Source organism: Hyperolius riggenbachi, chromosome 5 (genome assembly GCF_040937935.1).
Source record: "Hyperolius riggenbachi isolate aHypRig1 chromosome 5, aHypRig1.pri, whole genome shotgun sequence".
Taxonomy (NCBI): Eukaryota; Metazoa; Chordata; class Amphibia; order Anura; family Hyperoliidae; genus Hyperolius; species Hyperolius riggenbachi.
Window position 1 is genome coordinate 200,179,772 of NC_090650.1, and position 72,089 is coordinate 200,251,860.

Sequence of the window (72,089 nt, forward strand, 5' to 3'; positions counted from 1 at the left end):
CATCTGTATTACATTTATGACTGCATGGCGGCAAAAAGCATTGCTGCTATATCCGCACGCTTTTTGTCCTCATGCAAGGCCTGGGTTGTTGTGTCTCAAAAAGCATGGCCTTCTCCTCCTGCGCCTGCTCCTGTTCCATCACGTGTGCTGCTGCTGCTGGGTTAGCGTTTCCGGTCCCTGTTTATGGAACCTCTCATCTGTATTACATTTATGACTGCATGGCGGCAAAAAGCATTGCTATATCCGCACGCTTTTTGTCCTCATGCAAGGCCTGGGTTGCGTCTCAAAAAGCGTGGCCTTCTCCTCCTGCGCCTCCTCCTGTTCCATCACGTGTGCTCTGTGCTGCTGCTGCTGCTGGGTTAGCGTTACCGGTCCCTGTTTATTGAACCTCTCATCTGTATTACATTTATGACTGCATGGCGGCAAAAAGCATTGCTATATCCGCACGCTTTTTGTCCTCATGCAAGGCCTGGGTTGCGTCTCAAAAAGCGTGGCCTTCTCCTCCTGCGCCTCCTCCTGTTCCATCACGTGTGCTCTGTGCTGCTGCTGCTGCTGGGTTAGCGTTACCGGTCCCTGTTTATTGAACCTCTCATCTGTATTACATTTATGACTGCATGGCGGCAAAAAGCATTGCTATATCCGCACGCTTCTTGTCCTCATGCAAGGCCTGGGTTGTTGTGTCTCAAAGCGTAGCCTTCTCCTCCTGCGCCTCCTCCTGTTCCATCATGTGTGCTCTGTGCTGCTGCTGCTGCTGCTGGGTTAGCGTTACCGGTCCCTGTTTATTGAACCTCTTATCTTTATTACATTTATGACTGCATGGCGGTAAAAAGCATGCTATCTGCACGCTTCTTGTCCTCATGCAAGGCCTGGGTTGTTGTGTCTCAAAGCGTGGCCTTCTCCTCCTGCGCCTCCTCCTGTTCCGTCACGTGTGCTCTGTGCTGCTGCTGCTGCTGGGTTAGCGTTACCGGTCCCTGTTTATTGAGCCTCTTCTCTTTATTACATTTATGACTGCATGGCGGCAAAAAGCATTGCTGCTATATCCGCACGCTTCTTGTCCTCATGCAAGGCCTGGGTTGTTGTGTCTCAAAAAGCGTGGCCTTCTCCTCCTGCGCCTCCTCCTGTTCCATCACGTGTGCTGCTGCTGCTGCTGGGTTAGCGTTACCGGTCCCTGTTTATTGAACCTCTTATCTTTATTACATTTATGACTGCATGGCGGTAAAAAGCATGCTATCCGCACGCTTCTTGTCCTCATGCAAGGCCTGGGTTGTTGTGTCTCAAAAAGCGTGGCCTTCTCCTCCTGCGCCTCCTCCTGTTCCATCACGTGTGCTGCTGCTGCTGCTGGGTTAGCGTTACCGGTCCCTGTTTATGGAACCTCTTCTCTTTATTACATTTATGACTGCCTGGCGGTAAAAACCATGTTACCTGTGCAAAGAAACATGACATTTTCAGCATTTAAAAGACAATTTTTCCTTTGAAACTTTACAATCAATTTTCTCAAAAACTATAAGCTCTTTTTGCTAAATTTTTTTCCCTCTTGTACCCACTCCCAAGGTGCACATACCCTGTAAATTTGGGGTATGTAGCATGTAAGGAGGCTTTACAAAGCACAAAAGTTCGGGTCCCCATTGACTTCCATTATGTTCGGAGTTCGGGTCGAACACCCGAACATCGCGGCCATGTTCGGCCTGTTCGGCCCGAACCCGAACATCTAGATGTTCGCCCAACACTATCCAGGGCACAGGTAGTGAGATGAGCTTTGGAGATTAGTGAGGAAAGACACTGTTCAGTGAGTGTGGTAAAAGATATTAGAGTGGGAGAGTGGTCTTGTGGATCGGGGGGAAGGCAGTTAGTAGTGGGCGAGGATGCAGGCGGACAAAAGGAATCTACAGGTGATGGTTGAGCTGGTAAAAGTGGTTGCATGTTGAAGCTATTACGTATTGCATCAATCTTGCTTGTAAAGTATGATGCAAAGTCGTCAGCTGACAGACATGTGGTAGGGGGAGGAGGTGGGGGACGAAGTAGGGAGTTAAAGGTGTTGAACAATTGTTTTGGGTTGTGGGACTGTGAGGAAATGAGCGAGGAGAAATAAGACTGCTTAGCAGAGGTGAGGGCATCCCTGAGCTCCTGCATAGTTTGTTTGTAGTGGTGGAAGTCCTCTATAGCAGTGCTCTTTCTCCAGCACCTTTCTGCCACCCTGGAGCGCCTTTTCAGCTGTTTGATTTGTTCAGTGAGCCATATATATTAACATCTCATTGTTGAAGTTGCTTCTCCAATATTTTGCAGTAATTCTCTCTCTTGAATTGATCAGGATCTTTATCACTGATTTAAAAGCCTCTTTAAACTTATGTTGTAGACTGTCATTCTTGTATGTAAATCTTGCATGTTTACTTTCGCAAAAAAAGTCAAATGTGATAGATTATCTTGTAGATTAAGTTTGATATAAGGTTGTTTTCTTGTTAAGTACAGTCTCTTCTCATGGAAATACTTAATGTAGTTACACGCTTGATCCTGGATATGTCATGTGTAGATTTTCTCTCTGATTAGAGTTGCACTCCGCACCAATCAATCATTAGTATTGGAATCAGTGGTCATTCAGAATTTTCTTTTCTGGAAACTTCTTTCACAGGTATCATATATTTCATATAGCTTTCAGTCAAGTAGCTGTAAATCTTGTATGCAGTAAGGATCCCCCCTTGTGCCGCTTACAGCAATCAAGTACCAGTCCAGTGTTTTACTAGCAGTTAAGTCTGCCACTTTAGCACATTATTGACAGTTCAGGCTGTTTAGAACATTGCATCTGTAATAACAAATAGTCTCGCAAATAACTCTGTATTTTCTGAGTTGACTATGGTTAGACATCTTGCATCTAAAAGTCTAGTGTGTAGGACAGTCTTTGCATACCATGGCATTTGAAGGCATTTTCACTCTCTTAGTTTCTTCAGTACTTCTCTTGTAAAAATACGGATTAGGCATTTAATTGATATTTGCTCCTTAAGTCATATAGCAGGTGTTCCTTTTGTTATGGTAAATCTTCCTTTTCCACCATCATGCAATAACTTGTATGCTAGAACCAGTCATAGGGCAATTCCATTTGTCCTAGGATGCTTTCTTGAAACTTGAAAAGGATAGGTAACAACGGTTATCTCCAAGTTGTATTATTAAACGGAACCTTCGATTGTTCTCATTATCAGTCGGGTTGCGATTTAGTACAGTTGCCATTCACTATGCAGAGCTATGTGCAGATTTACGATAGTCCCTTGCTGAACATATCTTTTCATCATTTGGGATATTTTCATCTCTCTTTGAATGCAAACAAATGTTAAACTGTCCTTTATTCTTGTGAATTGGATTTTCTCTTTTAATTGTTCATGTATTGCATATTTGAATGTTTCTGAAGAATATTTTCCTTAACTTCATGTGAGCAGCACAGTGGCGTAGGGGTTAATGCTCTCGCCTTGCAGCGCTTAGTCTGAAAGGAGTTTGTATGTGCTCCCTGTGTCCGTGTTGGTTTACTCCGGGCACTCTGGTTTCCAATTCGTCTAGTACTGGAATGGCTAGGTTGGGCATCCTCTTCAAGGATAAAGGCTGTATGAGCAAATCCAGCAGTCACTCTTGTTCAGGCACTGGGCATACTGTTGATGCATCAAGTTCAATTTATTTTGAAGTCTTCCTTGTAAGTTGCAAAGTTCAGCGTTTGTAGTCATTAAATGTATCAGGTACAGCAGACCCCATTGTGGCGGTATTTTTGCGGATAATTGGTATTATTCTCAGCACCTATGAGTAAAAATAAAAAGGAAGAGGAGAGAAGGGGAAAACACAAAAAAGTAATATGCAACATTCTGGTGAATTTTCAGCAAAAAAAACAAAAAAACAAACCAAACTCACTAACTACTACCTTCCCACTTGTGGTTCAAAAATAAAAATAAAAATATTATTGATGCTATAACAACAAGTTCCTTCTCTTCTTGCTTATGTCTTTCCTTAAGTTCATCTTAGTTTGTCTTGTAAAAATCAAAGTAGTATTATCCATTTTCTGTAAATGTTGAGATATGTCTTCTCTTTGAAAAGTGTTCATTTTCTTCTTCTGAAATAAAAAAAACCCTTTCTTTTAAGCTATGTATTAAAATCCATCAATAGCATATCATACATGTCTTAATTTGTTGCTTCATGTGTGTCATGGCTTTTATCATAGCTTGACATCAGTAAGTCCTTGTCCATTTACAAAAACATTTTCTCTTGTTATCTGTTCATCACTTTAGTAAACTGTTGTCTTCAGCGTCACACTTCTTGAATAGAGTATCATCTTGAAACTGTTCTTCTTGAACTTCGTCAGTCGATTACCTAAGGCATGGATTTCTCTTCCAGTCTCTTGGTGTACATAACTTCTTTTCTCCTTCATATATTCATATATTTAAAATAGTCTTTAAATTTAAAAGTCTTCATCAATCCAGGCTTCATTCTTCAGATTAGGCCTTTAATCATCTTGTACATATAATGTAGTTTTAGTGCAGTCTTCTATAGTACCAGCTTGATTGCTGTATGTCATTTTTGTGAACAGTTATCTCCTTGTTTCTCCTGTAGTATGGCTTTCCTCCTATAACTTCTCATAAGTCTTTATTGCATCTGCATCTGTATTTGTAGCATGGCAGTATATCGCTGCATAGGTAGAAAAATCTATGTCTTCCATATCTTCTTCATTTATGGAATCAAAAATAGAATATCTATGTATATTTATCAGTCATTTTCAAAAACTTTACATTGGCTGTCTTCTTCTAAAACTGGATGATCTTGACATCTTAGTCTTAATCTTGAAATCTTGATAAGATGTAACAGTCTCTATTGTAGTTTCAAATATCTATCAAAACCTTCTTTCACTCATCTTCTGGTATTTTCTATGTCAAAAATCTGTCCTCTTGTGGTTCATCAGATTTATCTGTAAAAACGGAATATCTCCATTTTCTAATGCTCTCTCTTCACTCACTTGATAATCTCATGTATCTTTTAACCTGGTGGCTTCTTCTGTCTGATCTTCTTTTCTTGTATTCCTTCAGGCCCACTTTTCTCTTAGTGCTGTCTCGATCTTCTCTCAGCTGGTGCGTCAACCAGTGGTTGGAGTTGTTAAAGAAGTAAAAGTACTTTTAGTCCTCACACTTCTCTGGTTACTCCAGTTCCAATTGTTTCTTCTTCAGCTGTTTTCAGATCAGAGCTTCTTATAACATAGCCTCATTCAATGGCTTGTCTTCATGTTGATATCTTTGCATAGTCTTCTAGCATGTAGCTTTCATCGCTTATCTTAGCGGGTTTCTTCCGGGTGCCTGCAAGGAATGCTTGTTTGGAGTCTTCTTTAATCTTGTGAGACTTCCAAGCTTCAATAGCAACATTTTCAATTCTTCTGTAGTCAAACCTTCTCATTTACAAAAATAGAGTCTGTCTTTATGCTTCTTAATAGGATCTAGCCTCAAAAATAAGTAGAGATGTCCCCAATTGAGGCTAGGACTATAAAATTAAAAACCTTGTTTAACGGTCACTTCTGTATATTCATCTGTTACATCTAAACATGGCAGCTGCTATATCTGAGTCTTCATTACTCCTTTAGCTTCTCATGACAAAAAATTAAAAACAAACAAAAAAAACTTGAATCTTCACTAGTGCATTCTTCTCCTATTTCCTTCTAGGCATGTTGATTAACTTCTGTATAAAAAGCCTGTAGTAGGCTTTTCTTTCTTTCTTTCTTATCTTCAACAAAAAAACTGAGATCAGCAGTCATATAAAAAAAAGCTTTCATTTGTAGTCTGAGAGAAAAAAAATCAAGTGTCATATCTCTTTAAGTCTATTTCCGAATGCATGTTGTGTTGCTGCCTGTTTGAGGATTGTCTTGTCTTCTCCTGCGTTGGCATCTGGTAGTGATAACCACACACTAAAGATTCTTGTTCTCATAAAAAAAAATATTACAAAAAAAAAAAAATTATTCTTACATCTCATTTATGCCTGTTGTAACTTGTCTTGTATCTGTAGTCTTCTACATTTAAAAGTGCCATACACCTTTAAAACAGGATTTTTCTCTCTTTCTTTAAAAATAAAAAAATATTTATAGGAGCTTTTGCTTTCATCACAAAGTCTGTTCAATTCTCTAGTATAAAAAAACAATGTTACTTCTCTTGATAGTAGGATCTCTTCATATATAAAAATGCTCTTTGTTTGACAAAAACTGCTCTCTCACTCTTCTTTTTCACTGAGCTTGTCTCAAAAAGTTGTTCTGCACTTCTAAGGTAGCCATTTTCATAATGTGTAGCTATATACTCTGCTTCAGTATGCTGCTCCAATGTAATCTGCTTAATTTTTCAGATATAAAATACATGTCGCGCTATTCCTTTCCTTGGGGTTGATAGGCCAAAGTATTTATTTTTTCTTTTAAGTCTTTTCATAGACAATAAACTGAGTGTGCTCATTCTCTTCTATGAGACTTTAAAGCAAAAGAATATATTCCTTCTTTGCTACAGATTTTGGATGCTTCATATGCATATCCAACTCTATATTTGGGTATATAAGTACTTTTTTATTCTCTTATCGCGATAGAAAACTATGGTCTATATTTCCATCATAGAAAGTATTTTTCAAGATAACAATCAAGATAACCATCAATTGTTGGGCGCCAACTGTCAAAAACCTGAGCGGTTCTTGCCTTTTTCATGATTGCTAACTCAGTAAAGGACCAGCCTGTGAAAGCGTTGCTATCATATAAATCTGGCATAGTGAGGTCTGAACCCTCTATAACAGTAATTATAGATTGACGGTATACCTTGAAATGAATCAGAGCACTCAGTATATGATTTTATATACAAAAAATAGTATTTGCTTATCATACAGCATATATACAAAATATGAACCGTTCCAAGTAGTGTTTTCTCTAACAGTATTCCATCTTATCTTGGCCTATAAAGCCAAGCGATCATTCATCTTCTAAGTACATTCAAAAAGGAATATAACAGTTGTGTTATGTAGAGTAAGATCAATAGTAGTCTCATCTGTATCAATAGCTGTGTATCTATAAGCTGTCTAAAACTTGTAATCTTCTTAAAGAAATAGCATAAAATATAGCTCCTAAAAAAACCTTCTTGCTAACATCTTAACAGAACTTAATGCTGAAAAATTAATAAAGTAAATCACCAGAATATTAAGCATATTACCCCTTCTCTGTCATTTCTTCAGCATCTAGAACCACTTGTGGGAAGGTAGCTTCTGCCTCATGTGTCTTCTCAGGAGATTGTTGGGCTTCTGCAAACTATGAGCTTTCAGTTCCTACTTTTATAGAGACTGGATGCAATATGGCTGCCTAATCTGGACTTTCCCTGAATCCCAGGTTCTGATTGGCTAAAGCTTCCATGCGTAGCTCGCTATCTTTGACATTTAAAATACCCATAACACTTTTTTTGTTTTGAATACCTTAATCATAATATTATTGTTTATAAATTCCTTAATTACCTTATCTTGTGGGAATTAATGTCATTTGAAGTGCTTACAAAATCTGATCAGGTCATTTCTGACGCAGTTAATTAAAAATGGACGTCACCAGCCATCTTCTCTGCTGGCTGCCCCAGACATTGAGACTAAACAATGTCATTCATGACGCATTTTTGATAAAGTGTTCTCTGTTAATTAGTTTTTGGAATGTGTCTGTACTTTCCCAGACATAAGATTGGTCAGGTTGACACTGTAACCAGACCTGTGAGAGTCTTCAGCAATTTACGGCTTATTGAAGCATACAGGGCTTTTAATACACTTATTTAAATATAAAGCTTATTATATAATTCTTCTTAAAACAATTAATCATTATAAGAAATAATTGCATATTAAATCTTAATAATATAAACCAATGTTCTATATATTTGTCTTTCTGATAAATAAATATAATGACTTCAACTGGCAGAGGTCACCATTTCATTACAAATAATATTATGAATATTAATTATAAGACTATTAAACCACCAGGTGGCATCATTTGTCCTAAATACGGGACAATGCAGAAACCTTGGAACTTATTATTGACATTCCAAAGGACAATCATAGTCAAAACATGGCATTATATTCTTGCTGTCTGTAACGGCCTTGTAACAAGTACATCAACAATCTTCTAGCTTACAAGTTAAAACCATCTTATACAAGTTTTACTTTCTCTAACTATCACTGACAGAATCCAGCATTAAATGTATTCAATTATGTTATAGGTTTTAACAATAATTATTTCTTTCTTTAGAAGGACTGTACTGATTATTAATATTTATACATACATACACATATGACAACTTTTCCTGCATAAATAAAACCACTAGAATTCTGACAACACAGCACCTCTGTCCGCAGGCCGCTTGACTGCCTTTTCCGCCACCAGCAACAAAGTCCAGGACTCCAGGTGGATTCCTGAATTTTTAAGGCTGCTGCTAGCAGCGGCTGCTATAATAATTTTTCTGGTGCGTGTACAGTCCTGCCTAATTTTTCTGGCTGCACTGCGGCTGCAACAACAAAACAAAAGCATGTGCATGTGCCCATACCCCTTCGTGATCATTATCTTGCCATGGTGAAGGGGCTTGCATATCACAATGAAGCAATGACTGCCGGCTATATGAGTGTCTCGGGGGGTGGCACACCAAAGATAATAAGGTCGTTGCTTAATTTTTACAGACCAAATTTGATCAGCTGGACAGTCACTGTTGTTCTATCATTGAGCTACCACAGCCCGGCGACCATATGGGCTTGAAAACCGCCACGGCCTGCACTCTGGCCATGGTGCGCACCAGTCCAGCACGGCCGTCACTACGCAAACAGCTGTTTGCGGTGCATTACACAGTGAGTTTGGTGTGTCAGTGTGAAGCAGTACTCTAATTACACTCCCTGATTGATGTATACACATGCAAGATGCTTTAAAGCACTTCAGGCCTGCAATTTAGCATTCAATGTGATTTCTGCCCTTAAAACGCTGCTTTGCATCCAATACAGATTTTTCTTCGGTACTTTTGGCGTGTATCCCATTCCGCCATGCCCCCCTCCAGGTGTTAGACCCCTTGAAACATCTTTTCCATCACTTTTGTGGCCAGCATAAATTTTCTAGTTTTTAAAGTTCGCCTCCCTATTGAAGTCTATTGCGGTTCGCGAAAGTTCACGCGAACCGAACTTTCATGGGAGGTTCGCAAACCTAAAATCAGAGGTTCGGACCATCTCTACCCAGGAAGTCTTAGGGTTAGGCACCACCAGGGGATTAGGGTTAGGCTGGTGCCATGGGGGGTAGGGTTAGGCACCATCAGGGAGGGTTCTGTGGGAGAGTAGGGAGAAGTTAGGTCATAGTAATCACTTTTGTTAGCTATATCTAGAGTCCTTTTATAGCCCAACACATTTTGCCTATAACAGCATCCTTTTTATAAACTAAAACTAACTTTTTTGGCTACACCAGGCGCCCTTTCTAGCTGAATTTGGCATATATGGGCTATACCAGGCACCCTTTGTAGCCGAATTTGGCTTATATGGGCTACACTGGTGCCCTTTGTAGCCAAATTTGGGATATGTGCTACACCAGGCACCATTTTTGTAGCTGAATTTGGCATATATGGGCTATACCAGGCGTCCTTTTTTCCTATTTTCAAATGGACACGTGTTAAGGTGCCTGGCAATAAAACAATGAGTGCGGTGGATGTTGGAAGGGGACCTGGCATTGTAGGAGAAAGTGGAGGTGCGACGGATTGCATGGGAGTGGGTTAGCTGTGCCCATACTATTTGCTTGAGTGATGCTCTCCTCGCTCAGCCATCGCCCAGGTGAAACCAGCAGTTGAATCTGCTGGTAGCTCCCAAGTGATGGTCAGTTTAGAAGAAACTTGAACACGACAACATTTGTCAAACAACTAGGCAGTGGCGATATTTGTGAATTGTATCAAACAGCTGAGAAAGCACATGAAAAAGTGGACAATCTGCATTCTCAAATTTCTTTGGGCAGGCAGAAGACAATGCATTATAATTGCAATGATGATCACGGGGCATTTAACAGCAGATTTAGTATATCTATGTTTTAAGTTAATTCACCCTTCCAATTTATTTGCAGCTTTGGAATCATTATGCTGCTTGTTCTGTTCCTTTTTGTGAATAGTGCATTGTACAGTTTATGGCTACTATGAATTTTGCCTCAAGCCACTTACACAGAGTATTTAAATGACCCTCAAAGACTAGTATATTTTAAGTATAATTACACTTCTGGTTCTGAACTTTTCCCAAAAGTTTTAATTTAACTGCTAGTTATTTGTATCCACTGTATGATGGTAAAGGTAACTCACTTTAGTCACGTAAATTTTTTTACAAATGTAATTTATCTTACTTTAGAGCTATATTTCAGTAGAGTAAAATATTCTCTTAAAACATACAAAAATATTGCATAACAAAATAAAACAAACATACAATTATGTTATTTTACCGATTATAACAAATACACACAAGCTGCTTTAATTCATAATAGCTGAACATTCCAGATGTAATACAGGTTATGTGAAATAGCTCATCATTCAAAATATTTTAAATTCTGTCCAATCAGTTCTGTAAATTAACCATTTATGCCTCCTGGACGTAGTACCTACGTCCAGGAGGCCACGTGCGCGTCCGCGCGCTCCCGCGGCCGATCGCGCGCGTGCACGCGCACTCCCGGCCGCGGATTCGGTAGCCCAGGTATCAATGTATCGGGCTATGGTGCCCGATCACTGATTCCTTTCCCCCGCTGAAAAAGTGACAGCTTCTCTCGGAAGCTACGCTTTTTCTGAAGCTCTGTCCCTCTAAGCGTACATTGTACGCTAAGAGTGACGTCATGTAAACAAACTCAAGATTGCCATCTTGTGGCCAAAAAGTAAAACTACAAGTAACAGTAAAAATACATTGCAATACACAAATATTTCCCCAAATAAAGCACTATTTATATCCCACCCTCCCAAAAATGCCCACATAAAATGTTTAATAAAAAAAAAAAAAAAACATTACTATTAAAAAAACAACAACACATAAATATTTACCTAAGGGTCTAAACTTTTTAAATATCTATGTAAAGATGAAATATTTCTCTCTATTTTCTTTTTATAAGCTTGTAAATAGTGATGGATGCAAAACGGAAAAAATGCTCTTTTATTTCCAAATAAAATATTGTCGCGATACATTGTGATAGGGACATAATTTAAACGGTGAAATAACCGTGACATATGAGCAAATACAATACGTGGGTTTTAATTATGGAGGCATGTTTTATTTTAAAACTATAATGGCCGAAAACGGACAAATAATGAATTTTTTCATTTTTTTTCTTATTCTTCCCTGTTAAAATGCATTTACAGTAAGGTAGCGCTTAGCAAAATATACCCCCCAAAGAAAGCCTAATTGGTGGTGGAAAAAACAAGATATAGATCAGTTCATTGTGATAAGTAGTAATAAAGTTATAGGCTAATGAATGGGAGGTGAACATTGCTCGGATGCATAAAGTGAAAACGACTGAAGGCTGAACTGGTTAAGAGAACTGCGTAAAAAAAAACAAAAAACAAACAAAACAAAAAAAAACAATTTAACAAGCAGGTTATTCTATTTTGTGGCATTACAGTTGAACAAAAGCCTGCTAATAACATAGGAAAGCCAGCACATGATTAGTCTCTTTCTTTTAAAAAATGTAGTTTAAAGCTATGTCTGTGTGTCAACACAAACATTTGCAATGCTCTTGTGCAATATCAAGCATCAGTATAGGTAGGCGTCTCTCAATGCCACTTCATTATGCAGGATCACTAAACAATGAAAATGTACAGGGGTTGCTCAAAATAATGGAAACACCTAACATTTTGGCATCATAATCTTTGAACATGTTTTAAGCAATCAAAACTTGACATATGTTAAGTTTGTTTGTGTATTATTTTTGTTATTTGATATGTTTAATTAAAATAATTGTTTTTTAGAGATATTTAAGCCAAAGTTGTACTGACTCAAAAGTAATGACTGCCTTTAAAAGAGAAGGAAAAACGTCCTCAGCAAAGCACAGTTCTGGCCGAAAGTCGAAGATGTCTGTTGTTAAAAAAGCTCGCAAGACCACGGCTCCTAAAATCACTGCAGAGCTGAATGAACACCTACAGAACCCAGTTTTCACAAAAACTGTTCGTCGGAGCTGCAAAAATCTGGATTCCATGGAAGAACTGCAATTAGAAAACCTCTGCTCTCAAAGACAAATGTTTCAAAGTGTTTAGAGTGGTGTAGAAACCACCAGAATTGTGGTGGAAAAATGTGATTTTCACTGACGAATCATCGTTTACCTTATTTCCGACCTCCAGCCGAGTGTATGTTTGGAGAAAGCCGAAAAAAGCATTTCATCCTGACTGCCTTCTCCCAACTGTAAAACATGGAGGGGGTTCTGTGATGATCTGGGGTGCTATTTCTTGGAAATCCGCCAGGCCAATGATTTCCCTTCATGGAAGGATTAACAGCGGAGACTATTTAGGAATTTTGCTCGACCAAGTTCATCCTATGGTTCAAGAACTGTTTCCGGAGGGGAATGTCATCTTGTCATCTTTCAAGATGATAATGCTCTAATCCATACAGCTAGAATTGTTAAAGAATGGCACGAGGAACATTCTAATGAAGTTGAGCATCTCATCTGGCCACCACAATCCCCAGGCCTCAACATTATTGAGCATTTATGGTCGTTATTAGAGATTCAAGTAAGAATTTGATTTCTGCCTCCATCGTCTCTAAAAGAACTGGAGGGTGTTTTAACTGAAGAATGAACTAAAATCCCTTTGGAAACAATTCACAATTTGTATGAATCAATACCTCGGAAAATTGAGGCTGTGATTGCCGCAAAAGGTGGACCTACACCGTATTAAAATATATTTTGTTGATTTTCAAAGTGTTTCCATTATTTTGCCCAACCCCTGTAATCTTCTCCTTTCTACACAACAGAACAGCCTGGCTGCTTGGCTGTAGCTGCGTAGTGTACCTGTACAGCAATCATAAACCGGTCACCAGGAAGAAATCTGAGAATCTGTACAACCACTATAACAACTAAAAGAGACAAAAAGGAACACTGAGAGCCGTCCATTGTATAGTAGTTAAAATAATGGCAAATAATGTTGCATGTAAAATGATATTCACAAATGAGGGTTACCAATAAGGCGATCACTTAAAGAATGGGTGGGGAGATTAGACCTGACCCCACTCAGGCTAAGAATTTGGTTTCTGTAGATAGGAAAAAGGGAATAACACCCCTCCACCAATGGTGTACTCAAACGTAGTAAGGAAAAACTTGAACAGAGGCATCAATCCAAGAATAAAATACACAAAAACAGTTTAACCACTACAGTCCTCAGACTGTAGGCTTACACACCCCTAGTGACCAGGCAATTTTTTGCAATTTAGGCCACTGCAGCTTTAAGGCCTCGCTGCAGGGCCGTACAACTCAGCACACAAGTGATCCCCTCCCCCTTTTCGGCCCACCAACAGAGCTTTCTGTTGGTGGGCTCTGATCGCTACTGGGGTGTTTGTTTATTTTTTATTTATATATATATATATATATATATATATATATATATATATATATATATATATATATATATATATATACAGTATATATATATATATATATATATACATATATATATACATATATATATATATATATATATATATATATATATATATATATAATTTTTTTTATGTTTGTGCATTTTTTAATTATTTTATTTCCCACCCACCCTCTCTTCCCCGGGCAGCCAATCCCAACTCTCATAGACAACAGCCTATGAGAGTCGATCGCTCTCCGTGCCTCCTAGGGGGACAGCTGTGTGACACGGCTGTCCCCAGCACAGCGCTGCCTTAGATCGCAGAGCTGTACATTGTAAATAGATGGCGGTTTCGCTGTCTAATGGTACGTACACAAGGGGAACTTTTGTGGCTGGTCGCCAGCGCACAGGGGACGCGCAAGCGACAGCTCCGCCCGTGCGACAGCCGTCTACACGTCTCAGAGACGCGGCGGGAGCTGTCGCCGAAGGATCCTCCCCCCCGCCGAAAGCTCCACACATTGTGTATGGAGTTGCTGTCGCTAGTCCGCATACACACAATTGACCAGGTCAATCGCCGGGCGACAGCTCTTACTAGTGATGGTTCGTGGCGCATGTTGTACACACGGGGGACCTGTCGCGCGTGCCATTTGGTTGCGGAGACAGTTGTAACCCGTGTGTATGCAGCTTTACAGTCTCCTAGAGGCGACCGCCGCTGGGAGACTGATGATGGAGCAGAGCTCCGTCATTCAAGCGGAGATGCGCGCATCAGTGCGTACGATCTCCTGCAAAACCCCGCCCCAGGACTTCACGCCAATTAGCGTTGAGCAGTCCTGGGGCTGCCAGCGCGTCCACGCCAATTGACGTTGAAAAACGCTTTAAATGGTGGAGTAGTTAAATAAAGGCAATTTTTGTCTGAAATCAGACAAAATTGAGTCTTCTTTGGGGAGGTAAGTTCACCACCACACACAAAATTGTATGCAGAGGGGTGGTTGTTATAGTGGTTAGTAAGAAAAAACTTGAACAGAGGCACTGATCAAAGAGTAAAATACTCTATAAAACAATTTAAAAACAGTTTAAGAAGGGAGGTCCCTTCTTAAACTGCTTTAGAGTATTTTACTCTTTGATCAGCACCTCTGTTCAAGTTTTTTTCTTACTAACCACTATAACAACCACCCCTCTGCATACAATTTTGTTAAAATGTTAGATAACTGTGCAAATCAATACATAATCAGTGTGTCATTGTTATTATGTATTGAATATACTGCAATATCCAGAAAGCCAATAGATGGCACTTGTGTGTTATCAACAGCTATGTTACATTTTGCTCATCATTTCACTTTGTTTCTTTTCTCTTTATGATTTAGCAGTGTGCACAAGTGATAAAGCAGTGCATTAACTAACTTCACTTACAGAAAGCAATGCAAATATTAGAAGACAAAAAAGCGGGCACTAGCAATAACAATAGAAGCCATGTAGATGAATGTCATGATTCTGCCTAATAACGGTATTATGCATTTAGAATCACTTATAATGCATTGTGGACCTGAATAATAAGTCAATGGACCTCCAGTTGTAATCCCTTGGTTTATAATGATGTGTGACGGTGATCATTAAATAAAAAGTGACTGCAACCTGCCTGCAGTGCCTGTGCTGTGAAACAACGCAGATGAACAGAGAACTTTGGACTCCCGATGCTATATGCACATCAGGGACTGGAATCAGCTTCATTGGAATGAATGAGGGAAAGTTTTTTAAACTGCCTGCACACATGTGCATGTATATACTGTAGATGAAAAGTGGAAAAACAGTTATCAAAAAGTTGACAAAAACAACACATTCCTTTCCTCCCCACTAAGCTTCTTTAATCTCAGAGTCTAACATGGAGGGGAAGGAGACAGAAAGCAAAAGACTCCACCCCCTGACAGGACTAAATCTGTACTTTCTAGAACCCAATGGCCGCTGTCACCAACTGCCCCAAACTAATTTCACTCTGTCCAACACCTTGACTAGCGATCACTGGTTTGAATGGGCTCCGCTATGTTGTGCTTCTCTTCCCCATTTAACAAAGTAGCCGTGCGTGTTCTGTCCACTTTCGCTCCCTGTAATTTCACATTCCTACGTGGATGCGCACAACAGCTGAGGGCAATGCATACTTGGGAAATGACACTAGAGTATGAGCGGCACTTGTCAAGTATGCATATCCCTAACACTCCCAGCCTTAGCTGCTGTGCATGTCCAAGCAGGTGTGCGGAATTTCAGGGAGCGAGATTGAACAGAGCATGCACTGCTTCTTTTTCCTCTGTGTGACTGGTTGCAGTTGGTTACACAAACAGGGGACAGTGTAGTAGAGTGGAGAGAAATTCATCTACAACAGAGACCAGGGTAAGTACAATGTTCCCATATTACACCCGCTAGCAGAGATATAGGCTTCTATTCATCAAAGTCTGTCCGATAAAAAAAAACACACAAAAAACAGTACTTAAAATACTGCATTCAGTATTTTAGACTTTTTTGCTAATTCATCAAGATTTCCACAGGTGCCATATTAGTTCAGTAATTAACTGAAGTCCAGTGACAAAAAACCTGTTCATAACAGCTGAAGAGTCTCTGTTGTTACATGCTGTTCTCCATACAGAGACAGCATTACAATACTAAGAGGCATCCCGCCATCCCTTTTGTTGTACATGTTTGTTACACTGTTTGTTATACTGCCTCTGCTCGCTTTGAATCTGTACATTAGTTTTTCTTAATATTTTATTTAGTTGCCATAGCTTAGGAGCCTATTACAGTAGGCATTACACATGACATGCTTAAGTGATATCCCCACTAGCTCCTCTGCATCTTCGAACAGAAACCTAAGAGGTTAAAGCAGGGGATGCCTCTTTTATTCCGTGATCTCTCTGCTCGCTGCCTGGGAGTAGAAAAGCTAGACCCACCGAAGAAGCCTGTGGGTCCTATCAGATCCGATCATCGGGACTTGCATAAGACAGGGACTGTTACTATTAACTCCCTGCTCCTGTCAATTATTGGAATATCCACACGGAAGGCATTTGAAGCTGGTTTTCGCTACCTTGAAGCTGACAGTAATTGACATTTTTGTAAGTGCTTAGTAAAGTCAGCTGTTTTCTGCATTACTGAATGCGGTAATGCTTGATGAATTGAGGCCATTGTGTCAGCTCAGGTCCCCTGTAAACAATGACAATTTTGCACATAAGGGGTTGATTTAAGACAAAATGAGGCAGTAAAGAGTTAAGCCTTAGCGATTATGATTGTAGGAAATCACAAATGCACCGGAATTGCCACAATGCGAGTCATCTCCTAGGATTACTTGTGCAGCAGCACTTTGATAATCACCAGTGATCAGCTAAGTGAGAATCATGGGCTAAAAGTGCCTGAGTGTGAATGAAGCCTTAAAATGGAGAAAAGAGACTGCTGCTGCCATAAATGTTTCTAGAGGAAATAAAACAGCCATAAATTTAGAGAGAAATACAGGATCTTCTAAAAAAATTAGCATATTGTGATAAAGTTCATTATTTTCTGTAATGTACTGATAAACATTAGACTTTCATATATTTTAGATATAAATACACACAACTGAAGTAGTTCAAGCCTTTTATTGTTTTAATATTGATGATTTTGGCATACAGCTCATGAAAACCCAAATTTCCTATCTCAAAAAATTAGCATATTTCATCCGACCAATAAAAGAAAAGTGTTTTTAAAACAAAAAAAGTCAACCTTCAAATAATTATGTTCAGTTATGCACTCAATACTTGGTCGGGAATCCTTTTGCAGAAATGACTGCTTCAATGCGGCATGGCATGGAGGCAATCAGCCTGTGGCACTGTTCAGGTGTTATGGAGGCCCAGGATGCTTCGATAGCGGCCTTAAGCTCATCCAGAGTGTTGGGTCTTGCGTCTCTCAACTTTCTCTTCACAATATCCCACAGATTCTCTATGGGGTTCAGGTCAGGAGAGGTGGCAGGCCAATTGAGCACAGTAATACCATGGTCAGTAAACCATTTACCAGTGGTTTTGGCACTGTGAGCAGGTGCCAGATCGTGCTGAAAAATGAAATCTTCATCTCCATAAAGCTTTTCAGCAGATGGAAGCACGAAGTGCTCCAAAATCTCCTGATAGCTAGCTGCATTGACCCTGCCCTTGATAAAACACAGTGGACCAACACCAGCAGCTGACATCAGGAAAAAAGGGAAATCACCTCACCTCGGGTATAACCGACAATAAGTCGGCCAGCCGGTGCTCAGTGTCATGCAGGTCCACCACACCTGCCAGGGAACAGGCAACAACAAAAAGGAAGACACGGCACTCAGGAGCTGTGTGCAGCAACAAGCTGTATTGAAGCAGACAGTACACTACATGTTTTGGGCGGAGCCCTTCATCAGGTGTACCGCCCCCCCATCAACATAGGCAATTTATACCCACCCCCAGGAAGTGACAATATTCAAAACAGAACAACATCAACACCAGGGAACTACACACCAGTGTCTACCCTGGAAAAAAAACCTGAGAATAAACACTAGAGTAAGGAATTTATGTGGGAGAAACAAGTCAACCACTGCGTGATCGCATGACACACCACAGATCCACTATTAACAGCAGGAAAAAGGATATTACAAAATATACTGATCTCCCAATACCAACACACTTTTGTTTACCTGGACACAGTTTAAGCGATTTTCGCGTCACTGTATTAATGGGTGGCTTCAAATCGGGAAACATGAGACTAACACAAGAAACTAAGTTTATACATTGGTTCAAAACTGTACAAGATGGTTTAAACAAGGACTCTAACTTCTTGTGCTGGTATGATGGGTTTTAAATGCCACAATTCTTTTAATTTAAATTTTTCTATCTTTTCATTCATTTTTTGTGCCATATGCTGTGTAAGATGGAATTCACTGTCACTATTCATTTTATTTGCTTTCAGGTGCTGGCTTTAAATGCCACAATTCTTTTAAGCTTAGAATTAATGGTGCATGTAACCAGGCCAGTTACCATTTGAATTAGGAATTTACGATGTCTCCCCATCACCAGAGTCTGCTTTATGTCATGTTGAGGATTCTATTGATCTTATCAATTTAGATAGGATGCCTGGGAAAGCCTCCTCAGTAACAGTTAAGGCATCTAATTACATTTATGTTTGCAAAGAATGTTTCTCCTCTGTATGTCAGTGTATATAAGCTGTGTTTTTCAGTTTTGGTCAGGAACCAGTCCGACGAAGGCTTTTTATAAGTCGAAAGCTCACTGTTTATCCATCTCTAAGTTAGCCAATAAATGGTATCATCCTGATTCAAAACTTCTTACAGTTATACATTAAATCGCTTATTACTTTTATATTTTACAGAAAGAGAATTAGCAGTGACTTATCAATATGATGAACTGAGTCCATTATTCCTCTGTGGACTCCCCCCTGAAAAAAAGAGAGTCAGAGAAAACAAGCCAAAATATTATTTTCATTCAAGCCATTTGGAGAGATACAATCAGATCTCCAAATCCATTTTGCTTCCCTTTGTAAAAGCAACTTATCTCTATTCCCACCTCTCTTAAGAGGTGGAATAGCATCCATAATGAACCATCGCAACTGCGTCACAGACTGACCCATCTGTAAAAAATGCCTTGCAACAGGCGTATCATACTGTGATTTCCCGGCAGCCAAATTCGTGATCGCTTGTCGGTGCTGCTGTATCCTGCATTTAGCCATTGCCTATGTTGATAGGGGGGGCGGTACACCTGATGAAGGGCTCCACCCGAAACATGTAGTGTACTGTCTGCTTCAATACAGCTTGTTGCTGCACACAGCTCCTGAGTGCCGTGTCTTCCTTTTTGTTGTTGCCAGCAGCTGACATGGCACCTCAGACCATCACTGACTGTGGGTACTTGACAACACTGGACTTCAGGCATTTTGGCATTTCCCTCTCCCCAGTCTTCCTCCAGACTCTGGCACCTTGATTTCCGAATGACATGTAAAATTTGCTTACATCCGAAAAAAGTACTTTGGACCACTGAGCAACAGTCCAGTGCTGCTTCTCTGTAGCCCAGGTCAGGCACTTCTGCCGCTGTTTCTGGTTCAAAAGTGGGTTCATGCTTCCATCTGCTGAAAAGCTTTATGGAGATGAAGATTTCATTTTTCAGCACGACCTGGCACCTGCTCACAGTGCCAAAACCACTGGTAAATGGTTTACTGACCATGGTATTACTGTGCTCAATTGGCCTGCCAACTCTCCTGACCTGAACCCCATAGAGAATCTGTGGGATATTGTGAAGAAAAAGTTGAGAGACGCAAGACCCAACACTCTGGATGAGCTTAAGGCTGCTATCGAAGCATCCTGGGCCTCCATAACACCTGAGCAGTGCCACAGGCTGATTGCCTCCATGCCACGCCACATTGAAGCAGTCATTTCTGCAAAAGGATTCCGACCAAGTATTGAGTGCATAACTGAACATAATTATTTGAAGGTTGACTTTTTTTGTTTTAAAAACACTTTTCTTTTATTGGTCAGATGACATATGCTAATTTTTTGAGATAGGAAATTTGGGTTTTCATGAGCTGTATGCCAAAATCATCAATATTAAAACAATAAAAGGTTTGAACTACTTCAGTTGTGTGTATTTGAATCTAAAATATATGAAAGTCTAATGTTTATCAGTACATTACAGAAAATAATGAACTTTATCACAATATGCTAAATTTTTGAGAAGATCCTGTATAAGAGTGCAGGGTTAGATAAGAACAAATAGAGGGCTCAGGTCATTAACAGCAAAAAAAAACTGACAGCTGTAGGTGAGAAGTAGAATGAACTAGCAGATATTCCTTGTCTGTAAATGTGTTCTGTAAAACTCACTAAACTCAGGAGTTCAGCTTGCTACTGTACAACTCCTGGCACTAATCACAGCACCTTGTATAACAGCAGATGCGGCAGAGGACACAGTGATTGTTTGTCATCATGCGGTGCTCTCAGGAAGTGAGGGAGATGCAGGGAACTCTGGAATTCAGGCTTCAGACAGTGTAAGCAGAACAAAACAGGGCAGCTGCAGATCAGGAGAGATGATTTACAGGAGATGATTACAGGAAGTCCCGGTTCACGAACAAGATAGGGACTGTGTTTTCATTCGTAACCTGAATCCATTTTTAAGTCGGAATGCTATTCCACCTCTGTCCCCTGTGCCTCCTCTGTGCCCCTTTTAGCCTCCAGCGTTGCTCTCTGTGACACCTCTTCTTCTCCTATGTCACCACTTTTTTTCCTCCGTCTCCTTTTGTCCCCTATTATGGCTCCTTGTGTTCCCCTTTGTGATTCCATGTGTCTCCTTTGTCTGCCCTTGTGCCTTATTGTGCCTCCTTCATGTCCCCATTTGGCTGCCTCTGTCCCCCTCTGTACATTATTGTGTCCCTGTTTTTGCTGCCTCTGTGTCCTCTAGTACATATTGTATCCCTGTTTGGCTGCCTCTGTCTACCCCTGTACATTATTCTGTGCCTGTTTGGCTGCCCTTGTCTTTGTCTGTACATTATTGTGTCCCTGTTTGTGCTGCCTCTGTGTCCCCCCTGTACATATTGTATTCCTGTTTGGCTGTCTCTGTCTCCCCCTGTACAGTATTGTGTCCTTGTTTGGCTGCCTCTGTCCCCCTCTGTACATTATTGTGTCCCTGTTTTTGCTGCCTTTGTGTCCTCCTGTACATATTGTATCCCTGTTTGGCTGCCTCTGTCTCCACCTGTACATTATTGTGTCCTTGTTTGGCTGCCTCTGCCCCCCTCTGTACATTATTGTGTCCCTGTTTTTGCTGCCTCTGTGTCCTCTTGCACATATTGTATCCCTGTTTGGCTGCCTCTGTCTACCCCTGTACATTATTCTGTGCCTGTTTGGCTGCCCTTGTCTTTGTCTGTACATTATTGTGTCCCTGTTTGTGCTGCCTCTGTGTCCCCCCTGTACATATTGTATCCCTGTTTGGCTGCCTCTGTCTCCCCCTGTACATTATTGTGTCCTTGTTTGGCTGCCTCTGTCCCCCTCTGTACATTATTGTGTCCCTGTTTTTGCTGTCTCTGTGTCCTCCTGTACATATTGTATCCCTGTTTGTGTGCCTCTGTCTCCACCTGTACATTATTGTGTTCCTGTTTGTGCTGCCTCTGTGTCTCTGCCTCCGTCTGCCCCTGTTCTGTGTTTTGCGAGTCCAGAGTATAGTGCAGTTGAAAGATAGTCACTGTCACCTCTCCGCCAGAGTCCATCACCGTCTGACAATTTTCTCTGCTTACAGCTCACTCTGCTGCCTGGCATTTCCTCTTGCATGATGCACAATTACAAGCATCATGCAGTACGCGATGTCAGACACTAGAGTAAGCTGTAAGCAAAGAGGAATGTCTCATGGTGATGGACTGCAGTGGGGAGGTGAGTAGCTTACAGCTGCACTATACTCTAGGCTTGCAGCACGCAGGAGGTCCCAACGTGATGTGATGGGATTGACAACTCGTATATATTGGTGGGTTATTTGTATGATGAATATTTGTAAGTCAGGGATTTCCTGTAATTGTACATGTGACCTCTTCTCTCTGAGTCCTGCCACCCTTCTGCATTTACTCCGCAAGGCCATGGTCTTTCCTGGCCTTTCCAGAAATCTGGCCATGCCTTCTTAACAAAAGAAAAATGCATTGCTTAACACATTAGTGAATCACCTTGAAAAGGGGTAATGGTTGGGTTAGCGTATCCCATGTATTAGTTGTGCAAGGCATAACGAAAGTCAGCATAACAGTTAAAAAAAGTTGTCACCACAAATGAAGGCTCTATTTGCTTGCTTGGCCCTTTGGCATGTCTACAGGATCATGACATATTTTTACATCCTTTGGCTCAACCCTATGCAGTTCATCATTGGGACAAATTTCAATTTCCCGCTTGAGTCTATTTGGGCCTGTTTGAGTTTGCAGCTAAGGATTCACCTTGGTATACTTACATGAACCAATCAGAAGTCTCAGCAGGAAATTCATATTTATGCTGGTGCTTTTAGTCAGTTTACATTAGGGAACCAACAGGAGAGGATGGCTAGGTGGCATTCTACAATTATATAGAAAGTAAATAACACAGAGAAAAAGGACAAAATAAGACAATATCTGGCTAATAGACAAAGATTATTTTGTTGAAAAATTTGTAACATTTTGGCATGGTGTGTATTTTTTTTTTTTTTAAATAATGATAACACTTTGATTTTCTTTATGATTTTTACCTGTTTACCTAGCCTGGGTGGGGGTATATTTGCCTTTGTTCTATTTTGGGCACACGAAAGTGCCATCAGTAAATCAGGTCCTGCATGTCTCATACACATTAACATGTAGACACTAGACAGTACATTCTCCGACCTCTTACATCAAGTCCAGGTTTCTTAAGTTCTTACAAGCATACTTATGCCTTTGATTACTTTAAATCCTAATAACAACAAATGAAAAATATGGAATAAAAAGTATCACACCAGGAACACTATCTGTTTATTATCAGATATGTTTTTTTTGTTTTTTTTTTGTTTTATTAAATACCAGACTGTGAGTAAAACAAGAAGAGCAAGTTTAGAGTTAAGCAAATTCACTGTTACTTCACAAAGAGGTTGCCACAAACAGCTGTAAGGCCTGAATTACTCATGTGATAGTCTGTGATAGACTGATTAGTTAAAGTGTTTCAAAAACAAGGCAGTTGATGAAACACATTTATAATGACGTAATTAGTATACATCTGCTTGACCACAACTTGCTATTCTGTTATTAGTTTATCTTTTAGTTCTTCTGTATACAAGAGCCAGCAAAACTAATGATAGTGTGTACACATGGCTATGCTTCAATAACACACTGCAAATTCACTAGTCATTCACTAGCCAATAGTGTTGCTCGGATACCCCCGACCACGGATAAAAATAAACCCGGCCACGACAGTCCCATAATCTTGATAAGCTGTGATTGTGATCTGGATTTGAAACTGACTGACGAATTTGACTCGGATTTTATCCGTGAATGCCTGTAAAATCTATTAAACCAATCAATTTTGGACAAGCACCATGTAAAGTTAATACATAAATCAATTCAGTTGAGAAAGGGATGTGCTAATTGGGCGTATGATATCACACAGAAAAAGCAAAAAAAAAAAGTACCCAATAGGAACAGCACCAGACTAATCCGATTGTATCTCAAAGTATAACAAATCTTATTGGGAACAATTGTCACATATAAAAACATGTAAAATCACCAACGGCCTGCTCCCTCACATATCCCTGTTGATCCAGGCAAAAAAAACTTTCAAGGCATGGTCCAATTAGCCCCAAAAGGGAAAAAAAATCCTTCCCGACTCCAGATGGCAATCAGATAACATCCCTGGATCAATATCACTGGGCATTACCTAGTAATTGTAGCCATGGATGTCTTTCAATGCAAGGAAAGCATCTAAGCCCCCTTTAAATGCAGGTATATAATTTGCCATAACTACTTCCTGTGGCAATGCATTCCACATCTTAATCACTCTTACTGTAAAGAATCCTTTCCTAAATAAATGGCTAAAGTGTTTTTCCTCCATGCGCAGATCATGTTCTCTAGTCCTTTGAGAGGGCCTAGGGACAAAAAGCTTGTCCGCCTGCACTCAATCACTTCAATTCCAGGCACACACCCCCCTCCCCCCCCAATGCTCTTAATTGTTATCCTGCCTCACTGAAATAAATACTCTCTATGTGGCAAATGCTATTTAGGGATCTATGAAATTGTGGTCACTCAGGAAATATCCGTGGGTGGAATGCCGAGAATGAAAACAGTGATATGCGCTCTGGAAGCATCTGATTGCCACTGTTATAAATGTGGCATTATGATGATTGGCAGAAAAGTGTTGTTATTTCCGCAGATAAAATGGACACTTCATCAGGTGTCACATGTATTAATAGGCTCCTATGCAATTATGTGATTTTTGCTACATAGAAAAAACAAAATGAAGTTCAAATATAATAATGGGGACTTCAGTAAGGATTGTCTACCCCGCCTCAAAATTCAGGCTGCTTCCACACAGTATTCAACTGAACTGCATATTCATATGCTGATCTGTGATGATGGCATCAAATTGTGCGTTGTGCGCCTGGCAACTACCTGGATCCTGTGCCAGTCTTTAGGGTCATAAAGGCAATTTTATTGCTGACAAAAACCTACTTCAACTATAGTTTCTCCAACAATTAGCCATTTGTGTTTAGTATCACCAGATTCCCTACCCACTGCTAAATGGTAAACATTGCAGATTTTCATATACAAGAAAAATAAAATAAAAAAAAACAACAATCTGCTAAACTAAGAAGAGTGTGGTGAATTAGACTCCTTTGCAAACACAATCGCGTCTTCATATAGAGCTCCCTATTTCCCAGATTTTTTTCCTTTTGTTATTGCTTTATATTGGATGTAAATCAATACCTATTGAGAACGCAGTGAAATCTTTGCAGGGAAAGCAGCGGGGAAGAGAAACATAGTATCGGCTTTGAAAGTGCATTTTTATTACACCATCTCTCAAGAAAAAAAAAAAATCTTACGGTTTCAATTTCTATTTTCCAGGGTGCCAGATGGTTGCAGACACGCCATGTCTTTACTGGGGAAACATTCTCATCTCAAGCCCTAGCCTGACATTTTCCAGTGCTGTGTGGAATTTTTTCAGAGCTTATAAATTGCTCTATTCAATTCTGCCCCTGGAGGATTCTGAACATTGCACCGAAAGTGCAAATATTCAAATGATCATACAGGTAAAGGAAAGCTGTTCTTATTAATAACCCCTCATTTGTAATTAATACAATTAATACAGCTGTTATTATTTTATAAAAAAAATGCCTGGATGTAATTTAAACTATGAAATGAAAAGCAAACGCTACAAAAGTTTCACTCATGAAGAAATGCTATGTGAAAAAGGAAAATGCTGCCTATGTCTATTGCTGGTATGGCTTATCTTTCTTTATGATAGGCCTCAGGCTGAAGGTGTTGAATGCACTGCATGTCACCTGCCTTTGTGCACTGGCTGGGTGCTTAACAGTGCTCAGTAATGGCGCTGGAAATGAGCCCCCCCCCCCGCCCCCCACACTCATTAGGTCACATCTGAGCATGGTCACAGTCTTGCTCAGCTCTGTCAAGTCAACGTTCTCTGCCCCGGGTACCACCACTGCATAAGAATTGCTGACACTCATGGTGGTGTTAAAATGCTGCCATTTGGCTGCATTTTAATTGTGAATAGTGTTGCTCGGATACCCCTGATCACAGATTCGAGTACATCCGGCCACGGCAGAATCGAAATCCAGATGTGTGATCCGGATCTAAATTGGAAATCCGAATTCGACTCAGATTTTAGCCATGATTACATGTAGAATCCATGATCACGGCCGTCATCACGGATTTGACTTTAACGTTAATAGCAAAGCCCCCATACATGCTACAATCATCAAAATTGCATGGATTATAAAGTTGTCCGTGGACCCTGGCGGTAGGAACACAGACTGCAGGAGGGAAATGCAACAGCGGCGGCAGCAGCAGGAGGAGGACTCAGCACTCAGCAGCAGCACAGAAGGCCATCGCAGTATTGCACCAGACAGGTGGTACCACAACATGAAAATGCCACCCAAAAATTACAGCAACTGTGGACCCTGATGGTGGGAATACAGACTGTAGTAGTGATAGTGAATAACAACATCAGTGGAAGCAGGAGGAGGAGGACTAAGAGCACTCAGCTGCAGCACAGAAGACTATGGCACCTCACTGGTGGTACCACAGCATGAATATGAACATTCTGCCCAAACATTACAGCATCCGTGGACCCTGGCAGTGGGAACACAGACTGCAGGAGGAAAATGCCACAGCAGGAGGAGTAGTGTGTGTCATCAGCAGCAGCATAGAGGCCATGGGACATGACGGGTGGTACCACAGCAAAAAATTAAATGAACCACGCCAACAGGAGTAGCCTGCAAGCTGTGTGGCTGCCTGCCTAAAGACTAAGTCAGTCCCCACACACAACATCTCTGCCTGCACGCCATGTGACTGCCAAATATACAGTAGGTAGCAGGCAGAAGTACAGGAAGGAACAGACAAGCTTGATGTCAGGACAAATACTAGGTTCAGTATCAGAATATCAGATACAAGAATAGTACAAGGGAGCAAGCATATGCAGAGTCAAGGCAAGATATAGATTTGGCAACAGGGATATCAGATCAGGTACAAGAGTGTCCAGAATACTCAGGCCTGGGAGCACAACAAAGTTCTGGCAACTGACTGGAGCAAAAGGCAGGGTTTTTATAGTTCAGGTAGTTGGTGTGATTAGATAACACAGTATGCAGCGGGTGGAGTGAGTGTGAATCTGCAAACAGTGCTCCTGAGGCACCCACAGGCCAGAATAGGAAACTACATGTCCTTGAACATAATAGCAACAGGCCACCTGTTGGTGGATGGTGGAAGTCCTATGTTGTCCAACTCAATACTACCAGCAACAGGCAGAAAACAATAAATGATTCCTAACAATATGAGGAGAAGACAGGGCCGGTTCTAGACTTTTTGCCGCCCGAGGCAAAGTTGTGAGAAACCACCACCCCCCAGTATAATAACCCCACCACCAGAATAGGTAGCCTATTACAGTATGGTGGGCGGCATTGCAGGAAGTGACGAGAGTGAAATGCACGCTGGAATGCGGAAGAGGTGAATCATCCCTGCCCGCTGTCTGATATTACTACACTGCTGCGCTTAATAGCTGGAGGGAAGAGCAGATTGGGGGGCCCAGGTGAGGGGGGGGGGGGTCTGACCCCTCCCCGCCACTGTGCCCAATACCCCCTCCCTGCTTGCTATCCCCTTCAGCTCGGCGGCCCCCCACCCACCGCCAGGTGGGTGCCGCCCCCCCCCCCCGACTTTGCCACCTGAAGACCCGCCTCACCCCACCTTACCAGTGGCACGGCCCTGGGAGAGGACAATTCTAGATTATCGGAAATTATGCAGTTCTTTGCAATATCTTGCAAATGATTGGAAGGGGTACAGCCCAGAGGAGAGATGTTGGGTTCTAGCACATCAGGTTAATGCAGAGGAGTTGATTTGTGAGTTTCATTGTAAAAATACTAATAAACCTGGTTTGAGCAATCTGGAGGCCACTCCTCAGGAAGGGGGATAATGTCACAATTTCACCTCTTCCGCATTCCACTGATGAAGCTGCCACTTCTGGGTGTCAGCAGCGAGCTGTATTGAATGAGGACAGCATTGCCGATGTCCCTTTGGGTGTGTTCTTGCATGTGTCATCTGTTGTTGCTAGGCAGTGGATGCATGTGGTCACATGCTCAATGTTTTATCTTTGGGGTCTGGACACATTTAGGAAGTAATTGCGCTCTGCAGCACAGCCAATCACTGGCGATGGGAACAGCTGTCATTAGTGAGTGAGCTGTGTGGCTACTTCTGACTGGCTGACTCTGATATTTAAAGCTCTGCTTTGCCAGTCACTAGTTGCCCATGATAGCGTTAGTTATTGGATCTAGCTCCTGGGTGTGTTATCTGCTTAATTGCTGTGACCTTTTGCCTGAACCTGACTTACTGTTTGATTGCTGCCTGGACTGACCTATTGCCTGAACCTGATTTACCCATTGCTTGCTGCCTGGACTGACCTATTGCCTGTTCTCAACTACTCTTTGGATTATCCTTTGGTATTGACGTTGGATAAGATTCCCCGTGTACATCTCCTGGCTTGTCTGGACTACACCTTGATCATTTCCTGGTTGATGGTAATCTAATTAACATGTAAAAACTTGAACTGCCTGTGTTTCTGCCTTCTGGGTTCTGGTGGTATCTCTTTCTACAATATCAGTTTCAATCTCTTGCACACTTAAGGGCCTGGGTGTATCCAAGTGTTTGGACAATGCGCTGGTTATCTCTCAAATGAGCAAAGATGTGTCACATAAGGTGAATAGGGAAAAATCCACAAAAATCTGCATTGGAACCGCTATGCGGTATGATGCCGAGTTTAGAGGTTAATAGCAAATCCCCTTTAGGGGCTAGAAACACCAAATTTTCAGTGAATGTTAAGCAGATAAGTGGGAAGTCATCCCTGCCCGCTGTCTGATATTACTACACTGCTGCGCTTAATAGCTGGAGGGGAGAGCAGATTGGGGGAACACAGGTGAGGGGGGGGTCCGACCCCTCCCCGCCACTGTGCCCAATACCCCCTCCCTGCTTGCTATCCCCTCCAGCTCGGCGGCCTCCCACCCACGGCCAGGCGGGTGCCGCCCCCGTCTTTGCTCCCGTTGGCAGCTCCGGTAATGCGCTGACTTCAAGTGAAGTCGTGCGTGCTCTCCCGCGCTGCGTACCCGTTGCGTCATCAAGCCGGCCGCCATAAGAGTCCTGCGCATGCACAGTTCTCTAAATACTGAACTGCACACGGGCAGGACTCTTATGGCAGCCGGCGTGATGACGCAATGGGTACACAGCGGGGGCGAGCACAAGCGACTTTTTCTGAAGTCGACACATTTCCGGAGCCGCCAGCAGGACCGTGGAGGGGGCCAGGAGGATTCCGGGGACCTCACCGGCTACAGTGGGCTGAAGGAAGCCCCAGGTAAGTCCAGTTTTCTTTTTAATGACACTGCTCAGGGTCCCTTTAAGAATCAATTTGCAATTTCTTGAAAATTGATCTTGGCTTCAGTTTACCCAAATAATTTATCACAGATTTTTTTTCTGAAAACAGATTCACTACTTGTAATCCATTTAGGAATTCTAATGACCTAAAAACCATATGCAGTGACAAGAAATTCAGGTTTTATGTGTGTGTCTAGAGGAGAACAAGTGGTGTTGAAAATATCCACAGTGCTGTCTAGATGGCAGATGAGAGACATCATGTCCTAAAGGTATCATATATTATCCTGCATGTACAGCCTGTGCATATGTTCCCTTCCAGGAAATCGTTGATAGTACCCCGGCAGATGTTATGTTGTGGCTAAACAATATTCTATATGTCTTAATGATGTTTGTACCATGGAGATTAAGTACAAAGCAGCAAGCATTTCCTGGGAATAGTTTGACACAACAAGCTCAAAAAGCATGCATTTAAGGACCCATACATTAGCCCCTACATTATCTGCAACCTTTCATCTCTATATCCACTGTCTGTAAAGATAATACCTATCAAGCTTTTTTGGCTTGATAGCTACTTTGAAATGTGTCCAAGAGATGTACCAACATATCACATGCTAAGCATAGCAAATAGCTGCAAAATCCTTCTTCCTCACCCCCACACATTATCACGAACAGTAATTAGTGAAGGGATAGCTGCTGCAGACTCTCATAGGGAAAGGTTAGTTAGGTTCTTGTAGGCTTCTTAGCTTGCTCCTTGCTGATTCTTATTGCTAAAAAAGCACCCCACAACAGCTCTTTTGAGAGCTAGTCTTGTTCTTGTGATCTATTTTTTTGTGTGTGTCCCACTGACACTTGTGTTGCAGCCTTGGTTTAATTCCTACTGTGTGTGCCACTGCCAGGCCCACCACATTCAGTGGCTACTACCTGTGTGTGTGACAGGTGCACATTGTAATACCCACTGCATATACCTACCTGTTGTTCACTAGAGTTGGGCCGAACCTCCGATTTTAGGTTCGCGAACCGGGTTCGCGAACTTTCGCGGAAGGTTCGGTTCGCGTTAAAGTTCGCGAACCGCAATAGACTTCAATGGGGATGCGAAAAAAAAATTATGCTGGCCACAAAAGTGATGGAAAAGATGTTTCAAGGGGTCTAACACCTGGAGGGGGGCATGGCGGAGTGGGATACACGCCAAAAGTCACCGGGAAAAATCTGGATTTGACGCAAAGCAGCGTTTTAAGGGCAGAAATCACATTGAATGCTAAATGACAGGCCTAAAGTGCTTTAAAACATCTTGCATGTGTATACATCAATCAGGGAGTGTAATTAAGGTACTGCTTCACACTGACACACCAAACTCCACTGAACAGAACAGGTATGCAGTGGCGGGTTCACTGAACAGAACAGGTATGCAGTGGCGGGTCCACTGAACAGGTATACAGTGGCGGGTCCACTGAACAGAACAGGTATGCAGTGGCGGGTTCACTAAACAGGTATACAGTGGCGGGTCCACTGAACAGAACAGGTATGCAGTGGTGGGTTCACAGAACAGGTATGCAGTGGCAGGATCAATGAACAGGTATGCAGTGGCAGGATCACTGAACAGGTATGCAGTGGCAGGATCAATGAACAGGTATGCAGTGGCAGGATCAATGAACAGGTATGCAGTGGCAGGATCAATGAACAGGTATGCAGTGGCAGGATCAATGAACAGGTATGCAGTGGCAGGATCAATGAACAGGTATGCAGTGGCAGGATCAATGAACAGGTATGCAGTGGCAGGATCAATGAACAGGTATGCAGTGGCAGGATCACTGAACAGGTATGCAGTGGCAGGATCAATGAACAGGTATGCAGTGGCAGGATCAATGAACAGGTATGCAGTGGCAGGATCAATGAACAGGTATGCAGTGGCAGGATCACTGAACAGGTATGCAGTGGCAGGATCAATGAACAGGTATGCAGTGGCAGGATCAATGAACAGGTATGCAGTGGCAGGATCAATGAACAGGTATGCAGCCAGGGACAAGCTAAGGCTAACTAATCTTTCCCTATGAGAGACTGCAGTAGCTCGCCCTACTCTAACTAATGCAGGCACACGAGTGGCCACGGCCGCCGCTGCCTGCCTATATAAGGGGGGGTGGGGCTCCAGGGGCTAGTGTAGCCTAATTGGCTACACTGGGCCTGCTGACTGTGATGTAGAGGGTCAAAGTTGACCCTCAGTGCATTATGGGGCGAACCGCAATGGGGCGAACTTTTCCGCAATAAAGTTCGCGTGCGGTACCCGCACGCGAACCACCTAGGTTCGCGCGAACCAGGTTCGCCGGCGAACCGTTCGGCCCAACTCTATTGTTCACTGTGCACCCACCCAGCTACGTGAGCGCACGCAGTGTCACTGTGCCTGTCCGGTACCTGTCTGTGTGTGACAGATGCACATTGTATTACCCACTGCATATACCTACCTGTTGTTCACTGTGCACCCACCCACCTACGTGAGCGCTCGCAGTGTTACTGTGCCTGTCCGGTACCTGTCTGTGTGTCACAGGTGCACATTGTAATACCCATCACTGCATATACCTGCTACTACCTTTTGTTCACTTCATTGTACCCACCCACTTACGTGGGTGCACACAGTGTGATATACCACTCCGTGCATACCTGTTAACTGCACCTGTGTGACTGCACATTGTATTAGTCAAGTTAGTGCATACCTTTCACTTTATCCCCCCCCCCCCCGATATGGACAAACCGGACAAAACAGGTAGAGGCAGAGGTAGAGGCAGACCCAGAGGAAGGCCACCCAGCAGGTCTGTGTGAGGCCGTGCTGATGTGATTTTGTGCGGCCCTCGACCAAAGTACAGTGCTCAGAAGAAGGCACGTCCCATCAACTCCCAAGATTGTCAGGACGTGGTTGACTATTTAACACAGAACACCTCATCTTCCGCAGCCACCAGCCCTACTCCAAGTACCACATCCGCTACATTTGACAGCTCACAGTAGTTATTTGGTGGGGAAATCACTGATGCACAGCTATTATTGTTACAACCAGATGAAGGCGCTAAGCAAGTTACACCACCTCATATGTCTGAGTTAGGCGACACTATGGACGTAAAGTGTGTGGAGGGGGTTGATGAAGTACCTGCTGTTGGTGCAGTTTTGGAGGTTCTGGGATCGGTTGAAAAGGGCGCCCGAGCTGCCTGTATGAAAAGGGCGCCGCCATAGACATCAATGTTATTTCTGGAAATATGGGCTACAAGGTGTAGAAAAGGGCGTCCGAGTTTTGATATAGGCTACAAGCGGGCTCCCCTTTGTAGCCCATATTTTTTCGGCTACAAGGTTTTCGGCTACAAGCGGGCTCCCCTTTGTAGCCCGTATTTTTTTCGGCTACAGTAAGGTGCCCCTTTGTAGCCCATATTATTGCCTTTTTTTCTAGCCTAAGTTTTTATATGGGCTACAAGTGCTGGAAGCCGAAATTATTTCATTCCCCCACTATCCATGGCGGCCTGGAGGGGGAATAGTAATTAACACATCCTGGAGTATTTTTGTAGCCGAAGTTTTTATATGGGCTACAAGCGCTGGAAGCCAAATTATTTCATTCCCCCACTATCCATGGCGGCCTGGAGGGGGAATAGTAATTAACACATCCCGGAGTTTTTTTGTAGCCGAAGTTTTTATATGGGCTACACCAGGCGCCTTTTTTGTAGCCAAAGTTTATATGGGCTACACCAGGCGCCTTTTTTTGTAGCCGAAGTTTATTTGGGCTACACCAGGCGCCTTTTTTGTAGCCAAAGTTGGTATATATGGGCTCCACCAGGCGCCCTTTTTTACCGGCGCCCTTTTCATGTAGACCCGTCTGAGGCAAGCGAAGCTGGGCAGGATGATTATGATGGTGACGATGATATGGATACCACGTATGTTCCCAATAGAGGAGATGAACAGGGGGACAGTTCAGAGGGGGAGTCAGAGAGGAGTAGGAGGAGACGAGTTCCTGAAAGAAGCAGGGGGTGTCAGGAACCGGCCCGCGGCACGCCTGCGTATGCGGTTCCCGACTGCGGGTTTGACCAGATTAAGCGGGGAACAGTCTTATTTAAGCTACAAACAAGGCTGGGACCCCTCAAACACTTCCCACTGACACCACTAGCCGTTGCTAGAACCGTCCACTCAGCTGTCGAGGGCTCAACGCGCAATCTGCGTTTTCGTATTTGGGTCAGCTTTGCGCTTAGGAAGAATACGAGAACGCCACGCACCCACACACACAGTACAGTTGTACAGTAACACAGCACAATCAGGCACTGATTTGTAATGCAAGTTACACTGTCGTGCAGCAAAACCACTAACAGTCGTTCCGAACGATACTGTTAGACTTCCCACTCGGCTGTCGAGCGCAGAAGTGCCTCATACACACAATGCAATTACAATTTCATATGGTAGTGTTGCTCAAGCATACAATTAGGCATGGATTTATACACAGTTGCACTTCAATCTCTTCTAGGCTATGAGTGTTAGTTTAGCACAGCAGAAGTCAAGCTTATTAAATAACGATTTAATATACCGTAAAAACATAGAACAATGCAGAACTTAATATATACACAAGATGTACAAAAACAAAGTAAAAGAGTTACTAAGATAAAAGTTACACAAATACACACAAAGCGATTTTGCTTACCAAAATAAACTGGGAAATAAACGTACCAGCGTATCAATCTGGCGTTGTTGCGGGAGTACGCACTTCTGGTCAGGAACCAGGTTAGTTCTAGCCGTGTGTGCTACCTCCAAGAACCACAAGTTGTGGCTATCCTAGCTGCTGTTTTATACTGTTGGATACGCCTGGAGCCTGCAACTTCCTTGGGGAGGGGAGGAACTAGTTTTAATTAAATCTCAGACATAATTCCATTTCCAGGTAAAAGTCTATACATCAAAAGATTGTGAAGTGAGGCTTTCCAACTCCAGGTGAGAACTTGATTAAGGCTTTTTTCCTGTCTCCGTTTTTAAAGTCTGCAGAGATTTCCAGAGATCTAACATCCACATGTGAAAAATGTACTATAGCCCACATACATGTAAAAAGACTTCCCTAGTCCAAGTTACAGGTGACAACCCCATTGTTGACAGTATTTCCTAGCTGATCAAAGATAAGGATATAGTTTGCACCTCCACCAATAATTTAATTTCCTCACAACGAAATAGTGTTTAACACACAAGAGGCTCTTCCTCAACAGAAGTGTAAATGTTTCAAGTGTCAATGACTTCCACACTTCACTTCTGCCATTGTCTGATTACCCCAGCTCTATTCACTGAAGTCCCTTTAGATGCAAATGTAGTACAGCCAGATGACCATCGCTTCAAAGCAGAATACACATGTGAGATATAGCAGACAAAGTAGACAGAAAAATGACAGAAATATGATCGTGTATTCCCTAACATCATCAGCACCTCAATATATCACCACAGGGGGAGCTTGTTATCAGAAACAGCTGGTGGCAGTGTCCGGCGCCATCTATCACCACACACCTATGTACAGCCAGCCAGCATGCCCTTCAACGTCAGCTGCTGATGCCACCATAGCGCCATCACCCGCTCCCAGGGGAGCTCAGTGGTTTGGAAATTTTTTAATGTGTCTGCCTCAGATCGGAGCAATGCCATCTGTTCTCTCTGCCTCCAAAAATTGAGCCGTGGAAAAGCCAACACCCACGTAGAGACAAGTGACTTACGAAGGCACATGGAGAAAAGGCACAAACTGCAATGGGAAGAGCACCTGAGCAAAAGCAGCACACAAAAGAAAAGCCACCCTCCTTCTACTCTTCCTCCTTCAGGTGCAGCATCTTCAGCCGCTTCCTCCCTTGCACCTTCACAGCCACCCTCCTCTACTCCGCTTCTGACCTTGAGCGGTTCCTGCTCCTCTGCCTACAGCAGCCAGGTGTCTATGAAGGAAATCTTTGAGCGAAAGAAGCCAATATCTGCCAGTCACCCCTTTGCCCGGCGTCTGACAGCTAGCTTGGTGGAACTGTTAACTCGCCAGCTGTTTGTGAGAGAACGCGGAAAAGCCGCCGCGTTTGGTGTTGAGGAGGCGGCTGTTTCCGCGTCCAATGCAGCGGTTTGCACGCGGACGCGTGCAGCTGGTGGCAGGGCAGAACACGGAAAGGTTGCCGTCTGTGACAGCAGTGAGGCGGCGGATTCCGCATTCAGCGCAGCGGTCTGTGCAGAGCGGCGTGGGTCTGGTGTGGCTGGGTCTGTTAGTGCACACAGGCTGAGGAACACACGCATGCGCGCTGAGAGGCAGAATACTTATGCTAAACATGAGAAGGTCAGCTGATCACGCTGATCTGCTGACGCCAGGGCAAGTGTCCATTGGTTGATCATTCAGGGGCGGTGCTGGAGAGCACTGTCCTATATATACTTGCTGCTGGCCAGTCTCAAGTTGTCTGCCATTGCGATCACTACGTGGAAGCACTCAGACCTTTGTCAGTTCTCACAGTGTGTTTGAACCAGATGCCCTGGGAATTCACACTGAGCCAGAAACTTCGTGTCTCCGCTCCACCTGAGACAACTTCGACCGGCCAATCTGCATCGGCTCAGGTGGAGGCGAAACGGGAGGAGGTGGAGTCACAAGAGGCACAGCGTAGGACACCATCTTTACATGATTTCTACCCCGGGTCTGTCTCTGATAGCGTAGCCTACGGTCGATCCTGTTGGCCGATGAAATGGCCTCATCAATGGTCTTAGGTTCAGGCTGACTTAACATAAGATCAGAGACCTCATCTGACAATCCTGATAGAAAACTAAATCTAACAGAGCAAAGGTGTCCCACCTAGCTGATACTGACCACCTTCTGAATTCAGCAGCATACTCCTCGACCGGACTCTTGCCTTGACGTAATAACTTGAGCTTCCGCTCAGAAGTCGAGGCAATGTCTGGATCGTCGTAAATTATTGCCATAGCTTTAAAAAAATTAATCTACAGAGGTTAGGGCTAAGTCTTCAGCAGGTAGACTGTATGCCCAGGTCTGAGAATCGCCTGATAACAAAGTCTTAATAAATGTGACCCTTTGGGCCATAGTTCCTGAAGATCTAGGTCTCAACTCAAAGGGCTCGATTCACAAAGCGGTGCAAAGTGTTTGCACGCCTGTGAAAAGCCACTTATCACGCCTAAACTCACTTTAGGCATGATAAACTAAGCCCCGTGCACAAAGTTTGCGCGCACCGGCGTGCGCGCGAACCGCACCTCGCTACACGCGCAAACAAGGCGCACCGCGTGATGCAGCTGTTTCCGCGTGAACATGCCTCCGATCGCGCGTACTACGTCCAAATCACGCGATGTGAACTTGTGATTAAAATAGCATCTGCTTCTGCGTTGACTTCGCGCGTTAAGCAGTGCGCGGGCGCGCGCCAGGGCCACTACGCGCCGCGCATGTGCAATCAATTAATGATGTTAATGCAATAACGTAGTTAACATCTAACAGGTGTTTTTGGCCTTTATAAGCTTGGCTTATGAGGAGAGGATTCAGAATGGTTTGTGATTGAGCAAGTAACTGCTGTTTGATGTTGTGCCTTCCATTTTTTTTCAAGGTGAAATGGTAGTTTTGTAACATATTTGTTTGTGTCAATGTGAATAAATGTGTCTTTTTATTATGAGTTGAAGTGAGTTGACCATGATGTCCTGAGGGGTCCCTCTGCTCATGGGCCCCTGATAGTGTGAATGCCTTGAGCATTGGTATGTAAAAAATGTCCTGTATGTGCAGTGTTAGTTAGTAAAATGTTGTTATTGTTATTTCCTTTACAATTTCATTTGCAGATGGAGCCTTTTGGTTGTTGGTTGAACGAGGCTCGGACTGTTGACCGCATATGCCACTATAATCAGCGCAGGAGACAGATTCCACGTCTCATACCGGAACACATTGATGTGGCGTTGCTTTCAGACAGAGAACTGCTGAGGCTGACAAGACTGAACAGGGCAGCCTTTGATGAGCTGTATGCTCGTTTGGAGACCTATCTCAGGCCATTAACATCTCAAAGTCATGCTGTGAGTGGGCAAACTAAGTTGTTTGCCTGCCTGCAGTTCCTGGCCAATGGGAGCTTTCAACGGCTGGGTGGCTTTGCCTGTGGGGTGTCCCAGTCCACCATGAGCAGGGTTATATCCCAGTTCCTGATGGGCATGCGGCGGATAAGCAGACAGTTTATCCACTTTCCTAGGTCCCGTGCCCAATGGGATGCAGTCAAAGTGGCATTTTACCATCTTGCCCAAATGCCCAATGTCATCGGGCCATTGACTGCACCCATGTTGCACTTGTTCCTCCAAGTGCAGATGAATACATGTATCGGAACCGGAAGTTTGGCCATTCGTTGAATGTCCAAGTAGTGTGTGGCCCTGACATGGAAGTATTCTCTGTTGTCGCTAAATTCCCTGGTTCGTGTCATGATGCCCATATTTTGCGTGAATCTGGCCTTTTTAATTTTTTTCATGCGTTTTATCGTGAAGGCGGCTGGTTGCTTGGTAAGTTTAGCCTTTTTTTTGTTTTTCAATTTTTTTGGTGTTCCATTTATCATAGATATATATGTATGTGTAATGTTGCCATAATAATTTGTTTTGTTTGTATTACATTCAAGGTGATGCAGGATATCCTTGCCTGCCCTGGCTTCTGACACCTCTTGGCCATCCAAGCAATAATGCGGAAGAGGCCTATAACAGAGCACATGTTCGTACCCGTTCTGTTATAGAGCGTTGTTTTGGGCACTTAAAAACGCGTTTCCGCTGCCTTGACAACAGTGGAGGTGCGTTGTTATACAAACCACAGAAGGTCATTGACATTATAGTGGCCTGCTGTGTGTTACATAACATTTGCATTAAACAAAACCTCCCTGGCTACAGGCTTCCACACACACCCTTATCTGTGCAATCGGATGACTTTGATGATGTCGAGGAGCCAGATGAGGCTGGCAATGTAGTGCGTGGAAGGGTCATTGTAGACTTTTTTGAGTGATTTTTTTTTTTTTTATATTTTTTTTTTTTGCTCCCTTTTTTTTTAGTATAATCCCTGATGCAGCGTAGAGTAAATTTTTGGACCATCAATATTACGCTGGACATAGCCTTGCAATGCTGTTGTCCATGTATATTGTGGCCTACACGTGTATTTTGCACAAATTACTGCATAATGTATGTCATTTTCACAGTGCATGCCATTGCATGTGTCCATTGGGCAGTGTCAGGTAATGTATACCTGTATTGGATCGACCGCCTTTAGCGACGCGCTCCCTACCCGCGGCCGATCCACATACAATTCACGCACGCCCCAATAGACGCACCCAAAATAATTCCGGACGCAAAATGGATTGCCAGGTGCCTTTAGCACAAACTATTACCAACAGAATAAATCACAGTGATCGCACAGTTGGACACTGCCCAACTGTGCGATCACTGGGATAGATTCTGCTGGCAATAATTTGCGCTAAAGCCACCTGGCAATCCATTTTGCGGCTGGCAAAACACCGTTGCATGCTGCACTTTCACTACAACGTGCAGCCTTACATGTAATGCAACGTGGGCAGTGTGAACAGGCCACGTGTTACATTGTTGTGCCTTACAGGCTGCCCTAACGTGCGCCTGTAACGTCCCTGTGTGCAAGCAGCCTAAACGGTCCCTAAGTAGCTAATTATTATCTCTGTATGTTTACATTTAATTTTTACTTCAGCCTCTCCTGTGCTGTGTGCAATATGCGCGTATAGAGCAGAGTCCTATGCGCGTATAGCGCAGAGTCGTATGCGCGCACAACGCGGGGCACCGAGTGCGCGTGGCGTTCAGTTACATGTGCATAGCGCACTACGTGCTACGCGCGCGTTGGCGCCCTTAGGAAACAGGAACTGACAGGAAGTGACTCATCTGGTGAGAGGGAACCTGACTGATCACCCATCATGGTGCAACATTTCACCAGGCGTGAGAGAGTGTATTTGGCAACTGTAAGTATCGGAGTTTGTGCCTGTGTATTACATGTATCTGTTGTCTTGCCTGTATGTATATATGTCTGTATGTAGTTGTTTTTTGTTGTTTCTTCATTACTGTATATCAGGGTGTGGTTCCAACCTGGCTCGATCACAGACTGTTGTTTTGGTAAATGTTGACATGTCTCTAGATCTGATTGATGATATTGACTGTCTGCATTGTACATTTTGATCAGTGTCAATTCCAGCAGCATGTTTTTTCTCCCAGTATTATAAATGTGTTGGTTTATGAAGTTGTCAACTTGTCATGTGCTAATGCTGGAAAAAGTCTTGTGCTGTTATGTGGCATTGGGGAAGCAGAAGCTTCTTTTAACAATGTTATTTTTAGTACTTAAAGGGCCAGTGCACAGTACATATTTTTGTTGGAAATGTGTTGTATTGCAAGGCTAATTATGTGGAAGTGGTTAATGGTTTGTCCTTTGTGAAATGGTTTGTTCCCATGAGTGGTTTTACCCCTTGAGCACCAGAGCATTTTTCACCTTTCTGTGCTACTTCCATTCAATCGTTTACAACTTTAGCTTTACTTTTCGCAATGAAATGAACTATATCTTGTTTTTTTCACCAGCAATTAGGGTTTTTGGAGGTGTGACATTATGGCAATATTTTTTTTATTTTAAAAAATATGTTGTAATGGGAAATTCGCCCAAAATGTGTGTCCAATTTGTTTGGCCCTGATTAGCCCAAATATAGTAGTTCAAACAAGCATGGTACTGTATTTAAAGGGACTCCGAGCAGTGCATAAACTATGGAAAGATGCATATCATTTAAAGCTCTCTTTCTCCTCTTTCAAATTATATATACACTGCCTCCCTATGCCTTTTCGTTTTAGCTATTTTCCCAAGTGAAATTGCCGCGGCACCAATTTTGATTGCAAATATAGAGAAAACTAAAAGGCGTACAATGTCGATTTAGGTGTCGTCAGAAAGCGGAGAAAGAGAGCTTTAAAATGATACCCATCTTGCCATAGTTACATTGTATTACACAGGGCGACATTTTCTCAAAGTCACCAGCTCCATTCAGCTGAAAAAGTCGCCCTGTGTAATACAATGTAACTATGGAAAGATGGGTATCATTTTAAAGTTTTTTTTTTCCTCTTTCTGCCGACACCTAAATCGACATTCTACGCCTTTTAGTTTTCTCTATATTCGCAATCAAATTTGGGCCCGCCGCAATGTCAATAGCAAAAATAGTCAAAACTAAAAGGCGTAAGGCGGTGGTTTATATATCATTGCAAAGAGGAGAAAGAGAGCTTTCAAATTATATGCATCTTTCCATAGTCGATGCACTGCTCGGAGTCCCTTTAAAGACCCTGAAATTTATGTGGCCATTTGTCCCGGCTCTAAACCAATGATATTTTGGTCTTGATCACAATGTTTGACACAAATATTGCATGTGGTAATTAAGGAGAATGTTTTCCCATTTGGCCTCCATCCCTAATTCCAAGTGCATAGTTTTGAAAGTAACAGTGTTATACCCTCTTGACAGAAAATTGTTCCAACTTCACTCCCTAAGGTATTTTTGTTATGTAATTTTTAGATTTGGTCATATGAAATCATAAAATTTGGGGAAGTGTGGGAGGCAATTATTGAATGTTTGTGTGACAAAAAATTGTATTGCTATGTGAAAAATGCTTTAGGGTGTGGTTTTACTATTTGCCCACAAGATGTCCACAGTAACTTTTGGTTGATGCGACCTGCAAGCGTCCTTAAGTACGCTTGCAAGAAGTACTACGAGGCTGACCTAAATTTTGTTTTGGTCACAATTATTGCACTGCTTCTCATAGAAGCAGCGCATCATTGCAAGGCTTACATCAACGACCGGTAATAGTTTTGCATGTTCATTGATCTGCAGCTCACCAGGCGGTGTGCATGTGAGCGTGAGTGTTCCCATGAGCGCGTGGGAGCGCGGGAAGAAGGGATTTCTCCATCCCTGTTAGTGAAAGGATAGAAAAATGGCCAGAAAAATCACTACGCCTGGGGGTTAAGTGGTTAATTAGCTGCTGACCTTGTTGATGCAGGAATGCAATGTAGCTGGGTAGTTTGCACACACTGTAAGGATGTGTCAACAACTTGGTCAAACATTTCTGAATGGCACAGACAACACAATTTCCACACCATGGTATGTCGAGTTGGTGAAGGCAAGGGTTTCTAAAACATTACATTAATACTCATGCCCCTGTAGAGACCTTTAGAGGAATGTATGTGTGTGTGAGAAGGTCTTGAGGCCACTTAGGCAATTAAGTCACTGAGGGCCCCACCACCACAAACCTATTCTCCCTTGGTGTTCTGGGTTTGTAATGATGTTTGTGACTAGTAGCCTGATCGTAGTAATACTGTGGCGACACATCACCATACCCTCCTTGTACTGATGACTTGGGTTGGATTAGTCAAGTGTTATTTAGCCAGTAATAGTTTGTATGTATTGGGTGTGGGCGGTGGTAATGGCACGCTTGCAGCAGCCAACATAACTCCTTATCTAGGTTACTGTATCACTGGCAAGCTGACACTGAGAAAAGGTCCTCAATTAAATATGAGTAATTGGTTGTTTGTGGGTAATGTTTGTGTAACTTAACTAAACTTTAACTCTTTTCTCAAACTGACGGGGTGACATTTTAGGAAACGTATGTATTAACTTCACCGATTAACATTATTTGCATTTGCAAACATAAAGGATCCCCAAAGTCTCATTTGAAACATGTGTAATGTACAGTGTGTAGCATACACACAACAATGCTGTGTTTGATTTTGTCATTCTGTGCTTGAAACATGTTTTGTTTGGTAAGTGGCTCACTCATTCCTCACTCAGACAGCAAGTGAGAGTTGCCTCACTGCAACGAAAATAATATTAACTACTTACAAACCAGCTAATGAGTTTGACTAAAATAGATTAAATTATAGTTATTAACAATCAAATCAGTGTCAGTACAGACTCAGGAGTGAGTTACCCACTTAAAATACCACATATCTCACTCTTTCAGACACAGAAAGCGATAAGGAACACAGCATAGTTAGTTATTTGTGTGCTACCCACTGTACATACACATGTCTATCTCAGCATCTCACTTCGGGTATACTTTCATTTGAAATGAGAATTTCTTACCAATCTTGTTTGTCTTACAGACCCTCCTCCGTACAAACTATGACGGGCTGACGGACATGTATGCCAAAAGGCGTGTCATGGAGGAGCTGCAGAGCGAGCTCCGCCAGCACTTCCGGGGCCACCACACCATTACCCAGATCCAACGGAGGTGGTTCGACATGAAGAGGAGGGAGCGGAGCTTCGTCCGAGAAGTCCGCCGGGAGCATGTTCCTGGTAAGTAATGTATATGAACGATCTGCATTATGATGGATGGCCGGTGCCAATATAAATATGTAATTTACATGTCCTTATGTAATTATTGTGTGTGCCATGCTTTGTGTGTTTATGTGCCACAAATTGTGGACCTAAGGAGCCTCAATGCATATCGCAGGGGTAGCTTAGGTAGGTTTTATGTGGGATCATTACCTACAGCACAGGAACGAGCATGCATCTCTATTAGCATTAAAGTGATCTTGAAACCTAGTTTTGGTAGACTGTTGTGTAAAAAATGGAGAATATTCTTTATAGGCCAAGCAGATACCTTCATGGCTTGTACACACCATTGCATTTCACCATTAAATAGCACTACAGATATAGCAGCGAGTGTTTGTGTGATTGGCCATACACCAGTACTACAGGTGTGTTCTCTGCAGCATCATTCTCAAACCATAACTTGGTTTGTCGGAAGATACAAATTAATTCACACACATCCATGTGCATTTATAAAGCAAAGTAACAGTGAGAAACGTTATAGGCGAGGTTTGATTGATGGCTTATTATTGTAATGGGCCCCACTGATGATTAAATCTTTTTCTGTCACTCAAACAATTTCAAACTAATATAAGGGGACTGCCTACGTAATTCATTGAATCAAGTAGCCTTATACGACATAGATTGTGCACAATGTCATAGTACATTTGGTAAGCATTGTGTAATGTTACATCTAGTTAGCAATATACTTATTTACACAATAAAGAGGTATAAGAATTGTGTTGTGTTAAACAGTGCTGATCACCCTTAAGTGGCTTAACCACTTAAGTACCAGTCGTCACAGCCCCCTTAATGATCCCAGAAGGTACCTACAGGATGAGGGAATCCTTACTAATAGCTGTACATATCTGCCACACGGCTGCTTTGAGAGCCACTATTAGGGGGGGGGGGGGGGGAGCGTTCTGAATGGCTGCATTGCTGACTCTTTACTATATAATGGCTGGTAACCATTAGGCCCCAAAAAATACTGAGCACCTTTCATGTTGCATGGCCCTTAAATACTTATGTTTTCATTTCTGTCTGTATAGATGCACAAATGCCACCCCGCCGACACCGCGGGGATGCCGGAAATGACGACTCGGACGAGGCTCATGACCACCCACCTCCGTTGGATGTGGGTGAAGAAGGTGGTCCAGCAGACCACCCACCTGATGTTGGGCCCCCAGCTCTGGAGGCAGAACCCCTGGGAGGCCCACAGGATGTTATTGTGGCCCCGGAAGGCCCCCCAGCACCAGCTGCAGCCCCACAACATGGGCGAAGACGCAACAGTAAGTTTACCCATTCTTATTACTTCCAGAAAGTTTTCATGCATATTGTTTTTCAACTAACTTTTTTTTATTTTGTTAAGGACGTTCGGAATTGGCAGCCATAGCAAGGCAATTAGGCCAACTGGCTGCTGCCTTGCAGGGGGCCCTGTCGGACTCTGATTAGTGTAAAAAGTTTTGTTTTGAAAATTAATTTTTGTTATTTTGAGCTGCTGTATATAGTTTGATATTGTGTGTGTATATAGTTTTATATTGTGTGTATATATTTTTAAATTGTGTGTATATATTGTGATCTTGTGTATATAGTTGTATATTGTGTGTGTGTATATAGTTTTATATTGTGTGTGTATATATTTTTATATTGTGTGTATATATTTGTATATTGTGTGTATATATTGTGATCTTGTGTATATAGTTTTATATTGTGTGTATATATTGTGATCTTGTGTATATAGTTTTATATTGTGTGTATATCGTGTGATTTTGTGTATATAGTTTAATATTGTGTGATCTTGTGTATATAGTTTAATATTGTGTGATCTTGTGTATATAGTTTTATCTTGCTATGGAAATTTTAAATATATGGTTCAAATTGTACACTTTCGGTCATCATTGTGTTGGTGTTCTATAGTCGCAACAACTTAGGCTTCATTCACTCAACATGATTAGGACATTCTGGTTACATTACTGGCCTCATTAACTTTCTCCAAACACCTAATGCACAGTTCTACCTCCCTCGACACAAGGGCCACCAACAGTGCATGTGTATTCTCATTCTACATACATAGGCAATATGCAGTAAAGTGTGAATGATTTTGGTTTACATCCAATACATTTCACTGTTTTTGGCCCTTCAGGACAATGCTTTCTGCAGTGTGTGGTCAACTTGTTATACATAACCTATTGCCATGGTCACAGTAGCAATCGCCCAACTACAATGATAGCTGAGAACTTCACACTCAGACATCATTATAATATTCCAATAGCCAATGTGTAACTAAGGACATAGTCAAACTTGTACAAATAATTTAGAAAAACAAGTTAGCGTACACAATGTCAACTAATCTATTGTTGGCCATACCTCAGTATGATTTGTTTCGTTTCAACAATAAAGTACTCTTCAAAGGACACTAATGTATTAACCTAATAAGATGCATGGTTTGTTCAAGATTAACATTCTTAATAAGGTATACCCCCAACAAATATGACATGGAACTGCAATGTGTACAAACAAAAATCATTTATTCAACAACAGTTGGTTTAACAAATCATTCTGCCTTTCCATGATTTGGTTTTGCCTTTCCATGGCTTCAGACATTCTGGATTGAGTCACATTTTGCCGGTCAAGACCATCAGCCAATCGACCTAAAATTATATTTTGGGTTTCCCCAACGCGAGCCATTCTGCTCTGAATTAAATTTTGCCGATCAAGGCCATCTGCCAAACGCATTTGGATTGCCTCTTGCCCCACTCCTGCATTGGCCACTTTCTGCAAACTTCCGCCTATGTCCGTTGCACTCCTATTTAAATAGGCCAAGTCCTGATGGAAACGGGTCATGTGGTCCTCCATTAGTCCCCGATACTCAGTTTGTGCCTGCAGAAACTGGCATGAATGCCAGCGATCAGTATTGTAGTCTGCACGGGAGTATGTTTGTGAAGGCGAGGATGTTCCTGAGCTTGCCTGCCCTGAAGTTGGCGAGATAATTGGGATAGTGCTGTGTGATTCCATGGATAAATGTAGGTCTAGGTTCGGGCCTTGACATTCCAGTATAACATCTGGAGCACTATGCAGTGACATTTCATCACCTAGGAAGGTAAGAGTAAATCGTTTAAAAGTAGAAGTTTGCAACAACCCAAACAAAATTTACAACTAAAAATAAAAAAATGTTGGGTCATCATGCACAGGCTCCAAGACAATGACAACATCAGGATTAGAGTCACTGTGAGCTATAGTTGAAAATGAAAGGTAAAAAAAAAACCTAGATTTTGACTTTACATACTGTCAAAATGGGCCACAATGTTTAATACACCGAAACACGTTTAGTTAACCAAAAGTTCATGGACTGCATTAAATTCCAAAACGTGTGATGTGGCTTTAAAGGAAAACCACATTGAGAGGGATATGGACTAATATGGATCTTTCCTTGTAAACAATAACAGTTGCTTGACAGTGCTGATTATGTATTTGCCTGTCTTCATGGTCAAATGAGATGTCTCAAATCCTTTCTAACTTTCCGCACAGCACATGATCTACATGCTTCTTCAGGGGCTGTGGCACAAAATATTAGGGACACACGAACAGCAAAGTCATGCAACTGTTATTTATTTTAAAAAAGGAAATGCTATTCACTTTTGAAGGGCCCAAAACACCAAACTATAGTGCCGGTAATATACAGCTGAATCCCTCAGTGTGATGGAATATGCTGTGAAATAAGTGGCCAAACGCTGACTACACCATTGTTGGAGTGAAATCTTTATTTTCAATCAATCCATGCATAACATTTTCGAGATTGACGGGGCCTTTGGGAGTGGCTCTATAGTGGCACTCAAATGGCTGACGGTAGCAGCAATACATTCCCGGCTCCTGCCAGCACAAGTCACCCTCTGTCCCCCCAGCTTTTTGTGCTGCACTTGACTGCAGCTTCATATAACTTCCTGTCCCCGCACAAACTTGACACACTACACCACCCTCTGTTTAAAAGTCAACCAGCAATAAGTGCAGCTGGAGGCCAGCGCAGAGAAGAAGCAACAGGGACAGAGGGGGACTACCGCTGGCCAGAGCAGGTAATGTATGAGTGGTGTCTGTGGAAACCACAAGGCATTGGCAGCAGCTCCACAGATATTGATCAGTTTGATACTGAAATAGAATCACATTCTGTTTGCAGTGAAGCCAGCCATACAATCCCTCTCTCATCAAATTTGTTCCCTGAGTGATCTGTTGGTTGGATGTGATATCAAATATACCAGTATATGGCAGCTGTTCCTTTTGGCACCCTTTAATGTAAGCATTGCAGACTCAGGTACATGGTACAATTATCTTACCAATTGGCTTGATTGGAGACATAAACATACATATATACTGCTTTAATGTAACCACCATGGAGGCTGTCCATGGACTTTACAGTGAGAAGCACATACAGACAAAATACATATCTAATTTGTATGTGCTTCTCACTGTAAAGTACATGCACAACCTCCATGGTGGTTACAGTGAACCAGTCTTGCCAAAACATTACCATGGGGGGGAGGGGGGGGGACTCACCTGTGGTGTATCAAGGCTTCTGATCCTATTGACCTTTTACCCCCTCCTCCGTCCCATGGTGGTGGACACTATCCTCCACAACCAGCGGCAATTGACATCGGAACCTAGCACACTCAAGCACATGCACAGTACGGGTCCTCTTTCCAGAAATTGCCTAGAATTGGCAATCGCCATGCAGCAACTGTAATGCTCAGACACAAGTGGCCAGCATATCCACAATGTGAAGCACGGAAAATGCCTATTCCCAACAATCACAATTATAATAGTCAATAAAGAGCCCCCAGTGGAGGGGCAAAAGGGTAAAATTGGCCAAATAAACAAATGGTCAGCTCTGGGTTCCCTGCCCTGCACCACCACCGACAGAGGAAAACGTGGAAAGCCTCTGAAGGCTGTTGAGGCTTCACACACCCAAGGTCACTACCAATGCATTGTTGAAACTTATTAGTGAATGGTGTCTGTTTATTTCACCATACCAACAACATATCTTACACAAAATCAAAAACCATGTAGAGGATGAATGTCGGGATTCTGAGATTCATTCTTCCAATGTTAATGATTACAACATGTTACCTCCAATTGCACCATTACTATTTGTCAAAATTGTTAGTCCATGCAAAATGCCATGGCATGTAGGTGTTGTTGGACATGGAGCATTCTAGAGCATACAAAAAAGGAATGGACTCAGGCATCAGCAAAGCCTTAACAAAGGTGTATATGGTCATGTGAACTCACACCCTCACCAACCATGTGTAACTTGCCATTCATGAGCCATTGAAAGGTCCTTTGGTGCAGATTAGCTGCATGCTTACATATGTATTGACTCTGAACATTACCCACACACCTCTCCACCGGCCAGATGCTAAACTGTGACAGTGTTTTAACAAAGAAGATATGCTATCCAGCAAATCCCTCTTTTCATATCCCTTTGCCTCAAGGGATATGAACATAACACTCACCACCACTTGCTCCTGCATGTGATGAGTCCTCATCTTGGCATGGGTCATAATGCAGTCCGTCATCACCACTGGACCCCGAAATAATATCAGCTACACAAAAGGAGGAGGAACACAAAGGTTAGGACACTACCCAGCACAGCCAGCTCATCCGCTGCCTTGATGTACAGCAGTTTCTACATACACAGGAAACTCACCAGCACTTGCTCCTGCATGTAATGAGTCCTCATCTTGGCATGGGTCATAATGCAGTCCGTCATCACCACTGGACCCCGAAATAACATCAGCTACACAAAAGGAGGAGGAACACAAAGGTTAGGACACTACCCAGCACAGCCAGCTCATCCGCTGCCTTGTTGTACAGCAGTTTCGACATACACAGGAAACTCACCAGCACTTGCTCCTGGGTGTGGTAAGGCCCCAGATTGGGCTCCGCTCAAATCCACTCCGGCATCAACAGGCGAGGCAGAAGTCACATCAGCTACACAAAAGGAGGAGGAACACAAAAGGTTAGGACACTACCCAGCACAGCCAGCTCATCCGCTGCCTTGTTGTACAGCAGTTTCGACATACACAGGAAACTCACCAGCACTTGCTCCTGGGTGTGGTAAGGCCCCAGATTAGGCTCCGCTCAAATCCACTCCGGCATCAACAGGCGAGGCAGAAGTCACATCAGCTACATAAAAGGAGGAGGAACACAAAAGGTTAGGACACTACCCAGCACAGCCAGCTCATCCGCTGCCTTGTTGTACAGCAGTTTCTACATACACAGGAAACTCACCAGCACTTGCTCATGGGTGTGGTAAGGCCCCAGATTGGGCTCCGCTCAAATCCACTCCGGCATCAACAGGCGAGGCAGAAGTCACATCAGCTACACAAAAGGAGGAGGAACACAAAGGTTAGGACACTACCCAGCACAGCCAGCTCATCCGCTGCCTTGTTGTACAGCAGTTTCTAAATACACAGGAAACTCACCAGGATTTTGGCCAGAATGTGATGGGCCCTCAAATGATTGGGGGATGTTAGCTGACACTCCTGCATGACCCCTCAACCCAGACACACCTTCACCTACAATATTGTCAGTGAAAAAAACAACATTATAAATGTGATAAGCATATTCAAACACGTGTTCACTTTCCAGGAAAACAGCATCATGAATTACCATCATCCGAAGCTGCAGAGCTGGGCAAGTCGGCATCGTAGCCACCCCGTATGCCATGCAGGGCCTCTGTCATCAAATAGGGCTGCACCACCTGCTTGTAATCTGTTAAATTCAGGGATGCGGGGGGACCACCACCTGTACCAATGCTATGTGGAAAAAAAAAAGTATACATCCAAAAATTAATTACAAGAAAAAAAATTATACCGCTACTACTAAACTGTCTGCACTATGCTGATAATCCTGTCTGTGTGACTGTGATCCAGTGGCAAACATTAAACATGCACTTCACATGCTAGTATTTAAACCCTACACATACTGCATGCACCTTTGTAATGTTCAATTCACAGAAAAAGTGGGATCAGCGCATCACCAGGCCGCCCCTGAATGGCCTCAGCTCAGAGATGCGCTGAGCCCCCCCAGGAACTACGAACGCACCTTGAACCAAACAGAGGCTCTGCATATACACCAAAGAAACACTAACAAGTGGGAGCAGCTGACCAGAATTAAATCAAACACAGCAAAGAAATGAACAGCGCTACTTAAAAACAGATGAGTGCTTACCTGCAAAAAAGTGTACACCCCACTCATGGGATTCAAATACACAATGAGCACACACATGACCTGTCTACCACTTGGAGGATGTTAGTTTCACTAACAATTTGCAATTGTTAGGTACTTGTCCCTCCCCCTGTCGTAGAAGTCTTTCCTCCATGGGAGGGGACCTAACACTAACTAAACCTACCTGTGCATATGCATAGCCTGGGCGCGCTACCAGTAAAATTAAGAATTGCGCAGAAAAAGTGGGATCAGCGCATCACCAGGCCGCCCCTGAATGGCCTCAGCTCAGAGATGCGCTGAGCCCCCCCAGGAACTACGAACGCACCTTGAACCAAACAGAGGCTCTGCATATACACCAAAGAAACACTAACAAGTGGGAGCAGCTGACCAGAATTAAATCAAACACAGCAAAGAAATGAACAGCGCTACTTAAAAACAGATGAGTGCTTACCTGCAAAAAAGTGCACACCCCACTCATGGGATTCAAATACACAATGAGCACACACATGACCTGTCTACCACTTGGAGGATGTTAGTTTCACTAACAATTTGCAATTGTTAGGTACTTGTCCCTCCCACTGTCGTAGAAGTCTTTCCTCCATGGGAGGGGACCTAACACTAACTAAACCTACCTGTGCATATGCATAGCCTGGGCGCGCTACCAGTAAAATTAAGAATTGCGCAGAAAAAGTGGGATCAGCGCATCACCAGGCCGCCCCTGAATGGCCTCAGCTCAGAGATGCGCTGAGCCCCCCCAGGAACTACGAACGCACCTTGAACCAAACAGAGGCTCTGCATATACACCAAAGAAACACTAACAAGTGGGAGCAGCTGACCAGAATTAAATCAAACACAGCAAAGAAATGAACAGCGCTACTTAAAAACAGATGAGTGCTTACTTGCAAAAAAGTGCACACCCCACTCATGGGATTCAAATACACAATGAGCACACACATGACCTGTCTACCACTTGGAGGATTTAATTCTGGTCAGCTGCTCCCACTTGTTAGTGTTTCTTTGGTGTATATGCAGAGCCTCTGTTTGGTTCAAGGTGCGTTCGTAGTTCCTGGGGGGGCTCAGCGCATCTCTGAGCTGAGGCCATTCAGGGGCGGCCTGGTGATGCGCTGATCCCACTTTTTCTGCGCAATTCTTAATTTTACTGGTAGCGCGCCCAGGCTATGCATATGCACAGGTAGGTTTAGTTAGTGTTAGGTCCCCTCCCATGGAGGAAAGACTTCTACGACAGTGGGAGGGACAAGTACCTAACAATTGCAAATTGTTAGTGAAACTAACATCCCCCAAGTGGTAGACAGGTCATGTGTGTGCTCATTGTGTATTTGAATCCCATGAGTGGGGTGTGCACTTTTTTGCAGGTAAGCACTCATCTGTTTTTAAGTAGCGCTGTTCATTTCTTTGCTGTGTTTGATTTAATTCTGGTCAGCTGCTCCCACTTGTTAGTGTTTCTTTGGTGTATATGCAGAGCCTCTGTTTGGTTCAAGGTGCGTTCGTAGTTCCTGGGGGGGCTCAGCGCATCTCTGAGCTGAGGCCATTCAGGGGCGGCCTGGTGATGCGCTGATCCCACTTTTTCTGCGCAATTCTTAATTTTACTGGTAGCGCGCCCAGGCTATGCATATGCACAGGTAGGTTTAGTTAGTGTTAGGTCCCCTCCCATGGAGGAAAGACTTCTACGACAGTGGGAGGGACAAGTACCTAACAATTGCAAATTGTTAGTGAAACTAACATCCTCCAAGTGGTAGACAGGTCATGTGTGTGCTCATTGTGTATTTGAATCCCATGAGTGGGGTGTGCACTTTTTTGCAGGTAAGCACTCATCTGTTTTTAAGTAGCGCTGTTCATTTCTTTGCTGTGTTTGATTTAATTCTGGTCAGCTGCTCCCACTTGTTAGTGTTTCTTTGGTGTATATGCAGAGCCTCTGTTTGGTTCAAGGTGCGTTCGTAGTTCCTGGGGGGGCTCAGCGCATCTCTGAGCTGAGGCCATTCAGGGGCGGCCTGGTGATGCGCTGATCCCACTTTTTCTGCGCAATTCTTAATTTTACTGGTAGCGCGCCCAGGCTATGCATATGCACAGGTAGGTTTAGTTAGTGTTAGGTCCCCTCCCATGGAGGAAAGACTTCTACGACAGTGGGAGGGACAAGTACCTAACAATTGCAAATTGTTAGTGAAACTAACATCCTCCAAGTGGTAGACAGGTCATGTGTGTGCTCATTGTGTATTTGAATCCCATGAGTGGGGTGTGCACTTTTTTGCAGGTAAGCACTCATCTGTTTTTAAGTAGCGCTGTTCATTTCTTTGCAATGTTCAATTCACACACTACTGCAGCCTTTAATGTGGGTACACACGTCAGTTAAAAGTGTGGGCCAAATGAAAGCTCACAGACCAATTTTAGCCCCTTCCATGTAGTATGAGAGACATACCTTCAGAGTCTATACTATGGGGCTGAACTCCACCTCAGATACAAACCTTTGCAAGATGCTGGACACAAAGATGCTGTACACATGCAACAGATCAGTATCTGGCCAAATTCAGTTTCTGCAAAATCCATTCAAAGCCTATGATATCTGCAGATTTCACACACACCTTGTTTAATGGGCCATCATCTGCAGATCACACAATTTTCTGCAGATGTGAAGATCAAACCTGGTTGATCTGAACTGCAGATAATTGTCCGTTCAACAAGGTGTGTATGAGATCTGCAGATATCCATTTGAAATGCATTTGGCTGCAACGGATGTTTAGCAGGAACTGATATTTTGATGGAAATTTTTTTTATAATGTGTACAACATCTTTGTGTGCAGCATCTTGCAAAGATTTTTATCTGATGGGTAGTTCAGCTACATAGATGAGACCGTGTTGAGTATGGGCCTCATACTACATGGAAGGTGGTAAAATTGCTCTGAGAACTTTCATTTGCAAAAGACTGTTATCTGACATGTGTAGCCACCTTTACTGTTCAGCAGGAGTCATCATAAAATGTTTGCGCAAAGGACTCCTTGTTACCTGAAAACAAAATGGAGCATGGCATTGCTTGTTATGTTATGAAAGGGAAAATTTTGGAAGCAACGTTTTGGATACATTAATGTTTGCTACATACCATAAGCAACCAGAGATGTCTGTCCACTTCTACAATACAACTGTAATCCAATTACAATAACAAACACAATACCATGGGTTATGTGGCCCCGTGGTTTAGGCCTATGTTTCTAATCATTACAGTGACTAAAGCATGATATGCAGCCATTTTGTGCTATTGTAATAGCAACACTTGTGGCAGCCTCAATATCCCTGTAGCTTCACTGGGTTTGAGGTAATCCCAAACAATTACAACCACTCAGTGTACAGGCTCACTTTAAAAAGGTGAAGTAATCAACTGAGAGTGATGTTTGGAATGCCATTTGTAAGACCTTGTCAAAAATACCACCAGCACACCTGCCCTGCTGATGCATATGTATCAATTAGTTATACTGTTCAAACACACAAACACATAAAGGGACACCAAATTATTCACACAAATCCATGCACTCATGCATGCTTGCTCAGGGCCTGTGTCCAAGTACCATAGGCAAATGATCACCAGCACAACCAGCCAAGTGGTCAAAGCTTACACATATGGCCGCCTACACATCTTGAAAAATCCATTAGCGGTTTTACACATAAAACATACCGAAGTGGGGATTTTGGAAGAGGTGATAGTTGTGCCTTGTAACAATTCATACATTACAGACTGGCCTTATGTACATATCTAACAATCACACCACCAACAGCCATGCAGCCACTAAACACAACTATATCACATATCATCAAAACTTGATGCATGCTGGTGCAGGCCGTGAAACAGCAAACATTTGTACAATATAATGGAAATTTAAAGGGACACTTAAGTCAAACAAAAAAACTGAGTTTTACTCACCTGGGGCTTCCAATAGCCCCCTGCAGCTGTCCGGTGCCCTTGCCGTCTCCCTCCAATCCTCCTGGCCCCGCCGGCAGCCACTTCCTGTTGCGGGGACAGGAGCTGACAGGCTGGGGACGCGATTGATTCTTTGCGTTCCTGGCCACAATAGCGCCATGTATGCTGCTATAGCATATATCAGATACCATATAGCAGCATAGAGGGTGCTAATGTGTCTGGGAAAGCGAAGAATCACTCGCGTCCCCTGTCAGCTCCTGTCACCGAAACAGGAAGTGGCTGCCGGTGGGGCCAGGAGGATCGGAGGGAGACGGCGAGAGCACCGGACAGCTGCAGGGGGCTATTGGAAGCCCTAGGTGAGTAAAACTCATTTTTTTGGTTTGACTGAAGTTTCCCTTTAACACTGCAAAATACCATTCACTTAGTTATCCATCTTTACATGTGTGGCTTACAATTGCATGTCGTATAAAAGGAAACTGCTAAAGGGCTGGTGCACACCACGCTGGTTTGTTAGCGTTTCTGCTGCCGCTTGTGGATGCAGATATGGTCGGTCAATGTATCTGAGTGGGGTGGGGCACAACACTTAGGTCCTTTTTGCACTACCCTGCAATTTGCTTGGGATTGCAAATGGCAAGGTACATTAAACAAATGGAAACTGCAGCAGCAATTTCCAAGGGCTGTTTTTCACTATGAAATGCGATAGCGATTGCGTTTCAATGTACACTATGCGATTGCAAGTGACCTACTATACTCATTATAGTACAGCTCAATTGCATACCAAATGCGGCAGGGCAACAATTGTGCTTTTACCAACATTGCATGGCAATCGGATGGCACTTGGGGCCCTTTTCCGCTAGCGCATTTGCGCTAGCTGAAGTGCGAAATGGAAATCCCCTACTGATTTTACAATCACTAGGGTTTGCTAAATAACATAGGTATCGCGGTAGGTTATTTCCACGACCGTGAATTGCTTTAGCATCAAACGCAATAGCGCCGCGGAACTATATTTCCCTCGATTTTGCTAGCCACTACAGCATAACAACATTGTGAACGCAATCGCCTGAAGTTTCCTAAACATTTGTGAGACAGCAATCGCTAGCGTTCAGCGTGAACGCTAGCGATTGCTAGTGGAAAAGGGCCCTAATGGAAATTGCTGCTGCATTTTGAATTAGCTTCATGTACCTTGCGTTTTCCTATCAAAATGCTAATCGCAGCCTAGTGGCAAAAGGCCCTTTGTGTGAGCCGATAGCGATGCCATGTTGGTAAAAGTGCAATCGTCATCCTGCGGCGTTTAGTATGCGATTGAGCTGTATGCAATTGAGCTGTACTATAATGAGTATAGTAGCTCAATCACAATTGCATACTGTAAATTGAAAAGCAATTGCGATTTGCAATCGCAATCGCATTTCAGAGTGGAAATCAGCACCAAAAGTATGTTCAGCAAATATAACACTCAGAAAAAGAACCAGTTCAGAGCTGGGTGACAAAATTTAGGGATACAGAAGCTGGGCTCATTCACACTTATAATGGCAAAACGCCGCACATTATCGGTAGCCTTTTGCGGGAGTGCTTTGGCGGCCATTCCGACACAAACATCACTTCACACTGTTTAGGACCAATCGCAATTAGCATTCTTTGCACACTATACACAATCGCTACTTGAGGAACACTCATCGCCACCAAACCGCAGCGTTTCTCCAAAAATGCAACTGCAGCAGTGTCACACTGGCACTCGCTACATTGTGTAGCAGCTTTTGTTAAACCACTATCGGTTTTCCGTGAGTGCAAATTGTGCAACTCACGCTCAGCTGAGATTTGGCCCTTTAAGAATTTTTGAAATCTCCTACAACTAAAGGTGCATACACACATCAGACTATAGTCTTTGGAAAATGAAAGATCAGACACCAATCTTACCACCCTTCATGTAGTATGAGAGCCATACCTTCAGAGTCTATTCTATGGAGCTGAACTCCCCATCAGACAGAAATCTTTGCAAGATGCTGTACACACATGCTGTACACACTCAAAAGATCAGTAGCTGCAAAAGATCTGTTCCTGGCAAAAATCCATTCCTGCAAATTGCAATGATAGTCTATGAGATCTGCAGATCATCATACACACGATTTAAATGACATTCATCTGCAGATCAGATCCACCAGGATGGATTTTCAGATCTGCGGATGATTGCTTGATCTGCAGATGAATGTCAGTTAAATCATGTGTGTATGATGATCTGCAGATCTCATAGACTATCATTGCAATTTGCAGGAATGGATTTTTGGCAGAACAGATCTTTTGCAGATACTGATCTTTTGTGTCTGTACAGCATCTGTGTGTGCAGCATCTTGCAAAGATTTTTATCTGATGTGGAGTTCAGCTCCATAGAAAAGACTGTGTAGAGTATGGCTCTCATACTACATGAAGGGTGGTAAGATTGGTCTGTGATCTTTCATTTTCAAAAGACTATAGTCTGATGTGTGTATGAGCCTTAAGACTCTTCCCAAAAACACAAAACGCTAAGTGAAGCGCTACAGAAAACATAACAAAAACCTATTAAAGGGAACCAGAGTCCACAGAAACAGATTCTATACATAACTTCCAGCCCCATAGACACGGATCACTCCCACACCGCCGTCCTTTGTTGCTTTGATCCGCCGGTACAAGGGTCCGTCATGTCCGCCAGTCAGCGGCCAGATGCGCCCAATTGTCCACATCACACAGGGCGCCCTCCATATCCGTACACATAACACAGCTTACTGCGCAACCGCATGCGATCGGGTATGGAGGGCGCCCCTGTGATGCGGACAATTGTCCGCGTCCACCAGAAGTGACAGGACCCGATACCGACCATCCAGGAAGTCCAGGATGGCGGCGTGGGAGCCAGTGTTGGCAACTCATCACTTTAATTAATTACACATGAATTATGCTTGTTTTGGGGCTAGGTAGATGCAGTTAAGGCACTGATTATGTCCAAATAGCCCCAGAACCGGTATAACTTAGATGTGTCACTAATTAAAGGGATGAGTTGGCAATACTGGTGATAGCAATCCAGGCTTATGGGGCTTGAACAGCCCAGGTATATATCAAAGCTTTTACTTTACACAATTTCGTTCATCTCGGATTCCCTTTAAACATATGCTAGCATTTAGTGGATCTGATAGCTGGTTTTGGTGTGTGCCAGGCCTCAAGAAATAATTATTGTGTTTATACATTGCATTTACCATTATACTACATATAAACGGTTAAGATTGGATCAACCTTACTTAAACCATGTATGGCCACCATCAATTACACTACTACATATTTGTTGCTTCAGTTGTGGAAGACAAATAATATACATGCCACCAATGAAATTGACCATTATTGTAGTTTAGCAAATGGTTAGTTAACTAACATTCTTTATAAAAATATACATGCTTCAAAAACTTACGCATATTGACGCAGCTTGGACAATTTCTTTCGCAGCCTCAACTTTATATCAGCAAAGCGTTTGCGGCATTGCTGCTCAGTGCGATTACGCTTATCAACAGCGCACACTTCTGACCGAATGCTGCGCCAAAGCCTGGTCTTGGTGGCAACATCAGTCTTGCCTGAATTTTGCCCATATAAATCGGCAAACCGGAGCACCACCTCCTCACAGAGCGCCAAGTTTTCCGCATCCGAGAACCTGATCCCCCTTCTCCGGGTCTCTTGGCTGCTGGTCTGCTGCGCTGTCCTATGAGTGCCTGAGCTTCCAGGTCGGGGGCTGGGACTGCGGTGGCGGTAACTGCCACCTCTGGGACTGTGACTGCTGCGACGGGGACTCTGACTGCTGCGACGGGGACTACGGCTGCGATGGCGCTCATAGCCATGGCTGCCTGGGCGATCTGATCGGCCACTACGGCCATGTCGATCAGGGGTGGGCGACTGCACCTGGGAAGATGCCGATAGGCGCAAGCTTCTCCTCACTTCCTGGCTCCTGCTTTGATCCATGTCAACCCACAAAAAAACAGCCTCAAACTAATCCTTTATTACACACACTAAATAGCTCAATTGAAATCACCAATAGAATTAATTAAATGTAATTGCATGTTGCGCGCACACATTTTCGTGCGAAGCCGGCGATCGCGCGCACGCGCCAGCGCGACGCGACTGATTTTTAAATTACACATCGCGCGAAGAGTGGTACTTCGCGTGAATATGCGCAGTTCACGCGAACCACAACGCTCTACGCGCGAGTGCATTATAGCGTGCGAGCACAAATTTTGCGCGCGAGTACGCACATCGCGGGACTCGGCGCACGCATGTCCTCGCGCAACCGTCAGGGCGCGCGAAAACTGGGTTATCACCGTTTTGTGAATCGAGGCCAAAGTATGATAACACTCTACTCCTAAAATTTCGGAAATCAGATTTGTGACCAGAAAATTTTTCAGGTACAGGCATACGTATATCTGAGCTAGGAGGAGATCGCACTTCGTCCACAGCCGTCTGGAGGGTTTGTAAAGACCCGGACAAAGCGTCAATTAACGCCCGGTGATTACCCAGCACTTGGTTGCTGGTATCCACCGAAGTGGTAAGTGCGCCCAGACGGTCAGTGTGTGCGTCCATTTGCATTTTGGGTCTGGAGTTCTGTAATGATCGGTGTAACACAGAGAGGATCTGATCATCGGTGATCTGCAGTATCACCGAAAATACAGATATATACCCGATTATTGATGATATGCAGTATCACCGATAATCAGATATATTTTTAACCTCTGGACACCTGAGAAATATGAGTGTTTGTGCAACAGTAATACTTTGAGGAGAGCACCCGTATAGAGGGTGCCAGTCAGTAAGAGATACTGCTCAGAGAACAGGTTCCTTCCAATGGTCTGATGCTCCCCAAGGGGCGGAGCCAGGCTGAGAGTGGGAAGGACCAGAGTGTGAGTGACACCAAAGATGAAGTGTCACTGACAGGTCTGTGAACTATCTCCAAACAGGGAAGATAGTTCTCGAGGTCGGACAGGCCAGGTCGGCAACAGACAGACAGATCAGATACAGAGACAGGAGACAGATTCGGAATCTAAAGACAAGCAGGGTTCAGCAACAGAGTATCAGTTATAGCGAAGTACCAAATCAGAGATCAAGAGAGTGGTCAGGAAAGCAGAAAGTCATAACAGATAACAACAATGCCTAGTCTTAGGTGTGAGCTCCGTGATCATCAACACCCTGGAACTAGTCTGATATATAACAGAGTGATAATACAGTTCCCTAGTCTTGGGTGTGAGTTCCTTGATCATCAACACCCTGGAACTAGTCTGAAGTATAACAGAATGGTAATACAGTTCCCTAGTCTTAGGTGTGAGTTCCTTGATCATCAACACCCTGGAACTAGTCTGATGTATAACAGAATGGTAATACAGTTCCCTAGTCTTGGGTGTGAGTTCCTTGATCATCAACACCCTGGAACTAGTCTGAAGTAATAACACAGAAAATATCACAGATATTGACAAGGTCTGAGTGCTACCACGTAGTGATCGCAACGCCAGACACCAGAGAAATGACCAGCACCCAGTATATATACTATAGCGCTCTCCAGCGCCTCCCCTAAGTGCTGGACCAATCAGAAATGGTTGAATTGTCAGCTGACCGGCTTGGTCAGCTGACACCCTTCTGGCTGTCATAAAAGTTCTGCCTCTTCACGTCCTTCTGAATCTGTGTGGACTATCAGTCCCAGCCACACCAGATATGTCTTGCAATGTATCCGCTGTGCAGGGCGCGGAACCAGCCGCACCGCTATCCAGGCATGCGGCGGTTTCTCCGCGTTCAGCCATGCTGACAGATGTAGGCCTATGCGTGCAAACCGCCGCGTCAGATGCGGAATCCGCCACATTGGACGCGGAAACAGCCGCCTTGCTCTGAGCACCCGCTTTTCCGCGTTTTCTCACAACTGTATTGTCATCTGTGTTATACTTCAGACTAGTTCCAGGGTGCTGAGACCACGGACCTCGCACTCAGATTAGGGAACTGTATTATCATCTGTGTTATACTCCAGACTAGTTCCAGGGTGCCGAGACCACGGACCTCGCACCAAAGACTAGGGAACTTGTATATTTCACTCTGTTATACTTCAGACTAGTTCCGGGGTGTAGAGACCAAGGACCTAACACCCAGACTAGGCATTGTTTGATATCTGTTATGACTTATTGCTTATCTGACTATTCTTCTGTCATCTGATTCGGTACCTCGCATATCTGATCCTCTGTTGCCAAACCCTGCTTGCCTTGGATACCGAATCAGTTTTCTGTCTATGTACTTTATCTGACCGTGTGTTGCCGACCTGGCTCACCCGACCTCGAGAGCTATCTCCCTGTCTAGAGATAGTCTCCAGCTCAGATAGTGACATCCCTCTTCAGGTGTCACTCACACGCTGGTCCTTCCTATCTCCAGCCTGACTCCACCCCTTGGAGAGTCTCAGGCTGCTGGAAGGTTCCTGTGTCCTCAAAAGCAGTTTTCCAGGCTGCTTCTGATCACCTGCTCAGCAGGTGCATGTCTCAAAGTATTACTGTTACACCAAACACTCACATACCTTAGGTGTCCAGAGGTTAGCAATATATCTGTATTGTCGGTGATTCTGCAGATCATCAATAATCAGGTATATATCTGCATTTTTGGTGATACTGCAGATCACCAATAATCAGATTCCCTCTGCGTGCTGACACCAATCGTTACACTGTTACCATACCAGCTGGTGGACTCTGAGGCCTTCTATAAATTTGTGTAGAGAAACCGAGAGCCCAATATAGTGTAGTATGTTAAGCATAAATGAAGTAAAGGTTATCGTGAGAAAATTATGCTCACAAACGTGGGTTACCACAAAGGCAACCACTGTATAGGCAGGTGAGGAGATTAGACCTGTCCTCACTCAGGGATAAGAAGTCGCTCTCTGTAGATGCGAAAGGGGGTAGATCACCCCTCCACCAGGGGTGGACACGGTATAGCAGTAGGAGAACAGAGGTGCCAGCAGGATAAAAGCGGATAAAAACTTTAAAATTTGCTGGGAGGAAGCGGTGGACTCACCTCCACAAAGCAGACACGAAAGACCGTCTGAACAGTATCAATCACATTTATTAAATAGTACCCCAAAAAAGTGCAACGTGTTTCGCAGGCCCAGCCCACTTCATCAGGCATTAAACGTGGGGACAAAACAGAATTTCGTCAATAGCAGGTGTAGCGCCTCAGAGACTGCTATTCCGTAAATTTGTGGCCATAGGGACACCATAGTGGAAGATGCCAGGCCGCAATTATTTCTCTGACAAGGCGATACCCAAACTGTACCGTGAAGTTGAGAGGCAAGTGGTGTCATCTCTTGCACACAGTGTTGGGTCAAGGGTCCACCTGACCACGGATGCCTGGTCTGCCAAGCACGGTCAGGGCAAGTACATTGCTTACACAGCCCATTGGGTCAACCTCGTGACCGATGGCAAGCAGGGAGTACGTGGCTGTGCAGCGGACCAACTTGTGACACCTCCACGGCTTGCAGGCAGGCCTCCTGCCACCTCCTCTCCTCCTGCTACATCCTCTTAGCTGTCATCCCCCTCCTCCTCTTTGGCTGAGTGGCAGTTCAACTCTACTGGTGCTGTGATCTCCTCTCCAGCTACACAGCCCCAGCTCCCCGGGGCCTATGCTGCATGCCAGGTACGATGGTGTCACGCCATCTTAGACATGTCTTGCCTCAAAGCGGAGAGTCACACTGGACCAGCTCTCCTGGCTGCTCTTAACAAACAGGTGGATCAGTGGCTGACCCCGCACAAGCTGGAGATCGGCAACATGGTGTGTGTCAACGGCAGCAATCTCATTTCTGCGTTGAATTTGGGAACGCTGACACATGTACCCTGCATGGCACTGTGCTGAATCTAGTCATTCAAAGATTTGAGTCAAAGTACCTAGGCTTAGAGGACGACCTGAAGCAGGCCAGGAAGTTGTGTGGGCATTTCAGGCGGTCTTACACGGCCATGGCACACTTTGCCGAGATTCAGCGGAGAAACAAGTTGCCGGTGAGACGCCTCATTTGCAATAGCTCGACTCACTGGAATTAGACCCTTCTTATGTTCTCTCGCCTGCTAGAACAGGAGAAAGCCGTCACCCAGTATCTCTACAATTTCAGTAGAAGGACACAATCTGGGGATGTTCTGGACAAACAACTGGACACTCATGCGAAATGCATGCAGGAGGTGACCAACCTGGTGAGTCACAGTGGAGGCATCATCAGCGACTTGATCCCGTACGCTTACTTCCTGGAGCATGCCATGCGTAGAGTGGTGGATCAAGCTGTGGAGGAGCATGAAGAGGAACAGTTACGGCAGGAACAGATGTGGGAGAAATTTTCATCAGAACCAGATGTTTCCTCAACACCTGTGGCAGCACTGAGGGGGGAGGAAGAGGACGAGTCGTGAGGGGAAGAGGATTCAGACTCGCAAACGCAGGGGCTGCCGAGCTGCCCATGGCAGTGCCCCTGCATTGTCTGAACCAGTCCTTCTCGAAACGGAAGCAGTTCTCAGTGAGGATCAGTTCCAGTCCTGCTAAAACAAATTCCGCAGGTAATAACTTGTCATCCTGTTTGGACAAAAAATGTCTTACGGCCTTCAATCCCTCACTGTTGGGGATCGAGGTATATAAGGAACTAATGTCCATTGTGCACAACAACATTTCATCACTCATCTCTCCGACGGCTGTTAACCTTTGCTGGAAATGCCCCGTATCCTTGAGGTATGCTGGTAGTGACTGGACCAGGGGTTGGAGGTGAAAGTCCACAAACCTTGCTAAAGGCTGTGTGACCGAATCTGTACCCGAGATAATCGGTCGGAACTTGAGTGGTGCGGTGTCGTTGTGGACCTTAGGCAGTCCGTAAATCACAGGTCTTTGGGGGAATTTGGGCAAAAGGTATTCATATTCCTTTTTGGATATCCATCTGTTGGAGATCGCCAAATCGAGTAGGTTGTGCAATTTCCTCAGAGTACACGGGGTTGGGTCAGACTGTATACGGATGTAGCTTGTGCTGTCAGCCAGCATGGTTCTAATTCCTGAACTGTAATCCTGAGAGTTCATAATGACCACCGCTCCGCCTTTGTCGGTTGGCTTTATGATGATTTGGTCATTATCTTTCAATCATTTGAGACTTGCCCTTTCCCTCATCGTTAGGTTGTTCTGGGTAGGTGTCATCTGCTGATTGTGCTGTATATCATATTTAACTGACTTAATGTAGGTCAATACTCGGGAATGTCCCTGGTGGGGTAAACATACTCTTTAATTTGAATCTCGTGCTCTGCTCCAGTGACTGGCCCGATACAGGTCGATTGTGAAAAAATTGCTTCAATTTTATAAGCCTTTCATATCGGAATAAGTCCACCTCCAATTGAAAAGCATTGAATTTAGCTGTAGGGCAAAACGAAAGTCCTTTGGCCAGGACCGCCATCTCACCTTCACTCAGGATGTGATCACCGAGATTTATTATGGGACACGAGGTGTACTCCTTGTGTGCGGGTGTTGTGATGACGGTTTTGGATTTGGGGCCCCTCCTGACTCGTCTCCTCCTCTTCCTTGTTGAAACCCCGATGAACCCGGGGTGTCACTTTCAGAAGATGGGTTTTCTGTGTGAACTTCACTGTCTGTGTTGGGGTTCCTTTTAGGTGGCCCCTTGGGACCCTTTCTAGGTCTCGGTCTCCTATAAGTAGGACGCGGTCCCCTCCTCTCACCAGAAATCCCCATGAACCAGGGGTAAATACGGCCTTCTTGGTGATTTTGGCAGATCTGGCGGAATTTCTCTCTTTTCCTTTGTTGTATCTCTTCTCTGTATTTGTCTATATCTTTATCAAGAGCAGTCAGCTGCTCTGCCAATTTCTTGTCAGTGTTGAGAAGTTCTTGTATGCCTGTCTGTATTGGAACAATCTCCTTCTCTACCTGGAGTAGTAGTACTCTCACCTCCTCAATCACCATCAACATATAGTTAAGTGAGTGCTCTGTGGATAATGCAAACCATCGGTCACAGAAATCCCTCTTATTCCGGCTGATTGTCGGTTGTATCCCCAATCTAAAGCCTTTCGTGATCTTCTTACACCGATAATATTCTGAGAGTGTATGGCCATGCAACTCCAGGTCCACTTGACGTTTCTTTAGTCTGCGTAATTCCCGTAGAAGGTCAGTTGCTTTATCAGATCCAAATCTGATCCGTCTACTCCCAACAAACGGAATTCTACTGATCTCCTCAGCTGAGTAGGAAAAGGTAGGGCCCCCCTCGTCCACGGTCTCCATATGTGGTTCCGTATGTGACTGTTAAAAAATGCTTTCTTCACTCCACGGTGACAAGCAAGCAGCGATACAATCACTTCTGATGAGATAGTTGTAATCCACGTTCAAAGTGATGACATATAGTCAATGATACTCCGGGGGGTGCTCACCTCCAAGACTCGTGTCAAGTAGTACAGTTATGTTGTAGAGGTGGCACACCTTACCCTAAGTACGGGTGCTATAACCTGTGGATGCTGAGTCCAAGCATCCAACAATATAATAAGCAAGTAGAAAGTCCAGGTTAGCACACCGTTTGAAGATACAGATTGCTTCAATTTATTGCTTCATTAGCACATGAATATGAAAATTGTTTTGGAGCCACAGCGAGTCCCCTTCTTCAGATAGTGCAAACAAACAATACACCCATTAGTGCACATCAATTATATCCACTTGAGGACCGTGGGCTTTGCCCCCCTTAAGGACCAGGCACTTTTTTTTCATTCAGACCACTGCAGCTTTCACGGTTTATTGCTCGCTCATAGAACCTACCACCTAAATGAATTTTGGCTCCTTTTCTTGTCACTAATAAAGCTTTCTTTTGGTGCTATTTGATTGCTGCTGCGATTTTTACTTTTTATTATATTCATCAAAAAAGACATGAATTTTGGCAAAAAAAATGATTTTTTTAACTTTCTGTGCTGACATTTTTCAAATAAAGTAACATTTCTGTATACATGCAGCGCGGAAAATGTGGACAAACATGTTTTTGATTAAAAAAAACCCATTCAGTGTATATTTATTGGTTTGGGTAAAAGTTATAGTGTTTACAAACTATGGTGCAAAAAGTGAATTTTCCCATTTTCAAGCATCTATGACTTTTCTGACCCCCTGTCATGTTTCATGAGGGGCTAGAATTCCAGGATAGTATAAATACCCCCCAAATGACCCCATTTTGCAAAGAAGACATCCCAAAGTATTCACTGAGAGGCATAGTGAGTTCATAGAAGAAATTATTTTTTGTCACAAGTAAGCGGAAAATGACACTTTGTGACAAAAAAAAAAAAATTTCCATTTCTTCTAACTTGCGACAAAAAAAAAAAATGAAATCTGCCACGGACTCACCATGCCCCTCTCTGAATACCTTGAAGTGTCTACTTTCCAAAATGGGGTCATTTTTGGGGTGTGTTTACTGTCCTCGCATTTTGGGGGGGGTGCTAATTTGTAAGCACCCCCTGTAAAGCCTAAAGGTGCTCATTGGACTTTGGCCCCCTTAGCGCAGTTAGGCTGCAAAATAGTGCCACACATGTGGTATTGCCGTACTCAGTAGAAGTAGTATAATGTGTTTTGGGGTGTATTTTTACACATACCGATGCTGGGTGGGAGAAATATCTCTGTAAATGACAATTTTTTTTTTTTTACACACAATTGTCCATTTACAGAGATCTTTCTCCCACTCAGCATGGGTATGTGTAAAAATACACCCCAAAACACATTATACTACTTCTCCCGAGTACGGCGATACCACATGTGTGGCACTTTTTTGCACCCTAACTGCGCTAAGGGGCCCAAAGTCCAATGAGTAACTTTAGGATTTCACAGGTCATTTTGAGAAATTTCGTTTCAAGACTACTCCTCAAGGTTTAGGGCCCCTAAAATGCCAGGACAGTATAGGAACCCCACAAATGACCCCATTTTAGAAAGAAGACACCCCAAGGTATTCCGTTAGTAGTACGGTGAGTTCATAGAAGATTTTATTTTTTGTCACAAGTTAGCGGAAAATGACACTTTGTGAAAAAAAACAATAAAAATCAATTTCCGCTAACTTGTGACAAAAAATAAAATCTTCTATGAACTCACCATACTACTAACAGAATACCTTAGGGTGTCTTCTTTCTAAAATGGAGTCATTTGTGGGGTTCCTATACTGTCCTGGCATTTTAGGGGCCCTAAACCGTGAGGAGCAGTCTTGAAACGAAATTTCTCAAAATGACCTGTGAAATCCTAAAGGTACTCATTGGACTTTGGGCCCCTTAGCGCAGTTAGGGTGTGGTATCGCCGTACTCGGGAGAAGTAGTACAATGTGTTTTGGGGTGTATTTTTACACATACCCATGCTGGGTGGGAGAAACAACTCTGTAATGGACAATTGTGTGTAAAAAAATCAAAAGATTGTCATTTACAGAGGTATTTCTCCCACCCAGCATGGGTATGTGTAAAAATACACCCCAAAACACATTATACTACTTCTCCCGAGTACGGCAATCCCACATGTGCGGCACTTTTTTGCACCCTAACTGCGCTAAGGGGCCCAATGTCCAATGAGTACCTTTAGGATTTCACAGGTCATTTTTTTTTCAAGACTACTCCTCACGGTTTAGGGCCCCTAAAATGCCAGGGCAGTATAGGAACCCCACAAATGACCCCATTTTACAAAGAAGACACCCAAAGGTATTCCGTTAGGAGTATGGTGAGTTCATAGAAGTTTTTATTTTTTTGTCACAAGTTAGCGGAAATTTTTTCACAAAGTGTCATTTTCCACTAACTTGTGACAAAAAATAAAATCTTCTATGAACTCACCATACTCCTAACGGAATACTTTTGGATGTCTTCTTTCTAGAATGGGGTCATTTGTGGGGTTCCTATACTGCCCTGGCATTTTAGGGGCCCTAAACCGTGAGGAGTAGTCTTGAAACCAAATGTCGCAAAATGACCTGTGAAATCCTAAAGGTACTCATTGGACTTTGGGCCCCTTAACGTACTTAGGGTGTAAAAAAGTGCCACACATGTGGTACCGCCGTACTCAGGAGAAGTAGTATAATGTGTTTTGGGGTGTATTTTTACACATACCCATTCTGGGTGGGAGAAATATCTCTGTAAATGACAATTGTTTGATTTTTTTTACACACAATTGTCCATTTACAGAGAGATTTCTCCCACCCAGCATGGGTATGTGTAAAAATACACCCCAAAACACATTATACTACTTCTCCTGAGTACTGCGATACCACATGTGTGACACTTTTTTGCAGCCTAGGTGCGCTAAGGGGCCCAACGTCCTATTCACAGGTCATTTTGAGGCATTTGTTTTCTAGACTACTCCTCACGGTTTAGGGCCCCTAAAATGCCAGGGCAGTATAGGAACCCCACAAGTGACCCCATTTTAGAAAGAAGACACCCCAACGTATTCCTTTAGGTGTATGGCGAGTTCATAGAAGATTTTATTTTTTGTCACAAGTTAGTGAAAAATGACACTTTGTGAAATAAAAATCAATTTCCGCTAACTTTTGACAAAAAATAAAATCTTCTATGAACTCGTCATACACCTAACAGAATACATTGGGGTGTATTTTTTCTAAAATGGGGTCACTTGTGGGGTTCCTATACCGCCCTGGCATTTTACGGGCCCAAAACCGTGAGTAGTCTGGAAACCAAATGTCTCAAAATGACTGTTCATCTGCAAATTTTGATGACAGGTGGTGTATGAGGGGGCGAATTTTGTGGAACCGGTCATAAGCAGGGTGGCCTTTTAGATGACAGGTTGTATTGGGCCTGATCTGATGGATAGGAGTGCTAGGGGGGTGACAGGAGGTGATTGATGGGTGTCTCAGGGGGTGGTTAGAGGGGAAAATAGATGCAATCAATGCACTGGGGAGGTGATCGGAAGGGGGTCTGAGGGGGATCTGAGGGTTTGGCCGAGTGATCAGGAGCCCACACGGGGCAAATTAGGGCCTGATCTGATGGGTAGGTGTGCTAGGGAGTGACAGGAGGTGATTGATGGGTGTCTCAAGGTGTGATTAGAGGGGGGAATAGATGCAAGCAATGCACTGGCGAGGTGATCAGGGCTGGGGTCTGAGGGCGTTCTGAGGGTGTGGGCGGGTGATTGAGTGCCCTAGGGGCAGATAGGGGTCTAATCTGATGGATAGCAGTGACAGGGGGTGATTGATGGGTAATTAGTGGGTGTTTGGAGGAGAGAACAGATGTAAACAATGCACTTGGGAGGTGATCTGACGTCGGATCTGCGGGCGATCTATTGGTGTGGGTGGGTGATCAGATTGCCCGCAAGGGGCAGGTTAGGGGCTGTTTGATGGGTGGCAGTGACAGGGGGTGATTGATGGGTGGCAGTGCCAGGGGGTGATTGATGGGTGGCAGTGACAGGGGGTGATTGATGGGTGATTGACAGGTGATCATTGGGTTATTACAGGGAAGAACAGATGTAACTAATGCACTGGTGAGTTGATAAGGGGGGGTCTGAGGGCAATCTGAGCGTGTAGGCGGGTGATTGGGTGCCCGCAAGGGGGAGAATAGGGTCTGATCTGATGGGTAACAGTGACAGGTGGTGATAGGGGGTGATTGATGGGTAATTAGTGGGTGTTTAGGGTAGAGAACAGATGTAAACACTGCACTTGGAAGGTGATCTGACGTCGGATCTGCGGGCGATCTATTGGTGTGGGTGGGTGATTGATGGGTGGCAGTGACAGGGGGTGATTGATGGGTGATTGACAGGTGATTGACAGGTGACCAGGGGGATAGAGGCATACAGTACACAGGGAGGGGGGGGGTCTGGGGAGAATCTGAGGGGTGGGGGGGGGGTGATCAGGAGTCCCCAGGGGGCAGTTTAGGGTTAAAAAAAAATAGCGTTGACAGATAGTGACAGGGAGTGATTGATGGGTGATTAGGGGGGTGATTGGGTGTAAACAGGGGTCTGGGGGGTGGGCAGGGGGGGGTGTCTGAGGGGTGCTGTGCGCGATCAGGGGTCGGGGGGGGGGGAGATCAGTGTGCTTGGGTTCAGACTAGGGTGGCTGCAGCCTGCCCTGGTGGTCCCTCGGACACTGGGACCACCAGGGCAGGAGGCAGCCTGTATAATACACTTTGTAAACATTACAACGTGTATTATACACTTTGTATGCGGCGATCGTAGGGTTAACATCCCGCCGGCAGTTCCGTATGGCCGGCGGGATGTTGCGGCGGATGAGCGAAGTCAGGCGCCGGCGGAGGATCGCGTCACGGATGACGCAATCGCTCCGCCCATGCCCCTACAAGGACCGCCGCCATTTGTCAATACGGTGGTCCTTGCGGGGTCCACTTCCCGGCCGCCAATTGTCTATACTGCGGTTGGGAAGTGGTTAAACTCTATGAGGTGGAAATCCACCCATGATAAGCGAGAGATAGCCTAATGAACAGTTTAATCTATTCTGTCTTTAATGGCCAATGGGACATTGTCTGTTTGGCTCACTTATAGTGGGATCGATGTTGTGATTGTCTAACCTCACAGAGTATTTAGAGGGGGCCTCCCTTGTTACAATAATCATGCTGCACTATCTGTTTGGGATTGTTTGTCACTTGTTTTTGGCAATCTATTTCTTTTCTTTTTTCTTTCTTTTCTATTTCTTCTTTCCTTCTTTTCTTTTTTTGTTGTTTTTTACCCTCCCACTCCTTCCACCCCCCTCTTTCCTTCCCCCTCCCCTCTTTTTCCTTCCCCCTTCTTTTTCCGTCCACTTTCTTCTTCCCCCCCCCCCCTCTCCATTTTTCTGCATTGATGTATATCTGGCGCCGACCAGAATTGAATGTTAGTAAGGTTTCAATTTGCCCTAGCTTTGATGCCGACCATCAGTTTTATATGCATATGTTTTACCTTTTAGACAAATTTATGGTGCCATGGACTAGTGCTCTTCTTCATGTGTCAACAGTATGCCATTGCACCATCGGGTAGCCTTCCCCCTGTGCAGCCTTATGCATTTTCATGCATGCGGGGTACGTTGTTGACGGTTGCCATGGCAGCCGCACAATGCACCCGTAGCGTTGATCAGCAAATGAGAGCCAGCATTGGCCGGTGACTCCCAGGCCCATACCCACTGTATGACGGAGTTCGCCTAGTGGGATGGGCTGGGATTTCCCTCAATGACATCTAATGTGCCGTCCTCGGCGCACGGCGACTGGCCGACCCGGCGGTTGCCATGGAGATGCTACACGTGACGCTCCTGGCGTACAGCGGAAGTGACGTCATGGGGATGTCGCGCATGGCGGAAGTGAGGCAGTTTCCCTATGGAGAGTATGCAGAGCGCATGGTAACGGCTGTAGCGGCCGTGGCGCAAATTAGGAACCTGTCAGGTTTGAATGGGAACGGATCCCCGCCCTGGTAGACATAGATTGACACATTTAGGTGAGTGAGCATTACTCCTGTTGACACCATTGATTCCAAAAACACACTTGAATTTGGTTACATAACATTCAAAAATACCCTAAGTAGAAAAGTAATAAAATTTAACTTTTAATCGAAGTTACATTAAAAAGGAACAGATTTGCTGACTATTCTAGTAAATTGTGACAAAGGTGAGACTGGAGGTAACAGTCAGATGTCAAAAGACCATCCTCCAAGTTCACACTGTATTTAATAAAACCCTACACCAACTCAACATGTTTCATTTCCTCAATTGGAAACTTCGTCAGGAGTGTATAATAGTGAAAAGGTGACTAAGTGCTTAACAGATTAAATACATTAGTAAATCACATATTTACAAAGGTTAGCAAAGAGAACTAGCAGAGTAACGGCCACTAACAGCAGCCTACTAGCAAGTGAGCGTACATCTACTCCTTTTATACTGTGAGCCAACCCCCAGAGGATTCTGGGTAGGGCGGTTCATGAAGCCGCCCCTTTACTTGGTGCTATGATCCTGTAAAAGTATAATAGGGATAATACAAAGATTTGTAAAAAGTTATAAGGATAAAAGGAGGCTGTTGGAAATACATCAGAGGACTACAAGGCGTACAAACATGATGAATTAGGACCTGAAACTGGCTAGATGAAGGGGGCAAAAGTAAAGCCCTCATTAAGACCTCGAGGACTCAGGGTCCCCAACCTATATATCCATTTAGCTTCCTGTTGTCTAAATTTTTGATCCAAATTTCCACCTCTGGGACCCATTCTCCACTTTTGTATCACCCAGAACTGGAGACTCTTTGGATCACTCTCATGTTTTTCCTGCCAATGTCTGGAAACAGAGGTGTTACGTTTATGGGCCAGTTTCAGGTCCTAATTCATCATGTTTGTACGCCTTGTAGTCCTCTGATGTATTTCCAACAGCCTCCTTTTATCCTTATAACTTATTACAAATCTTTGTATTATCCCTATTATACTTTTACAGGTGTCTCTACTAAGAAGGGGTCTTATTCATTTATACATGGAGAGTGTATCACAGCATTACCATCTGTTAATTCTCCTTTTTCATTTCTAATCCTTATATGGGTGTTTTGATGGTCCGTAGCTTAGCTATGTCCCCCTGATCTCCCCTAGAATTTTGATGAGGTGGTGGTATCTTGCCACTATCAAGATGTATGGCCGTTTATGTTTCCACATACTTACCCCGCTCAAAGGCAGTTGTAATATGTTGAATGTTTTGAGATTTTAATCAAATGATATAAAATATTTGATGACTTGATTTCTGCACTTGGCTAAGGGCCCATGCCATTTACAGAATTAAGATATTGGATATGATGTCATGAGATTGAGATATCAAAGCTATTGTTTAATATAGTGATAATTATACACTATTGGTTAATGGATATACAGTTAGTATATAACTTGGTTTTTCAGTAGTTAGCTGAGCTTGGCATGTGTCTTCCCTTGTGGGAGTTAAGGTCACAAGGTTATTCCAGAATAGATCTATGGCCAAGCAAGCCTTAAGTTACGGGAATTCTCTCCCTGGTTACTACATAGACAGGTGGTGGTTGTTATGTGACGTAGCCCAACCCTAAATTATTCTAAGCTAAGAGAAAGGCTTCGCTCATGATATAACCATATGTAGTAGACCTCAAGGATTACATCATAGCATTATTGCTGATCCAATTAAAGAGGTGGATGCTATTTAAAATAGAAGGAGGAGTATATGGAAATGTATAATGACATGTCCTAACAAGGAATGTACCTAGTGTCAGATAAGGCAAGGCAGTAGAATATTGAGACCTAAGTTGTGTATTTAAGAACCAATTGGTAGGTCTGGAAAAATCTCACTCTCTCACTCACTCTCTCTCATTCTCATACACACACTCATACATACCGTTACTCATCCTTTTTACATATTCAGATATACTTATGCTCAAATAGAAGACTACTACAATCAATAGATTTCATATACAAATTACATAGCAATTTACTCATTCTGTTTTTTTTTATATCTTTTGTAACTGATTTCTGATGTACAAAGAATGTACCTTATTGAATATTGAACATCTACGAAGA